The following is a 71,822-nucleotide window of genomic DNA, read 5'->3' as shown; positions in this document are numbered from 1 at the left end:
GACGGATGCAAACGCTCCAATTCGATAGGTTTCCTTCGATGGTATTTAAACTGTAGAGGTTTAAATGACGATGGACGTTTCGGGCGCAAGGAAGGATAGCGCGTATAGAAAAGAAAGAGACGCGGAGAGTCGCAGTCGCCGGCACAGTTCAAAGGCCCGCGCGTGGTCTCGCTTTACACGCGCTGTCCTTCTCTACGTTCAGCTCGCCTCCTAGAAGTTAGCCCCCCACTTGTTGAATTAAACAATTTCAACAGTTGTGCTGAATTGTGCTATGTTTGTGCTATATTGTGCTCGAATATTATAACTATAATATGAAAAATAAGATGAAAAAATGAGAAAAACGATTTTTTGAGTAGCCCCCCACTTTTCATTTTTTTCAGTTTTCTCAATTGTGCTAAGTTGTGCTAAGTTGTGCTAAGATTGTGCTCAAGTATTACTTTAAAAAAATTATAAATAAAAAAGTTATGGTGAAAAAACGTTTTCGACATCTAATTAACGTTTAAGTAAGAAACAGTTATCCAAACAGCATATAATCATATATCTGAGTTGTGCTAGCCTAGCACAAGTCAGCACAACTTTTAATTTCCCCAGCTCAACGATATAAAGGGCACTTTACTCTTGTGCGCTGCCCTTCGCGCTAAGGTACTTTTACCATTTTTGGTCTTTCTGGTCATCCGAACATAGTAATATTGCATATCTGAGTTGTGCTAGCCTAGCACAAGTCAGCACAACTTTTAATTTCCCCAGCACAACGATATAAAGGGCACTTTACTCTTGTGCGCTGCCCTTCGCGCTAAGGTACTGTACCATTTTTGGTCTTTCCGGTCATCCGACAAGCATAATATTGTATATCTGAGTTGTGCTAGCCTAGCACAAGTCAGCACAACTTTTAATTTCTCCAGCACAACGATATAAAGGGCACTTTACTCTTGTGCGCTGCCCTTCGCGCTAAGGTACTTTTACCATTTTTGGTCTTTCTGGTCATCCGAACATAGTAATATTGCATATCTGAGTTGTGCTAGCCTAGCACAAGTCAGCACAACTTTTAATTTCCCCAGCACAACGATATAAAGGGCACTTTACTCTTGTGCGCTGCCCTTCGCGCTAAGGTACTTTTACCATTTTTGGTCTTTCTGGTCATCCGAACATAGTAATATTGCATATCTGAGTTGTGCTAGCCTAGCACAAGTCAGCACAACTTTTAATTTCCCCAGCACAACGATATAAAGGGCACTTTACTCTTGTGCGCTGCCCTTCGCGCTAAGGTACTTTTACCATTTTTGGTCTTTCTGGTCATCCGAACATAGTAATATTGCATATCTGAGTTGTGCTAGCCTAGCACAAGTCAGCACAACTTTTAATTTCCCCAGCACAACGATATAAAGGGCACTTTACTCTTGTGCGCTGCCCTTCGCGCTAAGGTACTTTTACCATTTTTGGTCTTTCTGGTCATCCGAACATAGTAATATTGCATATCTGAGTTGTGCTAGCCTAGCACAAGTCAGCACAACTTTTAATTTCCCCAGCACAACGATATAAAGGGCACTTTACTCTTGTGCGCTGCCCTTCGCGCTAAGGTACTGTACCATTTTTGGTCTTTCCGGTCATCCGACAAGCATAATATTGTATATCTGAGTTGTGCTAGCCTAGCACAAGTCAGCACAACTTTTAATTTCTCCAGCACAACGATATAAAGGGCACTTTACTCTTGTGCGCTGCCCTTCGCGCTAAGGTACTTTTACCATTTTTGGTCTTTCTGGTCATCCGAACATAGTAATATTGCATATCTGAGTTGTGCTAGCCTAGCACAAGTCAGCACAACTTTTAATTTCCCCAGCACAACGATATAAAGGGCACTTTACTCTTGTGCGCTGCCCTTCGCGCTAAGGTACTTTTACCATTTTTGGTCTTTCTGGTCATCCGAACATAGTAATATTGCATATCTGAGTTGTGCTAGCCTAGCACAAGTCAGCACAACTTTTAATTTCCCCAGCACAACGATATAAAGGGCACTTTACTCTTGTGCGCTGCCCTTCGCGCTAAGGTACTTTTACCATTTTTGGTCTTTCTGGTCATCCGAACATAGTAATATTGCATATCTGAGTTGTGCTAGCCTAGCACAAGTCAGCACAACTTTTAATTTCCCCAGCACAACGATATAAAGGGCACTTTACTCTTGTGCGCTGCCCTTCGCGCTAAGGTACTTTTACCATTTTTGGTCTTTCTGGTCATCCGAACATAGTAATATTGCATATCTGAGTTGTGCTAGCCTAGCACAAGTCAGCACAACTTTTAATTTCCCCAGCACAACGATATAAAGGGCACTTTACTCTTGTGCGCTGCCCTTCGCGCTAAGGTACTGTACCATTTTTGGTCTTTCCGGTCATCCGACAAGCATAATATTGTATATCTGAGTTGTGCTAGCCTAGCACAAGTCAGCACAACTTTTAATTTCTCCAGCACAACGATATAAAGGGCACTTTACTCTTGTGCGCTGCCCTTCGCGCTAAGGTACTTTTACCATTTTTGGTCTTTCTGGTCATCCGAACATAGTAATATTGCATATCTGAGTTGTGCTAGCCTAGCACAAGTCAGCACAACTTTTAATTTCCCCAGCACAACGATATAAAGGGCACTTTACTCTTGTGCGCTGCCCTTCGCGCTAAGGTACTTTTACCATTTTTGGTCTTTCTGGTCATCCGAACATAGTAATATTGCATATCTGAGTTGTGCTAGCCTAGCACAAGTCAGCACAACTTTTAATTTCCCCAGCACAACGATATAAAGGGCACTTTACTCTTGTCTGCATTAGAAGGACTTTCCTTTGAGCAATGATCCTATGAATTAGTATCATTATTGGAGTGTTTGGGAGAACTGTAGTCGTGGTTTTGAATTGCCGGATGTCACGAAAGAAAGATGTAGGAAGGGTATATGAAGTATGGAAAAAGGACAGTCTAGAATGTAACGGGAAACTGAGTGTATGTTGTATAAATATGTTCTTAATAAATGGTATGTGCAAGATGATAGTGGCAATGGTGAAGTAAATGAGATTATACTGGACAATGTACACTTGTGAAGACGACTAAGGTACGTGACACGTAATTACGGGTGTTTAGCTCACAGTAGAAACGTAATGATCTGTCGATCATGATAGACAGACGATAGTGCCGCGGTCGATTTACGCAGGCCTATTGATACATGTGTACTTACCATTGTGGATTATCGGTTTCGGAAAGAATTAAAAGTGGTAATTTTGAATTTGTTCGAGAAGGAGATAGCACCGTGCGTTCGTTAGGACGATCGGTGAGTTGTGCATAGGGAAACTCGGGGAGATAATTGAAATTTTGGCCTTTTATGTGTGTGTGACTTATACAGAATATTTTAATACACTATAGCAATAGTAATGTTTCTTTTCCAAATCGGTAATACAAATAGATTAGATTATTTTACTTATGTAAAAGTATACAATAGCAGGAATACATATAACGTAATAACATAAATACATATAACGGCACATAAATAATGCAAATATATGAGCATGTGGTATATATATTTGTAATGTATTATTTAATACTATTATTAATATTATTTTTCATAACATCATTATTTTGAATTTTAATTTATATACATTATATAATTTATATATATTAGTTATATTACAGAGCATAGGTATATGAGCCCTATTAAATGTTGTCTTCAGTCGTCTAGTTCTCTGCAGGTACTTCGAAACTGAAAAGAAGTTGTACTATCAATATGCATGGAAATGTTAAATATTATATTAGAGATTATAGCTATTTTTTTTTTTTTTTTTTTTTAATTGTTTTACGTGCAGGGTGTAAAATCTTTATGACATGCCCCGGGATCATCGCAACCCCCGGGTGTGTGGGGACTCCCCCGCCTGCGCCCACGAACTTAATCAGGTGGCGCGTGCATTGGCCTCTGGTGCGCTTGTGCTTAGTAGTGCAATACACAGGTCACACGGGGTATACCCGCACTAAATCTCATCCTACACGGGACTCCAAATGTGGCGAGAAGAGGTGGCCGGAACTACCCAGGGCTTTTCCATCGGCCTGGGTGTAGGTATATGAACTTCTTTGAAACGTTGGCTTCAGTCATCTAATTCTCCTCGGCTACCTCAAAACTGTAAGAAGTTGTAATATCAATATGCATGTGAAAGTTAAATGTTATATTAGAAAGTATAGGTATATGAGCTCTTTTCAAAAGTTGTCTTCTGTCCTCTATTTCTCCTCGGCTATCTCGAAACTGTAAGAATTTGTAATATTAATATGCATGTAAAAGTTAAATGAAATGTAATATGATTTGGATATTGAAACCCAACTCCTACCTTTACACTCTTCCACGCTTGCTGTATAATTCATTTTTTTTTAACAAGTTGTCTTCTGTCCTCTATTTCTCCTCGGCTATCTCGAAACTGTAAGAATTTGTAATATTAATATGCATGTAAAAGTTAAATGAAATGTAATATGATTTGGATATTGAAACCCAACTCCTACCTTTACACTCTTCCACGCTTGCTGTATAATTCATTTTTTTTTAACAAGTTGTCTTCTGTCCTCTATTTCTCCTCGGCTATCTCGAAACTGTAAGAACTTGTAATATTAATATGCATGTAAAAGTTAAATGAAATATAATATGATTTGGATATTGATACCCAACTCCTACCTTTACACTCTTCCACGCTTGCTGTATAATTCATTTTTTTTGAACAAGTTGTCTTCTGTCCTCTATTTCTCCTCGGCTATCTCGAAACTGTAAGAATTTGTAATATTAATATGCATGTAAAAGTTAAATGAAATATAATATGATTTGGATATTGAAACCCAACTCTTACCTTTACACTCTTACACGCTTGCTGTTTAATTTATTTTGATGTACAGACAAGCTACTGGATTCACAGTATTTTCTCCGCTAACTGCTTGACATTTTTTTAATAAATCGTTGAATAGAATCCATTTATCTCCATAAATGGCATAAGCGGTGTAATGGCCTACTGATGTTGCTCTGGTTCCACCGCTGTAGTGTATAATTCCAACCAAGGAGAATGACGTAGTTCCAATCTTAATGTTTCTTGGAAATGTTTTCAATTCTATTTTTGCATTTCTATCACCAATGCATTCCAGAAGTAAATGAGAATTAAAATTCAGGTTCACATTGACGTCGTCTCTACATTTTTTGCAGGTTTTGTAGTTACAATTTATATATTCTTGAATCGCCTGCGCAATAGCACGGTATCCATGCGATTCAATCGTTTCAAAGTCGAGGTTTATCAGTGTTATATTTCTTGTTTTTGTTGTTTTGCAATTATTGCATTCTTTCTGCAATGTACAACTTGAATCATCCTTTAGAAGGTGCTCGCACAATATGCACACATTCGAAATTGCATCTATCGTGGTAACATTGTACTTCTTTTTAGTGACAAAATGTCCAATTTTTCTTAAGATTGATGCTCGTTGTCGATAAATTGACTTAACTGTACCTTTATTTATAAAATTTTTAATAAATATAAATGTTTCTGTTGTAGCATTCTGTATAGTGTCGTAGAATGCTTCGTGCATGCATGCAGCAGCAAATAATTGGACAACACTATCGAACCCGCACGTGTTTAATACAACGACTCTATTTTCTCCATCATTAAAAGATTCGCAAATGTTTCCATTCTGTAACATTGCGATGTCAATTTTTTTTCTCTTGCAAACTCCTGCAAAATCGGGCCGAGGTTGGAGGTAACTTCTTTTATAAGTTTTCTTGTCGTTTTTATTTCGCCAATTGTGTTCATGACTTAAATCAGAGTGTTCATTTTCTGATGTTTCGTTCGTAAATATGGTATCGCATTCTTTATTGATATTTGCGTCAGTAATTTCGTTCAGTGCCGAAATTCTACGTGTTTGTGCAGTTTCTTCAATAATATTTGTATCTCGGGTTTCGATAAAATGAATTTCATTTTCTTCATTCTTCTTTTCCATTTCGTTTTCTATATTTTTAGTTTCATTTTCACATGTAGGTAATTGTTCCGCTGCTGTTAATTTTGCACGTCCAGAAAATGATTGTAAGTGCAATGTTACAAATTTATCGATGCGCATCGGACGTGTAGTATTTTTGAACAGCCGATGTTTACAGTCGTTGAATTCGGCCTCCACTGCGGAAGATGTTGCAGTTGATGTTCCATAAGTAAAAATGGGCTCCATAATTTTCGAATATAGCGGGAAATATAACAACAACGCTATTATTCGCTTCCCTATTCCTATGGCATAATATGGGTTCACATTCTGTCCCGGATTTTTCAATGCATTATTTTTTGCCATTGTTACGCATTCAGCAGAGAAATTTTTCCACCATGCATTAATATTGGAGGCGCTCTTCGTTTCTTCCATTTCCGTATCAGATTCATGAAAATCATCTATTCTATGTTCCGTCTCTTCTTCATCTTCAATGATTTCACGCGGAACTATATTCTGGGTAACAACTTTCTGTAATGTTTTAAAACATTTCCCTGCATAAGACGGATTATTATTTGTAGTGTTCCTGAACATTTCACTGTTTGAAAGAACAATAGCACATTTTGTTACTTCCTGGAATTCTGTGAAGTCTGTGATTTTCGTCAGAAATGCCATAACTGTTATGTAAAATATGCGCACTTGAGGATGAACACCTTTTAATTCTTTCCATTTTGCAACCATGTGGATAAAATGAGAAACGTCTAAGCGCAAAAATGTAGATGGCAGATTTTTCGTTTCTTCACTTAAACATACGAAACACTGTGACAAGTAGTGTTCCAAATTTCTGCATTGTCCAAATGCTCTAACGATAGCTCCTATCAAAGCTCGATCAAAATCACAAACTACTTGTTTTGGTAATGGAAAATTTGATTTGTGTGCCATACCAATTCGTATTATTTCTAGCAGCCAAAAATGTATCGTGTTCGTATTTTGTGAGGCGCTCAACATTTGAAATACTGGCATATGTGAGGTTTTAGTTTTGGTGACAACTTGATATAAATATATGTGGGAAGATAATTCTCCTGATGGGTTTTTAAATTTTTTTATCAAAGAACCAGTTCCGTCTATACAGATATATTTCGAATTTTGAACGAAAATTGAAGCTTGTTCCGGTGTCCAATAGTGCACATAAAATGGATCTAATCCAATGGCGTGTATTTGCCCTGCATGCTGATTGTACTTCATGACTTGTAAATTATGAAGCGGATCTGAAGCTGTAATCGCTAGACTGATCTTCTCGCGTTCTTGTTTCGCTTTTGACAATATTTGATTTTTAGGTAAATGCGCTGGTTCTGGATCACCGAATTTCATTAATTTATTAGCTTCATTTCGACGCCAAATGCAAGGTAAAATATTTCCGTCTAACATGTTTTTGGATACCTCGATTCTTCGATATCCTTTTAAGTGACGCTTTTTTGTGTGTGTTACGGAAGCATCGAAATTTTCGATGATGCATTCCATGAGGACATCTTTTCCGGATTGTGGTTTATTTACTACTATCCCCGAAAAGCTGCAATTACACTCCGTGCAAGCGGCCACGATTTTTAAATAAATTCCTGTCTCCGACATTTTGCATCGTTTAAATGATAAGGCACATGGTATCCGTATCTGTTGCCATAATTGGTCAAATAAAACATCAGTCCAAATATTTTTCAATAATACATTATATGTTCTTTCTGTTAATTTTGTATCTGCGTAATCTGCTCCTACAGGACCCATTGCTAGCCATGTTTTGAATGGCAAAACCAATTGTAATTCAATTTTTTCGTCACTGCGCGTGTCATTCAAACTACATTCCGATTCATTTAACACAGAATTTGATAGTTTTTCAATGCCGTGATATGTAAGAAATTTATTCCAAAGATCATATCTATTTCCTTGAAGGATGGTGTAAAGGTATTTTGGCAATAATTTTTTGCCAAATTTCTCTTCAAAATCCGCACTAACACATTCGTATACTTTTGCACTTGGAACAACAGGTTTTCCGCACGAATCCGAAAGAATCTTATATTTTTCTTCTAAAATTAGATGCAATAATTCCACTGCGTATTTTGCCATATTAATAATACAACAATTTAATTGCACTATCACAATAATTCACACCGTTAAGACCGTGATTGTGTTTCTTGTTAAAGAATATGTTTTCTGGTGGAATAAAACACTTTTAGTGAAATATCCTGCCTAAACCGACTTTAGCGTCGAACTGAGCTCCCGACTCTCCTCTTGTTCGTCGCTTCGGCTGCCGATCGTCTTTTTGATAGCCGATCGTCACTTCGATGTTCGATGTGACGCACGCCACCCGTTACATTGTAACAATATGATTGAGTTTTTCGTTACGCCGTGTTTTACTTCAACATTTCTCGTACACTGTTTGCTTTTGAGAAGCAAGGTATATATTTTTAATTAAATAAAAATGACAGTTATTATTCGATATTCTCACTTCTAAGGCTAGGCATAGACTGACCGAGTTCAGCAGTTCGTCGATTCATTTGAAACGAAAGAACAACATGCATTATTGGACTAAAAACAAAAGTATTGCGAAATAATATTTGGACTGATGTTTTATTTGACCAATTATGGCAACAGATACGGATACCATGTGCCTTATCATTTAAACGATGCAAAATGTCGGAGACAGGAATTTATTTAAAAATCGTGGCCGCTTGCACGGAGTGTAATTGCAGCTTTTCGGGGATAGCAGTAAATAAACCACAATCCGGAAAAGATGTCCTCATGGAATGCATCATCGAAAATTTTGGATGCTTCCGTCACACACAAAAAAAAGCGACACTTAAAAGGATATCGAAGAATCGAGATATCTAAAAACATGTTAGACGGAAATATTTTACCTTGCATTTGGCGTCGAAATGAAGCTGATAAATTAAAGAAATTCGATGATCCAGAACTAGCGCATTTACCTAAAAATCAAATATTGTCAAAAGCGAAACAAGAACGCGAGAAGATCAGTCTAGCGATTACAGCTTCAAATCCACTTCAAAATTTACAGGTCATGAAATACAATCAGCATGCAGGGCAAATACACGCCATTGGCTTAGATCCATTTTATGTGCACTATTGGACACCGGAACAAGCTTCAATTTTCGTTCAAAATTCAAAATATATCTGTATAGACGGAACAGGATCTCTGATAAAAAAAGTTTAAGAAGCCTTCAGGAAAATTATCTTCGCACATTTATTTATACCAAATTGTCACAAAAACTGAAACTTCACATATGCCAGTATTTCAAATGTTGAGCGCCTCACAAAATACGAACACGATACATTTTTGGCTGCTAGAAATAATACGAATTGGTATGGAACACAAATCAATTTTCCATTACCAAAACAAGTGGTTTGTGACTTTGATCGAGCTTTGATAGGAGCTATCGTTAGAGCATTTGGACAATGCAGAAATTTGGAACACTACTTGTCACAGTGTTTCGTATGTTTAAGTGAAGAAACGAAAAATCTGCCATCTACATTTTTGCGCTTAGACGTTTCTCATTTTATCCACATGGTTGCAAGATGGAAAGAATTAAAAGGTGTTCATCCTCAAGTGCGCATATTTTACATAACACTTATGGCATTTCTGACGAAAATATCAGACTTCACAGAATTCCAGGAAGTAACAAAATGTGCTATTGTTCTTTCAAACAGTGAAATGTTCGGGAACACTACAAATAATAATCCGTCTTATGCAGAGAAATGTTTTAAAACATTACAGAAAGTTGTTACCCAGAATATAGTTCCGGGGGAATCATTGAAGATGAAGAAGAGACGGAACATAGAATAGATGATTTTCATGAATCTGATACGGAAATGGAAGAAACGAAGAGCGCCTCCAATATTAATGCATGGTGGAAAAATTTCTCTGCTGAATGTGTAACAATGGCAAAAAATAATGCAGTGAAAAATCCGGGACAGAATGTAAATCCATATTATGCCATAGGAATAGGGTAGCGAATAATAGCGTTGTTGTTATATTTCCCGCAATATTCGAAAATTATGGAAGCCCATTTTTACTTATGGATCATCAACTGCAACATCTTCCGCAGTGGAGGCCGAATTCAACGACTGTAAACATCGACTTTTCAAAAATATATCACGTCCGATGCGCATCGATAAGTTTGTAACATTACACTTGCAATCATTTTCTGGACGTGCATATTAACAGCGGCGGAACAATTACCTACATGTGAAATTGAATCTACAAATATAAAAAATAAAATAGAAAAGAAGAGTGAAGAAAAAGAAATTTATTTGATCGAAACCCAAGACACAAATATAGATAAAATTATTTGCGTAAAACATTTCGAAACTGCACAAGCACATAGAATTTCGGCACTGAACGAAATTCCGGTCGCAAATGTAAGTAACGAATGCGATACCATATTAATTGTATGACTTAGCGTTGAAGCGCGAAGGGCAGCGCACAAGAGTAAAGTGCCCTTTATATCGTTGTGCTGGGGAAATTAAAAGTTGTGCTGACTTGTGCTAGGCTAGCACAACTCAGATATGCAATATTACTATGTTCGGATGACCAGAAAGACCAAAAATGGTAAAAGTACCTTAGCGCGAAGGGCAGCGCACAAGAGTAAAGTGCCCTTTATATCGTTGTGCTGGGGAAATTAAAAGTTGTGCTGACTTGTGCTAGGCTAGCACAACTCAGATATGCAATATTACTATGTTCGGATGACCAGAAAGACCAAAAATGGTAAAAGTACCTTAGCGCGAAGGGCAGCGCACAAGAGTAAAGTGCCCTTTATATCGTTGTGCTGGAGAAATTAAAAGTTGTGCTGACTTGTGCTAGGCTAGCACAACTCAGATATACAATATTATGCTTGTCGGATGACCGGAAAGACCAAAAATGGTACAGTACCTTAGCGCGAAGGGCAGCGCACAAGAGTAAAGTGCCCTTTATATCGTTGTGCTGGGGAAATTAAAAGTTGTGCTGACTTGTGCTAGGCTAGCACAACTCAGATATGCAATATTACTATGTTCGGATGACCAGAAAGACCAAAAATGGTAAAAGTACCTTAGCGCGAAGGGCAGCGCACAAGAGTAAAGTGCCCTTTATATCGTTGTGCTGGGGAAATTAAAAGTTGTGCTGACTTGTGCTAGGCTAGCACAACTCAGATATGCAATATTACTATGTTCGGATGACCAGAAAGACCAAAAATGGTAAAAGTACCTTAGCGCGAAGGGCAGCGCACAAGAGTAAAGTGCCCTTTATATCGTTGAGCTGGGGAAATTAAAAGTTGTGCTGACTTGTGCTAGGCTAGCACAACTCAGATATATGATTATATGCTGTTTGGATAACTGTTTCTTACTTAAACGTTAATTAGATGTCGAAAACGTTTTTTCACCATAACTTTTTTATTTATAATTTTTTTAAAGTAATACTTGAGCACAATCTTAGCACAACTTAGCACAACTTAGCACAATTGAGAAAACTGAAAAAAATGAAAAGTGGGGGGCTACTCAAAAAATCGTTTTTCTCATTTTTTCATCTTATTTTTCATATTATAGTTATAATATTCGAGCACAATATAGCACAAACATAGCACAATTCAGCACAACTGTTGAAATTGTTTAATTCAACAAGTGGGGGGCTAACTTCTAGGAGGCGTTCAGCTCGGCCTTTGAAGCTCGAAAAAAGTAGGACCACGATCGAAAAACGCGAAGAAATCCCCCCGATGCGTTCGCGTTTATAGAGAATTTACTGTATGATCTTCTTAGTAAATGTTCAAGCTTTTATATCAAACAAGTCCGATGCTTAGCGGATAATTCTTTTTAAAGTTTGAAATGCTATTAATTTACGCTATTCGTGTATGGACTAAACAATGATTAAAAATCGATTAAATATTTGAAATGCGCTTACTAACATATATAAAACTATCATTAAAATCTATTTTCTGATATTCGGTGATTGAAATCTAAAACGTTTTATTTTACTTTGAATTTTCTGACTTTGTCTTTAGAACGTTGTATCTCATCATCTCATCACAGAATTATCTAAAATGAATAATATTTTTGATTTGGGAGCTTTAAAGGGTTGTTACTTTATAGGAAAACATTTTTTTCAATGTATTAAAGTTGAAAAATTGAATTTTGGTCACGAAAACAAGGTCTCCAGACCACTGTGCGACGGCGACACGCTTCTCGACACTTCGGCTCGTCGTTTGAAGTCTCGGCGCGGTCGGGCGATAGACGCAGATCTAACCGATTTTAACCGACTTTTAAGCATTGTTTAGTCCATACACGAATAGCGTAAATTAATAGCATTTCAAACTTTAAAAAGAATTATACAAAAACGCTTAAGACCGCTAAGCATCGGACTTGTTTTATATAAAAGCTTGAACATTTACTAAGAAGATCATATAAAGTTTAACTGCAATCTTCCACAATCTTGAACTATAAACGGATTTTAACACATACGGGCCCGCGGTTAATTGTTGTTACTTCCAACAATTGCGTCTGTTGCCAGTTGCAGCCCGCGCGTATTCTTATGTTTTCAATTTTGGTCCACTGCAGTTCGCGGGTTGCTCATATATCACTGGTTTAAATAAATAAATTTATATAATATTTTTCTATATTCATTATTTGAATTATTATTCTAATAATTTATTGTGAAAATAATTGTTTAAATAAATAAAAACAAATAATAAATTTGTATAGATTATAAAAATCTATATTTATTTTGACAATAAAAATTATCGAAATAATAATTCTAATAATAAATATAGAAACAAATTTGTATAAATTATAATAATTTACTTATTTAAACACCTATTTTAATAATAAATTATTATTGAAATAACAATTCAAATAATTAATATAGAAACAAATTATAAAAATTTATTTATTTAAACAATTATTTTAACAATAAATTATTATTGAAATAATAATTCAAACAATAAATATAGAAACAAATTATAAAAATTTATTTATTTATAAATTGTTGAAATAATAAATAACAAAAAATTACTTAAATAATAAATATATAAGGTCGAACACAATACAGAATACAGAATGACAGAACCGAAATCCTGAACCGAAATACATAATATGGGTTCTGCAAAATTGTAACGCCGTAACCGATATAAGCCAGAACTGCCAGCCAATACCGATATTGTCGTGCCAGTTATAAGTGTTATAACATCATTTCGGTTCTTCATAACTATTTCAATCAGAACCGAAAAATAACAGTTGAAACAGTTGTTTTCATAACCGTTTCAATCCCTATCTGTAGCGTAGATTTACCGCTAGGACAGATGACCATTACTCTCTCTCTTTTCTTATAAAAAGACTGCGGATGTTTTTATTTTTAATTTTTAATTTTTGCAAGCAAATTTCAAGAAAGTGGGAACAAATAAAATCATATTTTCAGTGGTAAGAGCCTGTATACATCTGAAATAAATCAAAATCGTATTGAATTCTGTGGAATTTTACATTCTAGCTTTTTTTGTAAATTTTTAGAAGCCGTAATTTATGGCCCGTAAATGCATAAAAATCCGCAGTCTACTTATAAAGTATCCAACATGAAACATATATAGTTCATAAATACAGATCATGTACTCAGTACTCACCAACTCTTGCAATCCATTCCGCACACAAGGGATTGTCCTTTTTCGGGAAAATGTACAGATGATGTCCGTTTCCTCGGCTATTGCTGCAGTGCTTGTACATGCAAGTGTCCATAAAACTCTGCGATGATATCCTGGATGAAGCCATATCCTAAATTCTAAAAGAAACCTGAAACAAACTACAAAAAAGCGCACAAATCCGCGCACACCCGCAAATCCGCGCACACGCACAAATCCGCGCACACGCACGAATCCGCGAACACGCACGAATCCGCGAACACTCACGAATCCGCGAACACTCACGAATCCGCGAACACTTACGAATCCGCGAACATTCACGAATCCGCGAACACTTACGAATCCGAGAACACTCAGGAATCCGCGAACATTCACGAATCCGCGAACACTCAAGAACCCACGAAAAAATAAAAAAATTGCTAATTAAGAGCTGGAAGTTGGCTTTCTAGCTGGTGACACCGTGAACTATATGAAAAATGCAACTGCAGGTGCCGTGCTTTAAAGCTAACTGAAGACATTTGTCTTGTGTCTATAAAGTGGGGAACCTGCGTTGCGCATTGTATCGGGAATCGGCATCGGCATCCCCACTACAGTTTTTACCCACGCAGAGCTCGAGTCACTTTAGGCTAGCTCGGATTTACTTACTCGCGGCGGTATACATTGTATCAGCATAACTCGCTACGACACACAGTGGGACAAACTGTGTCAAAATCAAAGAACTTTTGATAGAAATGAGACAGAACGATGGTTTTTTTAAATTAAAGCTGAAACATTGCAGAATATGGTAAAATAGAAAATAAACTTGCACAATTTCAAGAAAATTGTGGTTTATCCAATGCCATGTCCGGATAGATTTTTTTTGACATGCTATACATCATTTCGCGTAGATTTTTTCACGCTGATTTCAAATGTGGTCTCAAAATTTGTCTACGATCGCAGGGATTTTGCAAAAATCGATTTTTGTTATCAAAACCAATGAAATCATTTTTTCGTTTCAATGATTTGACAATCGATTAACATACCCAGGAGCTACAAGTGGTTAAATGTGGTGAAAATCATAGTTTTCCGCGACGTCTGGTCAATTTCTGCTTAAAATCCACATATTATTACATCTTTCGATATATGTCATCGGTTTTTTCTGCGTCAACCGATTTCGATTTTTCAGCATATGTGCAACTATTGTGTAACTATACAGGGTGTCCCAAAATTCCAGAAATCCAGGAATTTTGGGACACCCTGCAGATCTACAAAACACATATTTTAAATTTTCTTTAAGGGCTCAAAGAAAATAGTTTTACAAAATGCCTTTTCCTATTTTTGCATGTAACCTTGTAAATTATAATTTTTGGAAAATCTTTTTTGCATATCATTTCTGAAATTAATGCTTCTAATTCATTATAAAAAATCAGGTCATTTGGTACTATTATAAAAAAGTTATTCTGTTTTAAAAGACGTTCGAATACTTTCGTGGCTCACTGTATATCACTTGACGAACGATCACTTGACGTATCGCTGCGATTGTTGCTGGCACTCCCGTAGGCTGTGTATGACACTGTAATGTAATTTAAATTAGATATCTATTTTCCATAATTATGTTTTTATTTACACAGGAAGTAAGGTAAGTATTTAATCTTTTTAACATTACTTCTCATCAACGAATTTTTTAACATCTGGTGATAAAAATAAAAATAAGCTATCACCAGAAGTAAAAAATTTCGTTGATGAGAAGTTTCTGCATCGTTCCATCTCATTTCTATCAAAAGTTCTTTGATTTTGACACAGAATTCATCGGTTTGTCCCACTGTGCGAAATACGTAAATATATTATGATTCAAAATCTTTCGAGTTTAGTCTTCTTTTCCCCCGGGAAATCTCGCAAATCTATCAATGACAGTTTCGTACAAGTGAAACTAAAAATGAAGAGATTAGGAATGAAACTAACAACGTTTTGTTCAGTGATCAGTGATCATTGATCACTATCCGAGTCCTACAAGCGAATGCGACACTGGGCCTTTGAACTGTTGTATAATACAGTGATCCGAATTAATATTTGGACGCTCTAAAAAAGACGATAACTTTTTTAATATTGTACTATACGATTTGAACTTTTTTTGGAAACCAGAGCAATTAGTTTACTGCAGGATGTGAAACCAATTTTTTCAAAAATTGCAATTGATCGGAACTGTAGAAAAGATACTAAAAGTTGCGTTTTACAACTTTTTAATGTGGGTCTATCTATACTGAAAATTTTAAAAATACGTTTTATAGATTTGTGTCAATTAAACATATTCCGAAAATTTCAGGGTAACCGCTAAGGTTATTCTTCTAAATTTTCGTAGAAAAAATTGATTTTAAATTTGGTTTAATTAATAATAACTGTGCCGTAAAACTATGGAAAAAATTGGAGACAGTATTGATGACAGTAAGTATTTCATCATTAAATTAATTTCCAAGATGGTGGCTTTTAAACTTCGATATAAAATCTGTGTTTCTTCGAAATCTTCCGGCTTTTCTATTTTTTAAAACTAGAGTTTGCAACAAAGGCTCGGGAAAAATTAAAATACTTCTATGAATATAATTTATATTATTAGAGATTTGTATATTAGTTACATATTTGATATAAAACAATATAAACTGTATGTCCTAATCCTGGCCAATGATGATGTAGGATCTGATCCAGTCTAAAGATGATGTAGGATCTGATCCAGGCTAAAGATTATGTAGGATCTGATCCAGGCTAAAGATGATGTAGGATCTTGTCCATGCTAAAGATGATATAGGATCTTGTCCATGCTAAGGATGATGTAGGATCTTGTCCATGCTAAAGATGATGTAGGAGCTGATCCAGGCTAAGTACTAGACTAGGGGGCAGCACTATATGGGCACGGCCAAAACCCGGGCGTGAGCACTCTCATATACTCTCTGCTACGAGAGTCATTCTTTGCGATACATATACCAAAATTTTCGACGGTTTTATGAGATCGTCGGTGGGCCAATCAGCTAAAGAGTTGGACTACCAAGCGGTAGACCGAGGTTCGAATCCTGGTCGGGTAAACAGTTTTTTTCCAACCGTCTACCGCTTTATATCTACCCAGCTAACCAGGCGTGCCTTGGGCAAGCCGTGCCTTGGGCAAGCCGTGCCTAGGGCACAGATCGGCAAATCATTGTCCAATCTACGCTCGGAGGTGCTCAAGTCCTGATTGGCTTAATTTTGGACGACCTCCTGTGAGCGCATATGCCGAGCTAGTGTCGACCGTAGGACCAGGGTTTGGACATGGGCATGAGGTCGGCATCAGGTCGGCACGAATCGGCCGAATGTGCCTTTGTGGTAGCACTGTCGCACTGATGAATATCGTTTTACAGGGCAGCACCGTCAGCGAGCGTAGGTCGCACTAATGTGGCAGATGGCGGCGAAGTAAATCTCTATCGTACCAAATACACGCATTCATTCTCGACAATTCGAAATACCCATACAAATTTTATTTAGTTCTCCTATTTGTTATTTTTTCTAGACTAAGGATCTTTATGCGAAATAAAAATTATCTGCATCGATTACAAGAGACACAAGCTAAAAATTACATTGCCGTACAAATCTCTTTACAGTTCAATTTCAACTAATTTACATTTAAATTTATTGAATACACTTATTTTAATGTAAAATATTAAGAATTTTAAATTTTTATTACTACATATCGCAGGGAGTTGGTGGGTGAAGGGATTCTAAATGAACGAAACAGGAAATAATTAATAAATAGTATATTTTGTAATTTATTTTGATTAGTTTTCTTTATTACTCAACTTAGATTCTTACATATTAGGGATTCGCTGTACATACATAGGCACACCTGGTCCATGGAAATTTCATTACTTCAGAAGCATCTTCTGGTTGGGATTTCTGGTCGAGTCTGGACATATTTTCCTGATTCTGCGCCTCTTCTCCGGAACGGCGTACTCCTTCAGGGTAACTCGAACATAAACCAAATATAAAATATAACTAATATAAACCAAATAAATTTTTACAAACCTTGGCTTGCGCGGACACTGCTCGTTATTTCGCATTAATCTTGCAGTCCATTCATATGCGGGGGAGTCACATGTCCTTGTAGTCAGGTTGCAGAGCTGGAGAGAATACTATTTTAAATAGTAAATAATAAATAATCCTATTTATTTTAAAGTATATGTACAATTTCGAAAATAAAATGATTTATTTGAGGCAGTAATTTTTGCAAATAGTATTTGAAAATAGTATTTTATTTTAGGAATATTGAAAATATTTGGACTTTGTCTTTATATTTTCAATTTCAATTTTAAATAGTATTGCTGAAAATAATGGTTCGCATTCGAGAAACATACACTGTATGCTTATCAACTAGCCTCAGTAGGCACAAGAAATACAATATTCTATTTTGTGTTTCAGATTATTGAAATAGAAATATTTTATTTTGTGGTTCCGATTGTTAAAATGGAAATATTTTATTTTCGAAACTGTATATCTTATGAAAAATACTATTTTCTTTAAGCAAAATAAGGTCGAAAGTATTAAATAGTATTTGAAATATTTGTTTCGCCAAATAATGCCCACCTCTGTCAGGTTGGTAGTTGAGGACGGCTCGGCGCCGTCGCCGTTTTTGTCACCGGGGTAAAAGTGGTCATCTTCGTAGTCGCGGCCTGTCCAACATCCGCGGGCATCGGTGACGGCAAGGGCGTCGCGGAAGGTTCGCTTGACGATTGAAGTGCGCTGCCTTCCCCGCCGCCGCGAAATCCGTCGTCGTTGGTACCAGGTTGACCGGATCGTAGTCTCTGTAACATTCATGTGATAAATAAATATATTAATCGATGAATTAATAATTAGATTCAACTGAATAAAAGATGTACAATGCTTACCGTGGATGGCCCTCATTATCCGTCTGTAGTACAGTAGGCGGGTCCCACGGATACCCGACCACGTGCGTAACGTCACGACAGTGCCGCGATTCTCCCAGTTATTCCGCTGTTGGCTGTGGAAAATTTGTACATTAATATTAATTAATTACAATTATTATATATAACCTCGTGTTACTTACTCCACCTTCTTCTCCAATTGCTGCAATCTGATACTAAAACAAAGGTTGATAAATTAATACATTTATATTAATTAATTATAATTATTACATGCTAACGATTTAATATATAACCTCGTGTTACTTACTCCTTTTCCGTTTGCACGCGTAACCAATAGATTTCCGCATTACCCTGGAGGTACTATTGACAATGCGTTTTTTTTCAGTGGTATCCCCAGTAGGCCTACTCCACTATTTATAGGTCGTTACATGTCGTTGAACTCCGGTTCTAAGTACTCTATACTGTCATCGTTTTCGGCACGGAGGTACTCGAAAACGGCATCGTCGTCGTTTTGGTCCAAGACGTAGTCGATAACGTCGCCGTTTCTGTTATTGTGGTCGTCGTCGTTGTTGCAGTTATTGTTCGAGTTGTCGTTGTCGTCGCCGTCGTCGTCGTCGTCGTCGCGACCTGTCCAGCATGCTCGGGCGTCGGTTACGGCGAGGGCGTCGGCGGAGGGTACGCTTGCCGATGGCCGTGTCCGTTGCTTTGCGGCTTTGAGCGCCGCCTTCCCGGCATCCGCGAAATCAGCCTTCGTACCCTTTGGATAGGAGGCTGACCGGAGCGTAGCTTCTGTAACATTCATTTAAATAAAATATATATAATAATCGATAAATTAATAATTAGATTGTACTGAATAAGAGATGTGCAATACTTACCGTAGATGGCCCTCACTATCCGCGTGTTATACAGCGGGCGGGTTCCACGGATGCCCGTCCACGTATGCGTCAATGCCACAGTGCCGGAGAGGGCATCGTCGAAACAAGCTCTGACTGCTTCTCGCAACGAGTGCCCTCCTAATTGGTGCAAATACCCAACCTGAAAAAAAATAAACATTACTTTTTATATTCATAAACTTAACCTTTTGAGTGCCGGGAGCCGATATATCGGCTCCTGCTACACTGGCGAGAAGTGCCAGAGCCGATATATCGGCCCGCGCCTCGTAGCGCTTTACTATTGTTACGGATGACGAACAGGTGTTCAATATCATCTCTGGCAGGAACCGTCCTAGATAAACGAACAGAGTTTTTCCCTAGATAAATCTACATAATTGTTTAGGTTAGTTTAGGGCCCAAACGTACGCACGACCAACTGGTCGTTGAGAAAATACGAATGTTCACTTGAAGGGTACTGACAAGTACCACCCGTCATTGCAGGGCTATATAAGCCCTTACATTTCTACTCTCGTGGGCTAGTACTGTCGTAATCACGAATAGTGTCGCGTCGTGCTGCATCTCGGAAGTCAACTACCAGTGAGATCGGACGTTCGTTCCTTTTGAATCAAAGTTTAACCGTACAGATTCCGCGAGTTCGGTCTAAAATCTGTTAGGCAGTGACAAGGTTGCTCCGAGTCCCCCGCATTGCCAGTGCGTCAACACCGTGCGTCTTAGCTTAGGTAATATCACCTTTCAATTTCTTTCCTATTCTAAATTCAGTTCATTCGCGACACAAGTACACTTGTAGAACGAAACTCTATAGTAAGAATATATTTGTCTTCTTTGATAATTAACTTAAATTCATTAAACCCATAATTATCGTCCAATATCCTAACCAAGTAATTGAACGTCCCCACATGATACAATCTTACCGCTCGGATTGTATCAATTAAATTATACTAGTTACGAGGCTTACTAATTATCCTAGCAATTCCCTGATTAACCATCAGGTTCTTTCGCGACATTCCAATTGTCCGAACAGAGATTTATCCAACCTAGCGGCTCCCCAGTTTTGCATTGGGTTCGTCCGCATCCTAACAGCTCCCTGATTTCGCATCAGGTTCGTCTGTGCTATTATACAACCTCCTAGCAGCTCCCCGGTTTTGCATCGGGTTCGTCTGCGTTTGACTCCATTCCTAGAGGCTCCCTGACTTCGCGTCAGGTTCGTCCTCGCTGTCAATAATCCTAGCGGCTCCCCAATTTCGCATTGGGTTCGTCCGCGTTCCTTAACTAACAAATTTATATCATATTCCTAGGGTAATAACCCTTCGCCGGCCACTCGTGCTGCTCGCGGCCCTGGCTCGTAACAGAACTGGTGACAGCGGTGGGATTTATCAATTATTTTAGGATCACTTTAATTTTGGGTTTACTACGTTAAATTACTCGTAGCTGAGTATTGACAATATACTAGTTTTCCTAGTTACGTCTCAATATTATTAGCAATATACTAGTTTTCGCTAGTCACGCTTTTATACCAATAATATACTAGTTTTCCTAGTTAAAAGGTTTCTATATACTAGTTTTCCTAGTTGAAAGGTTTCGGTAATATACTAGTTTTCTCTAGTTACATTTTAAAAAAAAAATGCCGAATTCAGCTGCAAATACTTCTTCCGTTGACATAATGAACTTGACGGTTTCACTTGCAAATTCTATGTCGCTGTTGACGCAAAAGACATGCTTACAGAATATTACTTCGACAATTCCGACCTTTAACGGGGAAGACCCCTCTTTGATTCGTTTCGCGCAAACTTTAGAGGACGGGTTAACTTTGATTCCGGAGGGTACGGAAACCGAGTATCTGGCAATTGTTCTTACTAAGCTCGTCGGGCCAGCACGTAGATGCACATTAGAGCACAAGTTTACTACCGTAAAAGCGTTAATTCAACATTTGAAGAAACGGTTCGCTCCCGGCAAGAGCCTATCATATTATCAAGTGGAAATCGCGAAACTACATATTCGCGAAGGAGAGAGCCTACGACAATACATCGATAGGACAGGCCACTTGGTCTACTGTACGCGCGGAGCCATGAGGGAAAAATACGAGGCACATGCTGAAGGATTTATCAAATTGATGGAAAAGGACGTCATTGAAAACTTCATCGATGGATTACCGGATCGGATTTCCCTGAAGGTGTCGGCTATCTTGAAGGATATAAAAAATCTGGAGGATGCTTACGACGCCGTGCTACAGATAGATAAAAGATTAAGGAATCGACGACAGTCGCCTCGGAGTGAATCACCATCAAGGTGGTCCCGCCGAGATTCATATGACCAGGACTCTCGCTACCGCGATCGTGAAGTGTCATATCCCTTATCTCCAAGCAAATATGACCGACACAGGGATCAACGCACGAGACCATCTGGTTTTGAGGAGGAGAGAGAAGGACGAGCGTCTGCCTGGACCTTGCGTCACAGGAGCCCCTCCGGTTCCCCCTCCAACCGTTCGGATTCGTCAATTGTGAGAGACGGAGAGAAACGGTATACAATTTTTAAAAATTCCGATAGGAATCGCATGTCAAAATCGTATTGTTGGCATTGCGGAACATCCGGACACGATGGAAAATTCTGCAAGAATCGACCGCGTAGTCCGCGATTCCAAAGAGATTCGTGAGATTCGTCCGTGGAATCGAACAAATCTTTAAACTTCGATCGCGCTCACCGTACAGGCGACACGATGAGCGAAAACAAAGAAGTTCGCCAAAGAACTGTCCGCTTCGAGGAAAAACCCTCATCAAGGAAGCTCCAGCACCACGAATCAAAATCAAAATCCCAGAACTGGAATCAGGCACGGGAGAATTTCTAATTGATGGTGGAGCATCCGTAAATTTAGTAGTTCTTGACGTTTTAGGAGAAGGAGCAGAAATTGTTTCACGCGAAGAAATTGAAATAACTGGTCTTACTACAAATCCAATTCGCACTCTAGGAACTACGATACTTCACATACACGAAGCTCCTGCGTTTTTCTACGTAGTGAAGCGCCTTGCAATAGAAGCAGATGGACTTATAGGAAGCCCATTTTTAAAACAGGAAGAAGCAGAAATTTCTTATTACCATGGGACACTGGTATTAAAAAATAAGCCCATCAGGCCTATTCGATTTTCAAATTACCAGCAGGACTCAGATGTACGGACCAAACATCGCATCGATGCCCGAACATCTCAACAGATTGCCATAAGAATAGCTAATCCAAGGATAAAAGAAGGCTATTTACCACGCATAAAAACGCACAAACAACTCTACATAGGAGAAGCCGCCGTCCTGAACGACGGAGGAAAATGTCATGTTATGGCAACCAACACTAGCGAGGAAGCCATAGACGTAGAAATAGAGCCACAAATCGTGGAACCTTACGACATTTTGAGCACATCAGATGAAGATATTTATTCAGAGGTACGTCAACATTGTAATTTCAAAACTAGAGAAGATAGGATACAGGGAATCTCCGAAACGCTAAATTTGAGTCACCTGAACAAAGAAGAACGGTGTAGCATCACCGCATTGATAAAGGAATTTCCCGATCGATTTTATCTCCCCGGAGATAAATTAGGGAAGGCATCTGATTTCAAGCACTCCTTACATACAACTGATGAGATTCCGATTAACACGAGACAGTATCGCTACCCTCCTGTACACCAAGAGGAAATAAAAAAGCAAATCAATGGCTTATTATCCGATGGTATTATTACTCCGTCGAAATCTCCGTACAATTCACCCTTGTGGATTGTACCCAAAAAACCAGATGCGCAAGGAAACAAACGTTGGCGCATGGTAATAGATTTTCGTGCGCTTAACGAGAAGACCATTTCCGATAAATATCCACTGCCTCAAATTACGGAAATATTGGATCGTCTCGGAGGAGCCAAATACTTCTCCGTTTTCGATCTCGCCAGTGGGTTTCACCAAATAGAAATGGATCCGAAAGACAGACAGAAGACAGCTTTCACCACCCCTAATGGACATTATGAATTTTCACGAATGCCGTTTGGTTTGAAAAATGCACCACCTACTTTTCAACGCCTCATGGATCAGGTATTAACTGGACTCCAGGAAACGGACGTTTTCATTTACCTGGATGATATCGTGGTTTACGCTGCGTCATTACACGAACACAACATTAAAGTCAGGAAATTATTAAACCGTTTGCGAGAACATGGTTTAACTCTTCAAACCAATAAATGCGAATTCTTACGAAAAGAAGTTGCATACCTTGGACATATTATTTCAAGACAGGGAGTAAAACCTGATCCCCGAAAATTAAAGGCTGTCAAGGATTTCCCAACGCCTACCTCACAGAAAAATATACAACAGTTTTTGGGTTTAGTAGGATATTACCGAAGATTCGTACCAGATTTCACTACAAAAGCAAAATCTTTAATTGACCTTCTAGGAAAGGGCAAAAAATTCAAATGGACTGAAGAACAGGAAAACAGTTTTAAGCAGTTACGTGAAGAACTCTGTCGAGAGCCTATTTTACAATATCCAGATTTTAGCAAACCATTCGTCGTTACAACAGACGCCTCCGAATATGCCGTTGGAGCCGTGCTTAGTCAAGGCGAAATAGGAAATGATCTGCCGATCGCTTATGCATCGCGCAGCCTCAACAAAGCAGAGAGAAATTATTCAGCCACGGAAAAAGAATGTTTAGCAATGGTATACGCCGTCAAATATTTCCGACCGTATGTGTACGGAACAAAATTCACATTGGTTACAGATCATCGACCATTAGTTTGGCTGCATTCTGTGAAAGATCCGACATCAAGACTCATGAAATGGAAGCTCCGACTATTAGAATATGATTATCAGGTTGTCCATAAATCTGGAAAAACAAATAAGAATGCTGATGCATTATCACGTAATCCTACTTCCACCTGTTTACCACTCATCCCGAGGGAAGTCAAAGACCCCGATTTTAAAATCCAAATACCGAAAACAGCTGTCGACGCTGTTTCAATAGGACAACGCGTCAGACAACTACATCGAGACCGAGAAAAACGGCCGAAATATCAACAAACAAGCAGCAGTTCAGATGAGACGGAACAACCCGCCCTGGGGAAGGTTCAACGCTCACCAATTATTAACATAAATAGAACTCTTCCGAGTTTATCTAAAGAGATAGTGATGCCAGACGAAGATCAGGACAACGCACACCATTTTTTGCCCGCAGCAAACTCCACAGAAATTTTTTCTACGGATAAGAATACGACCTTATCTGGTGATTTAATTTCGTTTGAGGAGCCACTGGAAAACACCGTTATAGAGAATAGGAACAATTTACAGCAGGATGTACCCTACATACCGCAGGTACCATTTCCTGAAATAGGTGGAATTTTGCAACGCAACGTGATTCGATTTCCAAACAATATAATACGCGAAGCAAGGGCACGGCAACTGCCTGATCGCACAGCCGACCCTTACCCATTCTTTGACGCCGATACCGATGGTTCTTCTACCGAAACTGACCTGGAAGCGCCGCCGGAACCGAAACAGAGGATTAGCATTTCTTCAAACACCCTTACCGCAAAGGAAGACCATTATGTACATTTCATATCAGCTGATCGCAACCTAATAACCCCCGTAGGAAAACTGTTACTGGACACGGGATTGATAAATAAGCAAGAACTTTTAGCTGCACGACCGAAAAAGGGACAGGTCATAATTTCAAACAATGGGTTATTTAAAACCTTCAGCATTGTAATTTCCGATAACTTCTATGATAAACCAAAAAGATTGGATATAATTAATGGATTGAAAACTCTTCAATCTGCTTTAGAACAAAATAGGAGCAAATCTTTTCGAATATCCGCCACCGGAGATCATCATAAATCATCGCCTGATGAACTTTTCAAAGCATTAAAAGAAGTCTTTACAGATTCAACTTATCAAATTACAATATGTAACTGTGTTATTACTACACCTTCCGTAGAAGACAGGCAAGAAATCATCCATGAAGCACATGATAGCCTAACAGGAGGGCATAAAGGAGTTACAAAAACCTACAATCGCATTCGATCAAGATTTCATTGGCCGCACATGCGCAACGAAATTCAGGATTACATCCGAAAATGTAAAAGTTGTCAGGAGCAAAAATTAGTCAGAACGAAAACTCGTCAACCTATGTTGATCACTGACACACCGTTGGAACTCTTATGACAAATCTGTCAGAAATATTCAAGATTAAACAAATCACCACCTCCGGATACCGACCACAAACTAATGGATCATTGGAGCGAAGCCATATTGTTCTTACAGAATACCTCAAACACTATATGGAGAACTACGAGGATTGGGATTTATTAATTCCGTTTGCAATGTTCTCTTATAATACGTCTGTTCATGAAGCTACCAACTTCACACCATATGAATTAATTTTTGGTAAACAGGCTCGAGAGCCAACCTCATTTCCAACCGGTACAATTTTGAAGACATATGGAGACTATTTATCGGAACTAATAACAAATATAGTCCGAATCCGTAATATAGCAGCAAATGGAAACCATGCATAACGATCTTCTAAGGAGCAGGACTACCTCCACCGACAGCAGTCTCTACCTGAGCACCACCTAGCAATAAGTACACTTACACCTACACTACACTCGTTAAAAATTTTTTCTCTTCAGTTTATTTTTTTTTTCACGCCACTTTTTTCTTTTTTTTTCTTAAAGTCTATTGTATCTAGGACGTTTCCTTCCTGATGAGAAAGCATCACGGGAACCGCGATGTTTCTTCTTGGTGGGGAGATGTTACGGATGACGAACAGGTGTTCAATATCATCTCTGGCAGGAACCGTCCTAGATAAACGAACAGAGTTTTTCCCTAGATAAATCTACATAATTGTTTAGGTTAGTTTAGGGCCCAAACGTACGCACGACCAACTGGTCGTTGAGAAAATACGAATGTTCACTTGAAGGGTACTGACAAGTACCACCCGTCATTGCAGGGCTATATAAGCCCTTACATTTCTACTCTCGTGGGCTAGTACTGTCGTAATCACGAATAGTGTCGCGTCGTGCTGCATCTCGGAAGTCAACTACCAGTGAGATCGGACGTTCGTTCCTTTTGAATCAAAGTTTAACCGTACAGATTCCGCGAGTTCGGTCTAAAATCTGTTAGGCAGTGACAAGGTTGCTCCGAGTCCCCCGCATTGCCAGTGCGTCAACACCGTGCGTCTTAGCTTAGGTAATATCACCTTTCAATTTCTTTCCTATTCTAAATTCAGTTCATTCGCGACACAAGTACACTTGTAGAACGAAACTCTATAGTAAGAATATATTTGTCTTCTTTGATAATTAACTTAAATTCATTAAACCCATAATTATCGTCCAATATCCTAACCAAGTAATTGAACGTCCCCACATGATACAATCTTACCGCTCGGATTGTATCAATTAAATTATACTAGTTACGAGGCTTACTAATTATCCTAGCAATTCCCTGATTAACCATCAGGTTCTTTCGCGACATTCCAATTGTCCGAACAGAGATTTATCCAACCTAGCGGCTCCCCAGTTTTGCATTGGGTTCGTCCGCATCCTAACAGCTCCCTGATTTCGCATCAGGTTCGTCTGTGCTATTATACAACCTCCTAGCAGCTCCCCGGTTTTGCATCGGGTTCGTCTGCGTTTGACTCCATTCCTAGAGGCTCCCTGACTTCGCGTCAGGTTCGTCCTCGCTGTCAATAATCCTAGCGGCTCCCCAATTTCGCATTGGGTTCGTCCGCGTTCCTTAACTAACAAATTTATATCATATTCCTAGGGTAATAACCCTTCGCCGGCCACTCGTGCTGCTCGCGGCCCTGGCTCGTAACACTATTCGCATTGCGGGAGAAAAAAAAAACTAACAAAAAAACTAGTGTCACTGTTTAGTTCTGTATTTCATCTATAATACGCAGCTTTTTGAATCATGTAAATATCGTTTCTCGTTTGGTTTTTATAAGCATTTTCCCGAACCCTTGTAAAACTGTGAAATTCGGCCGATTTTTCTCGCATAGGCACCTCTATTTCGCCCGGCACTAAGAGGGTTAATAACACAATATTCTCCTTTATTGCAATATACTTACGACACTGTGGTAGTCGCTATCGGGACAATTCTCAAAATTTTGGATATCCTCTTGAGAATCTAGCGGTAGCCAGTGCGGTCGTTGCCCTAGATACTCGGCCCGTACCATCCCAGTTATTTTCCTGACGGTTGTAGAGAAATTCGTACATTAATATTAATTAATTACAATCATTATACAGGGTGAGTCCGCAGAAACAGAACACCTAAATATCTCCGTTACTTTTCGTTGTACAAAAAAACTTCTTAGGACAAAGTTACACTGTTTGAAGGGCCACATGTAACGGTGTGAGGGAAAAAATTTTCAAGGTTATTTTTTTACAAGATTTCAAGGTCATTGATATTTTTTTTAAATGAAATGAGGTATTTTTTAATATATCAATCGATGCAGCTGGACATTCGTTATAAAAAAGTACTAACCTATGTATGTCGAAATGTTAGTAGTTCACGAGATATTTCGATTTGAGTAACTGTAAAACACCATTACTGTCGTAGTAAAACGTTACACAAGTAGACGCTAACGTCTTATTGTTACTACGACAGTAATGGTGTTTTAGAGTTATTTAAATCGAAATATCTCGTGAACTACTCACTTTTCGACATACATAAATTAGTACTTTTTTATAACGAATGTCCAGCTGCATCGATTGATGTATTAAAAAATACCTCATTCCATTTAAAAAAAATATCAATGACCTTGAAATCTTGTAAAAAAATAACCTTGAAAATTTTTTCCCTTACACCGTTACACGTGGCCCTTCAAACAGTGTAACTTTGTCCTAAGAAGTTTTTTTGTACAACGAAAAGTAACGGAGATATTTAGTTGTTCTGTTTCTGCGGACTCACCCTGTATATAAAACCACGTGTTGTTACTTACTCCACCTTCTTCTCCAATTGCTTCGTACTCATTCTAAAACAAAGGTTGTTAAATTATTACATTTATATTAATTAATTACAATTATTATATATAACCACGTGTTACTTACTCAACTTTTTGCTGGATTTCCTGCAGTCCCATACTAAAACAAAGGTTGATGAATTGATAAATTAATATTAATTAATTACAATTATTACATGCTAGCGAATACATATAACCACGTGTCACTTACTCTACATTCTGCTGCAATTGCTGCAGTCCCATACTGAAAGAAAGATTGAGAAATTGATAAATTAATAAATTAATATTAATTAATTGTAATTTTACATGCTAGCGAATACGTATGTATAACCACGTGTCACTTACTCCACCCTCTGCTCTAATTGCTGCAGTCCCATACTGAAAGAAAGGTTGAGAAATTGATAAATTAATAAATTAATATTAATTAATTCCAATCATTACATACTAACGATTAAATATAACCATGTGTAACTTACTTCATCTTCTGCTCCAACTGCTGCAGTCCCATACTAAAAGAAAAGGTTGATAAATTAATATTAATTAATTACAATCAATTGTAATTGTTATTGTATTACTTACTCAAACCTCTGCCCCAACTGCTGGACAAGATGCAGCAATATCGTCATACTAAAACAAATACAAACGTGATACCATTTACTATACAATTTAATTACAATTATTACTAAATTTTAAAACAAATGTGCAACTCGTGCTTCTCACCTGTCTTGCTGCGGAGGAGGCGCCTGGAGTGTCGGAGTCGGGATGGGGATGGGAAGTGGTGGGGAAGGTTTAGGGTTGTTGGACGAGGAGGAACGATTCTGGATCAGAGGATTTGGCGGGAATTGAATGTTCATCTGCGGATCCGACGACTCGATACTGGACTGCAGCAGTAACAGCATATCCTCGCGTGAGGGGGTTTTTTGCTGCTTCTGCGATATTTTGCGGGGTGGCTCTGCCTCCCCCGAGGCTGTTTGATATTTGGCTGGCAACTGTTGCCGCCTTTTTGGACGTTGTTGATTCTGAAATGTATGAACATCGAAAGAGAATATTAATATCATTAATCAAAGAATGGGAAGAAAAAAACAGACGATTGTCGCTGACACTCCTCGTAGGCTGTGCGAGACACTGTAATGTAATTTTAATTGAACATGTATTGTCGATAATTATATTTTCATTTACACAGGAAGTAAGGTACATAAGTGTATTTAATTTTTTTAACTTACTTCTTGTCAACGAATTTTTCAACTTCTAGTGATGAAAATAAGGAAATAAGATATCGTCAGTAGTTGACAAATTTGTTGATGAGAAGTAAGTTAAAAAAATGTAATACATACTTACCTTGCTTCCTGTGCAAATGAAAATATGTACAATAGTTATCTAATTTAAATTACATTACAGTGTCACGTGCAGTCTACGAGGAGTGCCAGCAACAATGGCAACGATACGATCAAACAATTCGGCAAGTAGAAATTAAAAATTCAAGCTTACTTTATCCATGATGCTGATGTTCGGAGAATTTTTATGTCGCAAGTGAACGGGAGCGCTTCTCAGGATCTATTGCCGGCAGAGATAGTAATGCCAGAATCGTGGGCCGTTGTTCGATTGTCTTTTGTCTCGACGTTATTCGTCTGTTTTTTCGCGGAACGCGCGTTTCACCTGTTCTTCGCGGGAGGCCCATTTCGCCTGTTTTCGCTGGACGCGCGCTTCGCTTGTTCTTCGCGGAGGCGCGTTTCGCCTGTTTTCGTTGGACGCGCGCTTCGCGTGTTCTTCGCGGGCTATTCACCGCTTCTATTGCTATTCACGACAGTAGGTGATACTAGTGAGTGCTTATAGGAGCTTATAGGTGCTTAGTGGTTTCCTCATTGGATTACGCGATTTGACCAGCACGTGAAAGGAAGGTATTTATATTTTTTTTATATCGGTTATTCGATTTCATTTTGCCAATGTCTAGCAAAAGCTTACGAACGTCGTTACCGCGGAAACCATTTCGGGAATTGAGTTCCAGTCAAAAACGGCGCGTTTTGAATGTAGTAAGAACAAAGTTGAGGTCGCGTAAAAAAGCAGCACGCCCCGCTAATGTTAGTGTACCGGATATTCCTCTCACCAGCTCGTCTTCGTTCGCGTATTCTAATGTCGAGTCTTCGCGTCAACCTACTATCGACATAGATATTGATCACGACATGCCCGGCACTTCGAGTTCTTTTCCTTCGTCAATTCCGTCGCGCAATGACACAGCCCGGCCATCTGCTGTCGCTGTGTCAGAACCCTCGTTTCGCGATAGTTTAGCCACTTGTTTCGTGGACAATAACATATCGCACACCCAGGCGAATAACATATTACGCGTTTTGCACAAACATTCGTGTTCCGTCGCAACGGATCGTAGTCCTACACAAAGAAATGTTTTTCCTCGCAAGAAATTCGTTAACGGAAATTCTCCTTTAAACATAAAGAACCATGGCATCTGCAGTGAACCGTACTGCCGCGCGAAATAAAGAGCTTAAGGGTCGACTTCGTATTTTATTTATGATATAGCCGTTACCAACCGTTTTTCGGATTAGAAGATTATTTATGCTACGGTCACTCAGGTACGGCCAAATGTTATTTTGTACATCCGGCAATTCTCGGAATACTTACTTCGTCCCGGGCTAAGAATATTCACGGTCACTCAAGATACAACTCTAAAGAACCCTCGCCGTCATAAATTACAACCCCAGATGTGTAACCCCAGATGTGTACGCCCGCGTTCGCTAAGCTCAGTCCAAGGTTAAACATTCAATTCTTTAAGGATACGGTCAAGGGGCGACAGTCAACCGTCGAGCGACGTCAATTACCGCTCTTGCCTTCATACCAGGTAGCACCCCACTCTTCCTTCCGACTAGACCAGCCTCTCAGTCACCATGGAAGGAAGTTTGAACAATTAAGGGTGTCCTGATTGGTAAACGACGAGTTGACTGAACCAACCCGGACAGTTCTTTCCCTCATTACAATAGATTCTACTTCCCTTTCCTCGTCTAAGGTCAACCTCTCCACCCACGAGGAGCCTAACCGACCTCTCGCTAAGACCAACGTCCAGTACTTTCAGCAGTTCGTTTCCGAATCTCTGAACGAGTAACACTGACCAGTCTTGCTTGAGCGTCTCACGTGATTGCTGCATACACGATCAGCACATTTCACTACAATACAGATCAACACGGTTTGATCTGCGCGCGTCTAAGGCAGGATCTGTTGGATTAGCCTTACTGACGAGTTCACCAACAGATCTCGAACGAAACGCGATTCCTCCAGTCAATTCCTTGTCCACACGATCCGTTATTTAATTTGAAATAGTTGTCTAAGATTAGTTTGGCGGGCAACATTCGAACAATCGCGAACCCATTTCTCTACAATCGAACATTTTGAAATCGGCAGTTCCGCGATCGAACATTCGTGTTTTCGGAAGTTGCCAATAGATGCAAGAACTTTACTTTCCACGCCACGCACCAGAGTCACCACGTCTGTGGTGGAGCCTGGTGAATATGTTCATTTCGGGGTAGAGTCTAAAATAATAGAATACTTATGTGAAACCCTCGAAACCATTCCCGAACGTTTAATTTTAGATTTCCATGTTGACGGGTGCACCATCGACACCCACAAAAAAGTTCAGCTTTGGCCAATTCAAATTCGAATCATAAATATGCGTAATAGCAAACCGATGGTTGTAGGCATCTATAAAGGTCCAAATAAACCCGGGGATTGTAATATTTACCTTAAAAAATTTGTCTCCGACATCAACGTGATGATGTCGAAAGGAGGCATTATTTTTCAAGGTAAAACAATCCCTGTGCAGTTGAGATGTTTTATTGCGGATGCACAAGCGCGGGCTTTTATTTTAAATCACAAAAATCATTTATCTTCTAATCCTTGTTCCAAATGTAAATTGTGCGGTACCACAATAGGGAAACGTCGGGTTTTCCGTGGCATCAATCATCATCGTCGATGCGATAATGATTATGCCAATAGCCCCGATAAATATCATCAAAAAGGAAATAGTCCATTAGCGGCCCTCCAAATGGGAGTGGTTTCTCAGGTTCCCTTCGAATACATGCACCTTGTTTGTCTGGGCATTGTAAAGAAATTGTTATCCGCCTGGGTGTCTGGTAATTATTCAAAGGAAACAAGATTGTCCCGAAACATGATTTCTATCATCTCCGCGCGAATGGCAGTACTCGATAAGTACTGTCCATCCGATTTTTCTAGACGCCCGAGGCCAATAGAAGAATATTCAACTTTTAAAGCGACCGAGTTTCGCCAATTTCTCTTATATACCGGCCCGGTAGTAATGTACGGGATATTAGCTACGAATGTGTATACTCATTTTTTGTTGCTCCATATCGCGATTAGGATATTAGTTTCACCCTCGCTTATAGAGAAACATGTGAATTTTGCAAAAGCGGCATTGGAATTGTTTGTTTCTACTTCCGAAGAATTTTACGGTTCATCTTTCTTATCGTATAATGTCCACTGCCTCCTTCATTTGGCGGATGACGCCAGCCGTTTCGGAACGTTAGATTCATTTTCCGCGTTTGCGTACGAAAACACAATGTCCATTTTTAATAGATATATCAGAACGCCGGGTAAACCCCTCCAACAGTATGTAAATAGGATGGCGGAATTAAAAAGTCATGGTAGCACGGAGGGATGTAGTGATTATTCCACTACCACTGTCCATGCTTCCATGATTAAATTTTTCAATTTAGGCTTTTCCAAAAACGATCGCGACGACTGCTGCATTTTACGCGACGGATCAATTTGTATTATCGCATCAATTCACCCGTGCGAAGATGCGTACACGTTAGGTGTTAGACGTTTTGAAATTATAGATCAATTTTACGATGTATTATTATCCTCTTCGGATTTGGATATTTTTAAATGTGCGGCTTTGAGCACAGATGTAACCTTTATAAGTATACAAGATGTCACGGCAAAATGTTATCGAATGCCGCTGAACAGCACGCATGCAAACGGCGATGACGCATTGGGTATCTCATCCCAATGGGTTGTCAAAGTGCTTGCGCACGCTGAGAAAACGTAAGGACATTGCACCCTTTTATGTCCTTGCGTGAGTATTTTTTATGTATAGTGGAGTAGGCCTACTGGGGATACCACTGCAAAAAAACGCATTGTCAATAGTACCTCCAGGGTAATGCGGAAATCTATTGGTTACGCGTGCAAAAGGAAAAGGAGTAAGTAACACGAGGTTATATATAATAATTGTAATTAATTAATATTAATGTACAAATTTTCCACAGCCAACAGCGGAATAACTGGAAGAATCGCGGCACTGTCGTGACGTTGCGCACGTGGTCGGGTATCCGTGGGACTCGCCTACTGTACTACAGACGGATAATGAGGGCCATCCACGGTAAGCATTGTACATCTTTTATTCAGTTGAATCTAATTATTAATTCATCGATTAATATATTTATTTATCACATGAATGTTACAGAGACTACGATCCGGTCAACCTGGTACCAACGACAACGGATTTCGCGGCGGCGGGGAAGGCAGCGCTTGAAGAGGCAAAGCAGCGGGTGCGCGGGCACTTCAATCGTCAAGCGAACCCTCCGCGACGCCCTCGCCGGAGCCGATGCTCGCGGATGTTGGACAGGCCGCGACTACGAGGATGACCACGTTTACCCCGGTGACGAAAACGGCGACGGCGCACAGTGGAACTTTTCGTCCATTTCGGAGACAAAATCAAAGAACTTCCGATAGAAATGAGATAGAGAGCTGAAATTTTTTTAAATTATAGCTGAAACTTGGCAGAATATGGGAAAAATAGGGAGATTATGGTACGAACATTTTTTAACCTTGAAAAAAATCGTCAACCTTGCACAATGTCACGAAAATTGTGGTTTTTGCAATACCACGGGTAGAAAAAAAATTTTTTGTAACATGCCATACATCATTTCCTGTAGATTTTTTCACGCTGATTTTAAATCTGGTCTCAAAATTTGTCTACGACCTCAGGATTTTACAAGAAATCGATTTTTGTGAACAAATTGTTCAACGAATTTTCTCAAGGTTATAAAACGTTCGTACCATAATCTTCCTATTTTCCCATATTCTGCCAAGTTTCAGCTTTAATTTTAAAAAAATTTCATCGCTCTACCTCATTTCTATCGAAAGTTCTTTGATTTTGTCTCCGATTTGGACGAAAGGTTCCACTGTGCGGCGCCGAGCCGTCCTCAACTACCAACCTGACAGAGGTGGGCATTATTTGGCGAAACAAATATTTCAAATACTATTTAATACTTTCGACCTTATTTTGCTTAAAGAAAATAGTATTTTTCATAAGATATACAGTTTCGAAAATAAAATATTTCCATTTTAACAATCGGAACCACAAAATAAAATATTTCTATTTCAATAATCTGAAACACAAAATAGAATATTGTATTTCTTGTGCCTACTGAGGCTAGTTGATAAGCATACAGTGTATGTTTCTCGAATGCGAACCATTATTTTCAGCAATACTATTTAAAATTGAAATTGAAAATATAAAGACAAAGTCCAAATATTTTCAATATTCCTAAAATAAAATACTATTTTCAAATACTATTTGCAAAAATTACTGCCTCAAATAAATCATTTTATTTTCGAAATTGTACATATACTTTAAAATAAATAGGATTATTTATTATTTACTATTTAAAATAGTATTCTCCCAGATAGCACAGGACGTCCTCAAGATGTCCATTTCACGTCCATTTGAGGTCTGAACGTCCTACGTCCTTGAAGACCGTCTTAAAAACGTTTTGAAAACGTCTTTTTCAGGACGTTCGTTTTACGTCCAAAATAAGACATTTTGAAAACGTCTTTTTAAGGAAGTTCGTTTTACGTCCAAAATAAGGCATTTTGAAAACGTCTTTCTAAGGAAGTTCGTTTTACGTCCAAAATAAGACATTTTGAAAACGTCTTTTTCAGGAAGTTTGTTTTACGTCCAAAATAAGACATTTTTTTGGGGAGTATTACAGGTCTAAAAGGATAATTAAAAATATACATATATATGTGATTGGTCGTGTGAAAATAATAGACTGGAAGGGTCCCAGTTCCTTTTCGCATGACAAATGACATTTAATAAGAAAGTTTAATTATAGGAAATATGTATAATGTAAATATATATATAAGATCAACTCGCACAATATATGTGGTTTATTAAAGAAGGAAAAGCTTTATTAAAAGGAGAATAATCCACATAAAAAGAGGATGGAAAAAATAATTCATATTAACTTAACGCACGCTTTTCGTTTATATATTATTTATTATAAAAATAAGAACAACTAGAACAAGATGATATATATAAATCAACTCGCACAATATATGGTTTATTAGAATCGCAAAAACCTTTTTAAAGGAAAAAAAAGTCAGAAAATAACATTAAAAATTACAATTTTTTATTTAGTGCAGCCGCTATCCTGTCCGCCGCCCTTTTGAGCCACATTTGAATGGCGATCTCAGTGTCTCGTCTCGTTGCAACAACGCGTCCCTTTTCTGCAGCACCTTGAATAAAAATTTCTTATTCTGTTAATTTGTACATGAATCATCTTTTATAATAACACTAAAATAAGGGCGATACTTACATATTACGAGGTTGGCGATATTTAATGTATTGAAGCATACTTGACAAAATCGTCAATAAAGTTTTGTAATCGTAAAAAAACTTACAGAATGATTGGAAATGTTCAAATATTAATAACTGTATATTAATTTAGATGATAGTAAAATTAAATCTGAACGAATTTACATAATTTTCCTTAAAACACTTGAGAATCGCCAATAAACAAACGCTGTTCTACAGAGACTGTTTAAGAACGCAAAGTGCTCCTTGAAATCTCTCGACTTTCAATGAAGAGTTTACGCTACTTTACGGGTGTACAAATAGAAAAAAAAATATTGAAGCGCTATTCTTGAGACGTTTAACTACTCGGGTAGTTTGATCGTCACGAGTAGACGGAAACACATTCGGATTAGATTGGCCAAACTCTGACACACTAATGCTGTCCTAATGATGTACTCGCATTTATGAGACAATGAAAGTTAAAGTTGAAGTTGAAGTTGCTTATTATGTAGTGCTGCTTTCTCCCTGCAGCGACTCCTCGCCGTTGCCGTGGTGATGAGTGACTGAAAATAAAATATATTTTGATTGAAAAGACACAAATTACAGAAGAATGGTTTATATAGATCAGTGCTTCCTTATTTTGGATTTACATACCCATGTTCCTCTGTCTTATATTTATGTATGGAGGAGTTCTGAGAATAGTTTCCTCCTCGGGCGAGTCGACGTTGACGTCCATGCTGAACGATGTCGTGCTTGACCTTTTCCGTCGAGGTCGTTCTACCTCCCACAGCAGACGCTTATTGTGTCCTCCGCTTTTCGGGCCTTACTTCTGGCCTTCATGTAATCGTCTAGAAACATTAAACAGTTATTATTTCAATTGTACATTTATGGCGTATAATAATTATAACTTACCGAAAGTGCTGTTTTTGAAGAGCTTTACAGGATGCTGCGACCATTACGTGCTGTGTCGCGTTAACTATTAGGTTTAGGACATATGAAGGTCAACACTTTTATACTCAGAATTTGATACTCTATCGATCTATATGGTACAGAATAATGTTGTACTGTGTGGCATTCTCGGTTTATACATACAATGAAATTGTTTAAATTGAAATTGATCAAATTAATTGAACAAATGTAGAATTTTTAGCAATTCGAATGGAGTAATGGGAAAATTACAAATTTTTCGTCGATTTCTAGTTTTACACACTTGTAGGCTATATCTTTAATATTGAAAATTTGTAAGGGCCCCAAGTTATACTGTTCTACTAGAAAAATGCCCAATTGTGAAGATTTGCACGGCCTCTCATAAAAATCTTTTAAAATCGAAAACTTTCTAGCAACTGCTTGACATACGTTATTTGCGATTATGACATTCTTTAAGAGAATTATGCTACCGTCGTTTAGGCAGCAGCAGTTGTCAGGCTCAGTAATTTTTAATATGAAATTACTGTAAATAATTATTTTATACTGTTTGGATACTTCATAATCTCCTATTAACGGACCTTCTGAATGTTGCTTCTCAAAAATTGGATATTTAATATTTTTCACTTTTCCTGCAGCAAGATTACATTTTTCGGTGTATCGTTTAACTATTTGTTGTAATGGTTTATCGTTTTTTCTGATACAGTGTAATATTGTTTGCAAAAAATTTTCAAATTGGAAAGCGCTAAAATTATCTACCGGTCCATTAATCCTAACGTCCTGTGTTATGTGCAGAAGATTATGGACATTATGCGTGATGTGTTTTTCACCGTACAGCTCTTTAAAACAAGTGACAAAGTATGTCATTAATTCTGACGCGTAATCAATGAGATTAAAATGTCTGGATGTTGATAATATGGTCATTGCTGCATGCAAAGTGAGAAAATTAAAATATCTACTTTTACTGATATTACCTAATAAAACTATTGGGCCGGTGTAAAATAGAAATTGACGAAATTCGGTTGCTTTCCATCTTTTGACCTCGGCCAAGGTGCGAGGTTTTCTATTAAATTCTGCCGGAATATTTTTGGTCTGCTGAATAAGTGCATTTGAAATATTTGAAATTTTTAAATTTGATATTTTTGTCTTAGGTTCACCACAACACCACAAATTAACAACTAATTTCCTCGTAACACCCAAGCAAACTAGATGCATATAGTCCAAAGGGAATGAATCGACCATATTAATTCCCGGGATATTCATTAAAATTGATGAGCCAGCATGATGCTCTATCTGACTTTGCGATCTGAACTCAGCGTCTGTTCTCAAACGGATATCCTTTACATCAGGGAAACACATTCTACTTTGTTTTAAAGCTCCTTCAGCCTTGCACTTAGTGCACGAAAAGTATCCCGTATGACCTTTTATACATTTAATTTGTGCCTTGGCAACAGCATCGCATATGAAATTTTTAATTTCCAAATAATACAATTTCCCCTTAATTAAAAATCCGTTGTTGGCTATTTGCACTGTATCCTGGACAAAATCACTTAAGAAAAGGTTGGGATCTGCAGGCTTATCGTTACCATGGTATATACCAACCATACCAACATTTTTATCACCCGCAATGCTACACAGAATGGGATAAACCTGACTTTTAGAACTTTTAGCCAATGGTAAACCATCTACATTAATGTTGACTGGAATAATGTTGTTGTCGATTGAAGAAATGTCTACATTTTCAATTAAATTCAATATTGTATTTTGTAAACCAAAGTGATAATATTCTCCCGGGTCTACCTGTTTTGTTTCTACATTTCTACAGGTCCTTAAAAGAGTCCTAGCATCTGAAGGTAAATTATTCGTAATTGGCATTTTTAAAAGAGAAAGCAGATCGTTAATTGCACAATGAGATATATTGCGCTTTATAGCCCACTCTGCTAGCAGAACATTAAAACTTTCATTTGCAAGACTTTCTGCGGAATTGTTACTGGAATTCGGTATTTCAGGTTGAATGTTTTCTACGAAAACTTCACTATCAATATTATTAACAAAATCTGAATAAACGAAATTAGAGGTGGAGGTAGAGGTTCCCTGATGTAAAGATGGATTCGAAGCAAGTGAGAACCTCTTAGCACGCATATAATATTTCTGCATTTTCCGTTTTGCTGTCATTTTGTCAATAATAGTGTGACGAAGTAAGATGTTACGCAACAGCAACAGCAACAGTAAGCGCAACAGCAACAGCAACAACTTCCAGCAGCAACCGGAAAAACTGAATCCTTAAAAAAATTTACGAAAATTAATAAAAACTTTAGCTATTAAACAATATGTAGTAGAAGCAGAGCATAAGCAAAAACACTAACTCGAACAAATAACACCAATGCTAATACTCACTGTTAGATTATGGGTATGTATATAAGTAAACACCACACTGTTTAAAATGATTTCTGGAGAACACTGGAGGCGCGTCTTTATACTTCGATAGAAACGCAGGAATGGCAAACGCTCAGATCAAAAACAGAAGAGCAACAGCACGTATAGCATATATTTCCGCGGCATGGGACCCTCGATCCTCAGTTGTTCATATAGGATTGTTGCTCTTTTGTTTCTGATCTGAGCGTTCGTCATTCCTGCGTTTCCATCGAAGTATAAAGACGCGCCTCCAGTATTCTCCAGAAATCATTTTAAACAGTGTAGTTTTTACTTATATACATACCCATAATCTAACAGTGAGTATTAGCATTGGTGTTATTTGTTCGAGTTAGTGTTTTTGCTTATGCCCTTCTACTACGTTTGTTTCATTGATAAAACTTAGAGATCCCCAATTCTCGTCTATATAAATACACGTGGTACGTGAATCGTGTACATAGTACGAATTTAAGGATCCGTGCAGACAGATCCGTGTACACGTTTTCACGGATCCTTAAATTCGTACTATGTACACGGTTCACGTACCACGTGTATTTACACGTGTATTTTAGTACACGTTCTAAACCGTGATCTCTACTAAAACTTTCATTAATTTTCGTACATTTTTTTAAAGATACAATTTCTCCGGTTGCTGCTGGAAGCTGTTGCTGTTGCTGAAGATATTGCTTTGCGATTGCTGCCGCTGTTGCTGTTGCTGTGGGCCGAAGTTGCGCGTAAGTATATACAGTGTACATATATAAATATATATTTACACAGTGGGTGTACAAAGCATTCGTACACCTTCTAAAACCGAATAACTTTTTCAAAATTCGACCCAACAGCTTGAGTTTTTTTGAGACGTTAGAAGGATTACTTTACTAGCTAATGTACAAATAATTGTTTTTTGAAAAAGTAAAGATCACGATTTTAAATTTTTTATCTGTGCCTGTTCCGTTACCGAAAATTGCAGTAAACGGAAGATAAAGGGATGTGGTGAGGGATCGAAGAGAAAAGACGTGTGTTTTGTTAGATGGTTGATGCAAGATCCTTTATTTAATTCCTCTCTTTAATTAATTGTATTTATATCGTAATTATTTGTTTAAATTCGTCTCTAAATTTTACCGAACTTTACAATTCTTAGGTAATACACATACAATGGAGGCGGCACACTATTTGAAAGACAGCAGGAGAACATGGACTGTTGTTCAGTTTGTCAAGGATGGAACTGTGGAAGCGGTGCCAAGTAACTGGCTAGAAGGCCATAAGTGTTACTGGCCACCGCTAAAGAAGTCAAAATTGCTTAATGCAATAAAAAACACGGAAACACCTCGAACAACGTGGGATCACTTTTCAGTGAAACTTTTTAACCATAGCAATTTCGGTAAATTGAAATAGTTATATGTGTACACCGTACATCTGTTCATCTTGAGCAGAAACGTGCCCAATAGTGTGCGAAGAAGTCGTATTTGGGCTGTTTGTGACGGCATCAATTGAGAACGGTAGAACGTAAAAAGCTTCGGTTTGAAACGTTAGACGCGGCGTATCTTCGAGAAGGTATTAGAGCAAACCGCATTCGAAAAAGTCCATTTGATCAAAAGTTATAAGCAGAAACGTGCCCAAAAGAGAGCGAAAAAGTTGACTTTTTTCACTAATAACGTCACAACTTTTGAACCAATAGACTTTTTTGAATGCGGTTTGTTCCTAAACCTTCCCGAAGAAACGCCGCGTCTAATGGTTCAAGCCCCAGCTTTCTACATTGAGCCGCTCTCAAGTGATGCCGTTACAAACATACATAAGTACATACATACAGACAGACAGACACGATTTTATTATAAATAGAGATAGAGATAGAAATATAGATATAGAGATATATAGAGATAGAGATTGAGTCTTCCCTCGCAGAGTAATGACACAGTTGACGTACGTGAATACACGTGTGTCTAAATAAATATATAATTTAATCGAAATAAATAAATAATTAATTTTAAATATTCTTAAATGGATAAAATTGATTTGCAGAAGGGTGCAATTGATTTGTAAAAGGGTGAAATTGATTTACAGAAAGGTGAAATTCACTTGCAGAAGGGTGAATTTGGAGCGGAGAACATATATAAATTGTCATCATCAGTGTCAAAGTTTTTGGTCGGGCCCCAAACTACTTGTCGACGGGCTGCGTGTTTGACGTACCTGCCGTACATGTACACAATTAAAATAATAATTATACAATGCTTTTAGACGATTACGCGAAAGCGAGGAGGAAGGCGAAGGCGGCTGAAGATACCAGCGACCTCGAGTCAGAGATTGACCAGACGGGTGCCCTGAAAAAGAGGAGAATTTCGCGACCACCACGGTTCAACAATGACGACGAATCGTCGTCTGATTGTACTCTCTCTGTCCTTCCTTCTCCCCCAAGACAGAGGACTAACAGTAAGATTGGTATGTAAATACAAACAAAAGCACCCTACATATTAAACATTAAATATTACTGTAATTAGTAAATCTTTTTTCATGAAAATATATTTCATTTTCAGTCACTGCCATCAACGAGGATGTCGGATCCCCATCGTTATTGGCAAATATAGGGGGAGAGAGGAGGAGGCAACAACACCATGAGGCCATCAGTGAGGATGTCGATAGTTATACATGATTCACTTTCTGTAATTAGTAAATGTTTTTAATCAAAATATATTTTATTTTCAGACTCACATTATTCGCATGCCGACAACGAGGAGTCGCTGGATATGGCGGAGCAATCTATTGTTCGTAAGTTAAGGAAAATGTTTTAGAGATAATAAGTAAATTTACTTTAACAAATATAATTTGTAATAAACAATTAATAGGAAACCAAGAAGCTGGACACAGTAAGGAGGGCCTGGAGACATTACTACAATCTATGAAGAACATAGAACAACAAGGGCATCTCTTCAGAGCTCTCCTCACCGATGTACTTCAAGAGGTAAAGGATTTAAAAGAAGAAGTGCGTCAATTAAAAGAAGCGGGGAACAAGATAGCCGCTGGAGAAGACCATAGAGAGAGGGTCCCATTTTTACAGAGATTTTCGCCGCTAAAGTTTCCGCTCAACACGGACGAGGAGTTCTCTACTTTTGAGAATATCTTAAATAGCGGCGAACAATTTCAAGATGGCGTAAGTAAAATTTATTGATACCTGAAATTGATCTTTCATTTTGATATAGTTAACAGAATGTAATATTAATAACTTCTTAATTTAGGTTCAGGAATTATACAAAATTGGCGGCGAGAACGTTTACCAATTTGTAAAAAGAGTTCTGTCGACGCTAATTACGAATAATTTGGCGTTGACATATAGCTGGTTGGGCAGAAAGGGGAAGAAGCCCTTTAGTACATTAAATATCGCCAACCTCGTAATATGTAAGTATCGCCCTTATTTTAGTGTTATTATAAAAGTGATGATTCATGTACAAATTAACAGAATAAGAAATTTTATTCAAGGTGCTGCAGAAAAGGTACGCGTCTGTGCAACAAGACGAGAAGCCGAGATTGCCATACAAATGTGGCTCAAAAGGGCGGCGGACAGAATTGCGGCCAGATTAAATAAAAACCTTTAGATTTTATTGTTATTTATAATAGTTTTCATTGTTAATAAACCACATATATATTTCCTATAATTAAATGTCCTGTGTATATATATGTATATATACAGGGTGTCTCAAAATTAGGTCCGGAGCCGAAAATGGGAGGTTCCTGAGATCATTTCAAGCGACATTTTCCTTTGAAAAAATGTCGTCCGCGGCTTCGTTAACGAGTTATTAACGAAAAACACGGACCAATCAGAGCGCGAGCTAGACGCGTGCAGCCCGGCGCGCCGGCAGCCGAGTGTCGGTGGCACGCCGCGATGTCGTAACGAACAAAAGTTTCTCGATGATGTGAATCCTCGCCTATTTCGATAAGCTTTGGATATGTTGTCAATACCATGATTCTGAACAACATTTCCCTTTACAGTTTCTGTCAATCGGCTTTAGTTTACGACATTATTGTAAAAATTTGTAATTGTAAATCGATCGATGTACTATTTCCTATCCGATTTCGATAATCTTTGGATATGTTGTCAATACCATAATTCTGAACAACATTTCCCTTTACAGTTTCTGTCGATCGGCTTTAGTTTACGATATTATTGTAAAAATTTGTAATTGTAAATCGATCGATGTACTATTTCCTATCCGATTTCGATAATTTTTGGATATGTTGTCAATACCATGATTCTGAACAACATTTCCCTTTACAGTTTCTGCCGATCGGCTTTAGTTTACGATATTATTGTAAAAATTTGTAATTGTAAATCAATCGATGTACTATTTCCTGTCCGATTTCGATAAGCTTTGGATATGTTGTCAAGACCATGATTCTGAACAACATTTCCCTTGACGGTTTTTGTCGATCGGCTTTAGTTTACGATATTATTGTAAAAATTTGTAATTGTAAATCGATCGATGTACATACTATCTCCTCGCCGATGTCGATGAGTTTCATTTCAAAGGAAAAAGATATTTAAAACATCGAATTTATAACATATTTCAAAGTCATCGAAATCGGTGAGGACCCACATCATCGGCAACTTTACCCGAACGATAGAAGAAGCACAAACTTATTGAATCAAAAACTCACTTATTCAGCCGTAAATCCATTTGACTACCACATACAACCACCACACTTTTACATAATTGTTGAACTCGTAGCACACTTTTATAACTCGTATCGATATCGAACGAAATTACTTACTCCGACGCGGAAAGAGTTCGATGCTCTTCGCGATGCCGCGCGAAACTGTGCTCTCCCAGCGTACAATGTATTCGATGAAGGCGTCGTTTAAAACAAATGAAATCGTTCCCAAGGAGATATTGATTTTTCGAGAATCATATGATTCTCGAAAACACCGATTTACGGCTGAATAAGTGAGTTTTTAATTCAATAAGTTTGTGCTTCTTCTATCGTTCGGGTAAAGTTGCCGATGATGTGGGTCCTCACCGATTTCGATGACTTTGAAATATGTTATAAATTCGATGTTTTAAATATCTTTTTCCTTTGAAATGAAGCTCATCGACATCGGCGAGGAAATAGTATGTACATCGATCGATTTACAATTACAAATTTTTACAATAATATCGTAAACTAAAGCCGATCGACAGAAACTGTAAAGGGAAATGTTGTTCAGAATCATGGTATTGACAACATATCCAAAGCTTATCGAAATCGGATAGGAAATAGTACATCGATCGATTTACAATTACAAATTTTTACAATAATATCGTAAACTCAAGCCGATCGACAGAAACTGTAAAGGGAAATGTTGTTCAGAATCATGGTATTGACAACATATCCAAAGATTATCGAAATCGGATAGGAAATAGTACATCGATCGATTTACAATTACAAATTTTTACAATAATGTCGTAAACTAAAGCCGATCGACAGAAACTGTGAAGGGAAATGTTGTTCAGAATCATGGTATTGACAACATATCCAAAGCTTATTGAAATTGGTGAGGATTCACATCATCGAGAAACTTTTGTTCGTTACGACATCGCGGCGTGCCACCGACACTCGGCTGCCGGCGCGCCGGGCTGCACGCGTCTAGCTCGCGCTCTGATTGGTCCGTGTTTTTCGTTAATAACTCGTTAACAAAGCCGCGGACATTTTTTCAAAGGAAAATGTCGCTTGAAATGATCTCAGGAACCTCCCATTTTCGGCTCCGGACCTAATTTTGAGACACCCTGTATATATATATGATATTGGTCATGCGAAAAGGGACTGGGACCCTTCCAGTCTCTTTTTTTCACATGACCAATCAAATATATATATATGTATATATATTAATTATATTTAATTAATATTTTTGGACCTGCAAGATATCTTGAATGTCCTACGAACGTATTCCAAACGGCCTATGAAAGTTTTCTCAACGGCTTGTGTTACATATACCTTACGTTTTAAAAACATCCCAAGAATGTCCATTAGACATCTAAAAACGTATTCCAAACGGCCTACGAAAGTTTTCTCAACGGTCTGTGTTACAATACCGTACGTTTTAAAAACATTCCAAGAATGTTGATTAGACGTTTTTTAGACGTTTAATGGATATTTTTGGGACGTTTTTAGAACGTACGGTTTAGTAACAAAGCCGTTGAGAAGACTTTCGTAGGCCGTTCGGAATACGTTCGGAGGACATTCAAGACGTCCGTAAGATACCTTGAATGTCCGACAGCATACGCATTTAAGACGTCTTCAAGATGTCTCTGTGTTATCTGGGCTCTCCAGCTCTGCAACCTGACTACAAGGACATGTGACTCCCCCGCATATGAATGGACTGCAAGATTAATACGAAATAACGAGCAGTGTCCGCGCAAGCCAAGGTTTGTAAAAATTTATTTGGTTTATATTAGTTATATTTTATATTAGTTTCATTTATATTTGGTTTATGTTCGAGTTACCCTGAAGGAGTACGCAGTTCCGGAGAAGAGGCGCAGAATCAGGAAAATATGTCCAGACTCGACCAGAAATCCCAACCAGAAGATGCTTCTGAAGTAATGAAATTTCCATGGACCAGGTGTGCCTATGTATGTACAGCGAATCCCTAATATGTAAGAATCTAAGTTGAGTAATAAAGAAAACTAATCAAAATAAATTACAAAATATACTATTTATTAATTATTTCCTGTTTCGTTCATTTAGAATCCCTTCACCCACCAACTCCCTGCGATATGTAGTAATAAAAATTTAAAATTCTTAATATTTTACATTAAAATAAGTGTATTCAATAAATTTAAATGTAAATTAGTTGAAATTGAACTGTAAAGAGATTTGTACGGCATTGTAATTTTTAGCTTGTGTCTCTTGTAATCGATGTAGATAATTTTTATTTCGCATAAAGATCCTTAGTCTAGAAAAAATAACAAATAGGAGAACTAAATAAAATTTGTATGGGTATTTCGAATTGTTGAGAATGAATGCGTGAATAAAAGGGACAAGTGCTGTGTATTTGGTACGATAGAAATTTACTTCGCCGCCATCTGCCACATTAGTGCGACCTACGCTCGCTGACGGTGCTGCCCTGTAAAACGATATTCATCAGTGCGACAGTGCTGCCACAAAGGCACATTCGGTCGATTCGTGCCTGATGCCGACCTCATGCCCATGTCCAAACCCTGGTCCTACGGTCGACACTAGCTCGGCATATGCGCGCACAGGAGGTCGACCAAATTTAGATTTTTGGTTGGCTGGGTATATATACTGTCATTAGTTCCGTCCCAGAGCACAGAGAGCGCTGAAATACTGGTCACATTTTTAACACGCCAGCTTGGACCATGGATATAGGAATATAGGGATGGAGCATGAGCTAGCATTTTGGGCAAGGGGGCTGATTTCTTTTCCGGAGGGGACGAGGTAGAAGCATGGAATCATGGGTAGGAATTGCATCTTTTTCATTGGCTGTGTCCGGCGCAAGCGCAGTACGTCATTATGCATGCGTTACATAATGGTTACATAATACAGTTACATAACCTTTTAGTGCAGCCCAGCAGTCAGAACTGAGAAATCGAGGAAATCGAGGAGAAAAAATGTAACCCTCTCTGATGACCAGAGTAACGTGAGTATTGTGAGAATATGTGACGTTTTCAAAAATATTTATTTTTGCTGACATGTTTTTTAGCGAAATTTAGTCTCTTCTGCTTATTAACTTTGTCAGTAAACAGATTTTTTCGAGGAATACGACCATGAAAATTATTTTCATTAAAGTCCCCAACAGCTGTGAATCCTGTGAATCGCACGTCGGGGTTTATGACCCGATAATCCCTATTGAGCGAGAAGCCAGAACCGTGCAAAACATGTTCCTTTCACGAAAAAACAGTACCCTAATATATTAGATTGCAGGTCCTGACTCTAACAATTAACCCAGGGACGACCGAAAGTCCCACTGATAAAACTTTCTTAAAAATAACTGAGCTCAATCGCCAGGGTTGCAAACACCCTTTTATAACGTTTGGCTCTGTTATTTTTAATTATTTTCAAGTAAGTTTTCTGAGATTTTAAGAAAGTGCACGGTTTCGAAAGAAGCCGTTTATTAATAAAGTTAATAAGCAGAAGAGACTAAATTTCGCTAAAAATACAGTTAGTCGAATTAATATTCGAACGCTCTAAAAAACGATAACTTTTTAAATATACGATTTGAACTTTTTAGGGAAGCTAGAGCAATTAGTTTACTACAGGATGTGAAAAGAAATTTTTTCAAAAATAACAATTGGTTGTAGTTACAGAAAAAATACTAAAAGTTGAATTTTTAACTTTTTTATGTGGGCCTATATTGAAAATTTAAAAAATACGTTTTGTAGATCTGTGTCAATTAAACATATTCTGAAAATTTCGTCAAAATCGGTCGATGTTGCGTTGAGCTACTAAAAATTGCAGATTTTCACGATTTATTGCCGAAAAGCTGGAAAATCTGCAATTTTTACCATCTTTAAACTTTGTAGCTCATTGCAACATCGACCGATTTTGACGAAATTTTCAGAATATGTTTAGTTGACACAGATCTACGAAGCGTATTTTTTAAATTTTCAATATAGGCCCACATAAAAAAATCAAATATCATTTTCTAGTATTTTTTCAACAATTTCGATCAATTGCAATTTTTGAAAAAATTTCTTTTCACATCCTTTTGTAAACTAATTGCTTTAGCTTCCCAAAACAGTTCAAATCGTATAGTACTATATTAAAAAAGTTATCGTCTTATTTAGAGCGGTCCGCTACTGTACATATTGTATATATGTAAAAACCTATTATGTGTAAAAACTTATTGTACCCTATTTTTAATTATACTATAAGAAAAAATTACATTTATGATATCCCTATTAATTATTAAATATATAACACCTATTCATTTACTAAAAATAATAATTTTAAAATATAAATAAGAAATTATGTAAAATTAGTATGTTCTTTAATTCGTGTTACACGTTTTAATTTCCTTTCTATAGTCTATAATTTTAGTTTTCTTTAATCCCTCGCGTTCTATTTGCCGTTATATGGCCATTATCGAAAAATAACCCCCCTTGCCCATAATGTTAGCTCACGCTCCATCCCTATATTATAGTAACGCATGCATAATGACGTACTGCGCTTGCGCCGGACACAGTCAATGAAAAAGATGCAATTCCTACCCATGATTCCATGCTTCTACCTCGTCCCCTCCTGAAAATGACTTCCACCCCGCAACGACATGCTCCATCCCTATATTCCTATATCCATGGCTTGGACCCCCTGTTCGGAACGCGGAAGCGAGTTTTCCCCCCACTCTCGTCTTCGGCGACGCTCGGGCCAATCACGTTGTTTCTGGGCGCAGGGACGACTCGATGACATGTCGGCCCGGGCCTTCGGTATTTTCTATTTTTCCGAAGCCCGGCCGATATAAGGCGGTAAGTCGGCATCCATGGATCTGAGCCGTTCCGGTGTAGCTCTCATGGCATTTTCCGGATGAGACGTCGACGAGGGTGGACTGCTGATCGTCCTTATGTTTAACAGCCTCGTCGATTTCTCCGGGTTGACAGATCCGGGCTCGGTCCAATCCTCGCCGTCTTCCTCGCCAGCGGCGCCCTGTGATTGGTGTTCCGAGCGTCTTCGCTTGCGGCCTTCCGCCAATCGGCGGCCGGAGACAGGTATCGGGCTCCTTGCCGATTTCGGTGGTTTCTGAAAACTCTTGTCGCGCCCGGCGGCGCGACATTCAAATGCGATAATTCTATTCTCTGGGCGTTCGGATGTCCCAGGGAGAGCGTTCGTTATAGCCGTTTCGTTATTATACCGCTTTTTCGGTGACCCGGTCTTTCGCCTAAGGTTCGGAGTGACGTAGGCTGAATCTGCCACGTCACAAAGTTTAAAGGTATGTATAGTAATTTAGGTCGTTGGATTCGTTTTGATATCAGCTACAATATTATGAAGTCAAAAATACATATATAGACTTTTAAAAATTCAAGGTGACTAATTATTTATGCATTAAAAATTTCCTTTTTAATTTTTTCGATTGAAATTTGTAGACTGCTGAATGTTGATTAAGTTTTGTTTAAAACATTTTTTTCTCAGATTATCGGAAGTGTCTGATAAATCAGGTTCAGGTTTTAAATAAACACAATAATCAATCATTTTTGAAGTAATGGATTTTATAAACATAATTAAAAATACTTTATTTAAAACTGTGGGAAAAACATAATATTAATTATAAAAAACAAAAATATAATTTTTATTGTATAAAAAACAATAACAATTAACATTATACTATATTATATTGACAAATCATTATTGTCATTACTTTTTTCTTCAACATCTTTCAATATTAATTGTTCGACTGCATCATCAAAATGCCAGAGGTTCGGCCGCAATTCAGGCTACATATACGCTTTAAATGGGGGACTCGAAAGATATCCTTCACCAAAGATTGAAAACTTTGAAGATTCTATTTAGTTTATTGAGAGAGTATTGTTATTTCAATAAATTATAAATATTAAATCTTAGTACAAGAGATATACTCTAAATACAGACAAATACTATTCATTTGCAACAAAAATGGACACATAATATTAAATAGATTCTCCAGGGTATCAATACGAAAATAGGTAATTTTTCGGTGGCAAGTAGGATTCATAAAATGTTGATTTTTAAATGCTTGTTCTAATCACAATTTTCAATAAATCTCATTAATTTCATCGTTTTCGAATGTCATGGGCATTTAGGAAGCAATATACATTCAATAAACATCGATTTGGGCAAGTTGCTTTTTTACCAAATGAACAGCTGGATCGAGCGCGTGAACCAGTGTGCGTCGCGTCGTAACAAATGCGTCACAATGCGCAGTCGCCGTATTGATAGCTAGATTGACGAGATCATATTGAAGCGTATTCACGGGAGCTTCAATGTAAATCTGCATTGACAATATTATTGAACGTCTAGGGGGCGCTTCACAGTCACTCATTTTGTACTTGTTTAAAACATTTTGTAAATAGATGCTTTGATCTAGAGTGATTATATCATCTTTTCTTTCAACATTTATTCCTAAGAATAATCTCATTTCGTTCATACAGTAATTCTTCGATCGGAGTCTTGGGGGGTGTCTCCGATCGGAGTCCAGTGCCTACTCACTCCACTGCCGGCCAACGCTGCTCCGCGCCGTAGAGCGGCGATGATTGATCTCGGCTCGGGTATATCGGTGTGAACACCACACATTGACTCGAGTGAATCGAGTTCTCAAACTTCTTAATTTTAATGATCGGTTTATGGGACTTTTACTAACTTATTCCTGGCGTTTCTCTGATTAAAATGATACCAAACACGATATAATTTCAACGTTATTTAGTGGTTTAATCGACGGTAAAAGTTTCGAACGCAACGAAGAAGAGCGTACTGGAAAGAAAGAGATGCGAACCGGCGGCGGCTACTGTTCGCGTCTCTTTCTTTCCAATACGCTCTTCTTCGTTGCGTTCGAAATTTTCATCGTCGATTAAACCACTAAATATTGGCCAAAATATATCGTGTTTGGTATCATTTTAATCAGAGAAATGTCACGAATATGTTGGTGAAAGTTCCATAATGATATCATAGAAAATAAGAAAGCTGAGGTCTTGGTGTTTCATTGTGATGACGCACGGGCCTTTAAACTGTGCCGGCGACGGCGACACGCGATCCTATTTCATTCTGTCCTTCTCTATGTTCGGCTCGTCGTTTGAAGTCTCGGCGCGGTAGACGCAGTCATAAAAATATAGCTTCCGTACTCTACCCAAGTCCGTCCAACACCCGGGTGTGGAGACTCCGATCGAAAAATTACTGTATCTGTCATTGAAAATATGTTCTTTAAATAATCTTTAAAGTTTTTCAATGTGCTTCTATCGTACGTTACTATTAAAAGTTCGCAACGTACAAACTTACATATATATTTTTATAAATATGATTCCTGTGTAATTACAATATGAAAACCATGGTTTTGAAGAGTCACTTCAAAAAGTTGAAACGCACCTGGCCGATTGTTTTAAGCCATATAATGCTTTATTTAATTTGCATACTTGACTTCCTTGCGCTTGAATACCTTCTGGTACACGTATATAAATCTCCTCTTTCAGTAGACCAATTAAAAAGGCTGTTTTAACGTCCATTTGGTGAATTAATAAATTATGTTGATTTGCAAAGGCTACGAGCATTCGAAAGGTTGCAATACGAGCTACTGGCGCTAAAGTCTCATTGTAGTCTAACAAATATTGTTGACTAAAACCTCTTGCAACCAATCTCGCTTTATATTTGCATGGATTACTTCTTTCATCCATTTTAATGCTAAAAACCCATGTGCAATCGGCGATATTTTTATTATTCGGACGGGGTACCCATTAGGGCTGTTCGAGTACTCGCAAAATGCGAGCCGAGCTAAGCTCGACTCGATTGGTCGAAGCGAGCGGCTCGCATCGAAGCGAGCTACTCGCGCCGACGTCATCGGCTCGCATCGGTGCGAGTTACTTGCATCGATGCGAGTACTCGACCGGCTCGATCAATCCAGTCGAGCTTAGCTCAGCTCGCACCGATCCACAGTGCGCCGGAATGCCTGTTTCTTGGACAAAATTCAATAACTTTTGTTCTGTTTATGATAGAGACATGAAACAAAGTGGGTTTTTTTATTTATATTGAGAGCAATCACAATATGATATTATTATAAATATAGTATTTATTTAAACATTAAAAAACGATATTTACAAACAAAATTTTGTTTTATTGGTGGTTTTCAGTAGATATATGAATTCGCAGTTCAGTTCTTCCGAAACTGAAACGTCGTTTTAAATTAAATTTTTTTCATAAATAGCAAATGATCGGAATTGTGGAAGAAATACTAAAAGTTGCATTATACAACTTCTTTATGTGGACCTATATTGAAAATTTAACAAATACGCTTTGTAGATCTGTGTTAATTGAACAACAAACGTCTACTATTTGATCTTCCTAAAATTCGCGTACAGATTCGCTTGTAACTAATTTCCTACTGAATTTTTTAAATCTTTTTCTCAAAAACTGATTTATTTTGACATAGTATGAACATTGTTTTAAATCGATATGAAGCAGTGACTTTTTCGATTTTTGTCAATGGTTCGGAGCACTGTGGCGAGCGTGCGATTCGTACGAAACGAACGGCATGCATGAAGGAATTGATCCGAAATAAATTCAAGCGTAATACGACATTGAAGTTCTCGCCGTGCCACGTTTAAATTATTATGTTGGATGTGTTTTATCGTGATTATTAATGTATGTTTTTTCAGATTTTACAGAGTGTGGAAACAGGTTTTAAAAAATTGGAAATTTCCTAAAATTCGAAAAAATGCATATTTCCTACTGAAGTTTGGGAGATATCAGGTACATAAAAATTCAGTAATGAGATATTGTTGAAACAACTGTTTTTAATTTTTTTCAGAATTTTTTATATAATGCATCGTACTACATATAGTGTATTGATTCGATAAACTTCTTTATCCAAACACATATTATAATAAAAATTGTACGAAACGTAAATAAATAGAGTTTTTAGTGCTCGGTAGGTTTTGGAGGTGTATTATGTAATAGTGAACATTCTTGTATTCAGAAAAATATTGTACAAACTTTAAAAAATGCAATACTCTTAAAAAAATAATTTTAAAAATATTTTATTTGCCTATATTTCAATATATGAACAATACTTCCAGCAGATACGATTAGTGCAGACGGCATGGTCTCCCGCTGCGAATCGAATCTCCGGCCTTGGATCAAATCCCACACCGAATGATTTTCTTTTTCGTTAAACACTTTTTTTTCTTCTTTCTGAATCATATAATTGTTGTAGTGATATTTCAAATATATTGTCAAAGCAATATTTATATTGCATTTTTACGTTTGTTAAAAATGTTCAATATTACATAATACACATACAAAAGGTAAAGTAATATCGAAAAAGTTGATTTTTATTTTTTTTTAAGTACATTGCACTATACATATATATTGTACATATAAAATTCTGAAAAAAATTAAGCGAAATGATTTCGACAATATCCCATTACTGAATTTTTATAAAACTGGTATCTCCCATACTTCAATAGGAAATATGCATTTTTTTCCAATGTTTTAAAATACATATGCAATTTTTTAAAGACGTTCGCATAATTCGAAAATCTGAAAAGCATATGCATTAATAATCACGATGGGACACAACTAACATATTAATATAAACGAGTTATGTACTCTGGAAACTTTAATATAAAACTCATTTCACGGCTACACATCAGATACATTGTATACATTGTTCGTTTCGTGTAAGCCGTTCGCTTCGGTGCGAGTAAGCTATCTTCTCGCATCAGTGAGATCGGTGCTTTGAAAAATATATTTAATATATCTCTACAACAATTATATCGTGTCACGTCGCTTTCTTAACTTTTCGTATGGATGGTCGAACGATGAATAGCGACACCGAGAATTTACAGACGAAACGCCGGGCCACGCTCGGCCGCGCGATGCGTGGTCCTCTCGGGACAAAATACGCCCACAGTCTCTTTATTTGAAAATCCAACTTGATGCAATTTCGGGCGCCAGACACCTGAAGGTGTCACACGAAAGAATCGTAATCTAAACACGAAAGCGTAACGCGGTTGGACTCTCGAGACTGTGACGTAGCAAACGAATTCTGAATAGCTCTCGCGAGGGCGCAGGATTCTACGTCGGGAGAACACGAGACGTTCCCCGCGACGGGAAGGTTTTCACACAAGGAATAAACAACGTTTCGGCTAGCAAGATGTTTATTAAACGGTTCGACTGGGCTGCCGACGACTCGGCAGCGAATACAAAGTAGCCGGCGCGTATTATCGCGACTGATGGAAATCGCACGCGCTGTTTCTCCCGTACTTTACAAACTCGCGAAGAATTCGGCAGCGATAGGAACTTCGCGACGCGGAAGGCCTCGAAGGCCGATTTCCGACCGAACTCAGATGGAATTCGCGATTTCTCTCGGACTTGCGTCGATCGAACAGAATTTACGACCACGAATCGAACACGCGACGGCTTCACACCGTGGAACGAGCGCAGGTTAATTAGAATTAACGGCGGCGGCGATAGTATCCCGAATCCGCGACTTCGCGTTTAGATCGGCGTCGTACAACCGCCATAAGGCGGCCACGCGGCCCCCCGCTATCCGACCGGATTCGTACCGCGACAACGATATCCTTCACAATACGAAGGATTCGTGATTCGACACCAATAGTGTCACCCAAATATCGTCCGCCTCGTTTGCCGTTAACTCTCGCGACACGAATACCTAACCTCGCCGCGCTACCCGAGCCAACACGAAATTCACGAATAATTAATATCGAAAGCCTGATCGGCGCTTACCACTGGTAATTCAGCGATAGCTGAACGGCAGCGAATCTCTAGGTCCCTTGGTCTCAGCAGGCGCAAAATACAAGAATTATAAGCAATCGTTCAAAGCGACAACTGTCCGTTAACGATTCCAAAGACGCAGTGATCGTTCACGCGGCAGCTCGGGTACGCGGAAGCAGGGCGTCCCCCACTTTTCGATTCTACTTCCTTCGCGCAACGTCTCGACCTATCGCTAATGCGGAATTTCGCGTTGACGAATCCCAGACGACGGCGTTCGGCTTCCGGCGTCTCACGGCATATCCGGCAGCGCTGTCTTCCGATTGGCCGCTTCCCGAGGAGACGATCGGCGTCAGCCAATCCGGTTGCTCTGCTGCTTCTTCCCGGACGAGGCGACGACAGGGCAGAGTAGTTGATCGTCTCAGCAGCGGATGCCCTCGTCGGCGCCTCCAGGTTGACAGTCCTGGGCCTTGACGATCTCTCGTTATTTCCTTTCGGGATTCTGCCTTTCGCCTGCCTCGAGGTGCTCATCCTCGAGGCTCGTTGCTTCCGCGATGAAAGTAGAATTTCCGGATCCCGCCTGGGACCCGGATATGGTCCTGTAAACTTTAGTCGCGCAATTTGGCGCGACATTCAAAACATTAGAATGCGCCTTTTTGGGTCTCACTCGTGCCCAGGGAGAGCGCTCGCAGCGGCCCTTATCGCGATGCTTGACCAAAGGGTGGCCCGGTCTTCCGTTATGGAAGTTCGAGTGACGTAGGCAATCTTGCCACGTCACAACTCCTCCCCCCCTCGGGGAGACCGGGCCATACCGGTGGCAGCCACCAATCAGGCTTTCGCGGGCTGGGTAGCGGACGTTCTCCCTTGACTCGTTCCATCCAATATCACAAAACTACTTCCCCTTACCCCAACATGTATTCGCTACCTTACCCCGTTACACGAAATACTTACTAATTGTTGTACACCATTGCGGGCGAGGATCCTTCGACGACCGATATTTCTTTTAACCAAATGGCTCGCAAAATTTTTCCGCAAACGACCGTTATTCGCAACTATTGGAATGGGTATTGGGTTCCTATAATAATTGGTACTCCTGTTTCGGCAACGATTCTTTAATCTAATCTCTTTGGTCGGTTGCTAATACAAAATTACGTGCTAACATAGGAACTTATTATCTTACCGCCCCTTTCTTGGCAGCAAATGTTAATACACTAACAATACGTTGAGTGTAGGTCTGCCTTCTCGGCAGCGACACAAACAAAACAAAAAAACTTTAATTCTCTTTCATTTTCTAATATAACTTATCTGGCTAATCCATGGACGGAGGAAATCACCTCGGCAGCGTACTAAACTTGACTTTTTATGGATTGACTCAGTATTCCAAATAAATTAGTAACATTGTACTATCGGCAGCGCATTATCTTTATCGACTTTATTCTTTATACCCCCAAGGATGATGCGGGCCTCCTTCTTTCCATTCTGGGCCGCATTTTGGGCAAGTTTTGATTGTGTAGCCTCCTCGGCCACATCGGAAGCAGTATTCCGACGCTGGTGCGTTGCAATACCTGTGGCTATGTCCTCTTCTTCCGCATCTCCAGCAGCCTCTCTGTCTATCGATCAATTCGATTTCCCTTTCTTTTCTTGGCTGTTCCCTTGTCAATCGTGGTTCCCTCGTTAAGAGGGGTGGCTCTCCATATCTCGGCAGCGGGGTTAAATTAAATGGTCTTATCGGCGGCGAATGGTCTCTGTTGGCTGTCCTTTCCTTCCAATGTACTTGTTTATTTGGTATAGTTGCTTGCTTCGGTCTCCGTGGTATAATGGGGCTCACTATTTTTATACCTGTAAATGTTTGTCGGTTTTGCTCTACTAGCTGCTTCCTTTCTTTTTCTACTTCCTCCTCTTGTCTCAATCTTTCTATACCATGTCTGTGCACGTACTCAAAGTCGTTAGCTTCTTTTGCATTTTTCTCCCCGATCTCTAGCATCCGTCCGGGTGTCCATAATCCTATTAGCTGATTATTTATGTTTTCCTCTACGGCAGCTATAATTGTGACCTCCTCCTCTGTTGAGTCCAAATCTTCGGCAGTACCCGTTGTGGCCTCCTCTTTGGTGGAGTCCAAATCTTCGGCAATAATAATTGTGGCCTCCTCCTTGGTGGAGTCCAAATCTTCGGCAATAACAATTGTGGCCTCCTCCTTGGTGGAGTCTACATCTTCGGCAATAATAATTGTGGCCTCCTCCTTGGTGGAGTCCCACTCTTCGGCAGCGATTACGATGGTATCTTCTTCTTTTGTTTGATGCTCTCCGGCAGCTGGTACAGTGGCTTCCTCTTCGGCTATATTCCGCTTTACGGCCGTACTTGCAATTGTTTCCTCCTGATCGTCTTGGATGGATTCGGCAGCGATCACGATTGTTTCTTTCGATTCACTTAGTATATCCTCAGGGATGTCATCGAGTGTATCGTCTAAACCTTTTTGTTCGGTCTCTAGTGGCTCTTCTAGTGAGAAAAATGAAGAGCTCGAGCTGTCTTCTTGTGATATGCACACCTCCTCTTCAGGTGGGCAATTGCATGCTCTACCCGGGATTACTAAATAGTTTTGCCTGGTCTGAGTAGCCACCGATCTTGTGTTAGTTCCCTCGAGATGCTTCCTCAGGAACTGTTTGACCCCTTGTATATCTTGGGTCTCCTCCAGTTGCTGTAGGGCTTCGTTTAGGATGTCCGGCAGCTCCATTTTCGTTCTCCTTCGGCAGCAACTTGACTTTGCCGCTCCTCGTTACGGCAGCGAATGCGATTTTAACTCTGTAGGGGAAAACTTGAGCACATTAGTCTTGTGTGCTTGTGGCGTGTGGTGGAAGGTACGCTTTTATGTCACTTATGTGAACTTTCCCCAAGTCTCGGCCGTCTTCGGTAGCAAGGCAGTATACTACTGGGGATATCTTTTTCGTAATTATTACTGGTCCACTGAACTTGGGGACCAGTTTTGCCGCAAAATGTTGAGCTGCTGACGAAAGTGCTCGCTGTCGTTTTACAACTTTATCTCCTACCTCAAATTCTTTATCCAAATGTCGCGAATTATAATATTTTGCCTGTTTATTATAGGCACTCTCTAAATTTTCTATCACCCAATTTCGCAAGGTTTGTAGCTGAGCTACCCTACCCTTCCAATGATCGGTCGGTTCTACTAACATCTCTACTGGTGGTTCGTTGTCCGCACGCACGCATCTAAATGGTCGCGGATCTCGCCCGAAGTTTAAAAAGGCTGGGGACGTTTGCAATACGGAATGATAAGCCGTATTATACGCGAATCTGAATTTCGATAGATTATTATCCCACTCTCTATGATCCCTCTCTAAGAACGCAACTATCATTGTTTTTAGGATGCGATTTATTCTTTCCACCGGATTTGCCTGAGGATGGTACGGAGGGGTTGTCGTAATATGAATGCCATACTCTTCGGCGAGCTGATGTAGGCATTTGTTAGCAAACTCAGTGCCGTTATCTGTCAGGAGTACATCGGGTGTACCCCATCGCGCAAATATCAAATTTTCTAGAGCTTCTGCAATTTTTGGTCCTGTCGCACGTCGAAGCGGGACGCACTCGATCCATTTTGTAAACAGATCTTGCATCACCAGGAGGTACGCATGACCGGATTTGCTTGACGGAAAAGGACCCATTATATCGGCAGCGACCACTGACCACGGCATGTTAATATGGCGCCGACCCATCAGCCCGGAAGGGAGTGTTTGCTCCACTTTCGTTAGCTGACAGGTTGTGCAGCGTCTCACATATTCCACGGTGGTCCGATACATGCCGGGCCAGTAATACCTAGTCGCTACTCTATGATACGTTTTCTCTATTCCCAAATGTCCTGCTTGTGGGCCGTCATGGGCCTCTTGCAAAATCTCGGTCCTGCGCTCCTCCGGGATCACCAATTTCCACTCATTGGTATCTTGACCCAACGTCTCCGCAATGAGTGGGTCTGTCCTCCGATAATATAATTCCCCGCTTCTAATGCACCAGTCTCTAAATTTGTCAGGGTTGCTCTCTATTTCCGCGAATTTCCCTTCGTACCATTTTGGTTTAATTACGGCAGCGACTTCTAATTCTCCTTCGACACCCTCGAAAGCACGTGATAGTGCATCCGGCACTCTATTTAGGGCACCTTGCCGATACACGACTTGAAAGTCGTACTCTAAAAGTTGCAAGGCCCATCTCGCTAAACGACCCGATGGGTTCTGTAATTTCCTCAACCAGCGCAGGCTATTATGATCTGTTATTACCGTAAATTTATAACCCTCTAGATAAGCTCGAAATTTCTCTACTGACCAGACTATTGCAAGGCACTCCAGCTCTGTAGCTGAGTATTTCCTTTCCGGCAGCGTAAGTGATCTACTTGCGAAGGCAATTACTTTCTCGATTCCCTCGATTTCTTGAGTCAAGACTGCACCTAATCCGACTGTACTTGCATCCGTTTGCAAGGTGAACGGCAACGAAAAATCCGGACAAGAAAGAGTTGGGGCGGCAGCGATCATATCCCTTAGGGTTTCGAAGGCGGATTGTTGTCCGTCCTTCCATACCCATTCCCGATTCTTTCGCAAAAGGTTGTTTAAAGGTTCTGCTAGTGTTGCGAATCCTGGAATAAACCGCCTGTACCAGGAGGCCATGCCCAAGAATCGCCGCACTTGTTTAATGTTTTTCGGCACTGGATATGTCAGAATAGGTTGGATCTTTTCCGAATCTACTTTCAACCCTTCCTTGCTTACTACGAACCCTAAGTAACGGACCTCGGTGCGGCAGAATTCACATTTGTCCGGGTTTATTATAAGGCCGGCAGCCTTTATACGATCTAGCACGAGTTTTAACCATTCCAAATGTTCGTCAAAAGTTTTCGTTACTATTATTATGTCATCTAAATACGCGAATACGTGGGGCTCCATCTCTGGCCCTATTAATCGATCCAGCAACCGTTGGAAGGTTGCTGGTGCTCCCGTGAGACCGTACGGCATGCGACGAAATTGAAACAGACCTTTCCCGGGCACTGTGAAAGCTGTGATTTCGCGACTATTCTGTTCGAGTGGAATTTGAAAATACGCTTGACTCAAATCTAGGGTTGAGATGTACCTTGCCGTTCGCAGTTTGTCTAAGATCTGGGTCATTAACGGCAGCGGATAAGCATCCTTCCTCGAGACTTCGTTGACTTTCCTAAAATCCAAGCAGAATCTGTATTTTCCGTTTGGTTTCTTGATCATGACTATGGGACTTGACCAGCCACTATTAGATGGTTCAATTATGCCGTCTGCCAATAGGGTATCCACCTCCTTATAAATTGCCTCCTGAACTTTAGGAGAGACGGCATAATATCTCTGTTTAATTGGCGGGTGGTCCCCCACGTCTATTTTGTGGCTGATCAAATCGGTCAAGCCTTTCATTTTCTCGAATTCTGGCAACTCAGTCTGGAGGAAGGTTTCCAATTGTTGTTTTTCAGTAGCTACCAAAGTCTGTAAGCCGCAGCATACGGTGGTTGGGTTTGGGTCGTCGAAGGGGAATTTTTCCTCCGGATTAGACGCAAAATACCAAGTGGCATTGTGAAATTCCGCGACTATTCCAAATAATGCAATCGCATCCGTTCCTAATAAGAGAGGAGTCACGAGATTATCTAACACTCTGGCCGAGATTTTCTGTTCCTTGGTTCCTATTCTTACGCGAAATTGAGCTTTTTCTTGAGCCTTATCAATTGTCCCCGTGGCGAGGAGAAAGTAACACGGTTTTTCCGTGTTTTCCACCTTGACGGCAGCGCTATTAAGCTGTTCTATTACTTCTCGACTAATGAACGTAATAGACGAACCCGAGTCTATCAGGGCGTCTACCGGCAGCGAATCAATAGAAGCTTTAATGGTTAGTAACGGCGGTTTCGATCTTTCCTCGTTTGTTTTCACGCGGGCCGATACTATTTCGGGGGTGGTCTCTCCGGCCTTGTTGAGCGACCCCTCCATCCATTTCCCGAATATCGATTACATCTTCGGCAGGTTTTTACCGTTACTTCCGGGGCCCCGCATTGATAACAGTGCACCCGGGGTTCCTCCCGGCAATCTCGTGATCTATGCCCTATTTTTCGACAATTCCAACATTCCCTTTCGGGTTTCACCCTCACACGTTGTTTGTCGCGTGACGGTGATTTTGGCCCGTCTCCGGTAGCTGGAGTTGTCGTTTGGCGCGAAGGCGGGGGTTGCGACCACCTTCCCCTCGTTTCTACGCGGTAGGCATCGTTCCTATTTCGCCCGGCAGCTGAATAATTCGCGCGCGAAGCTGAAAAGTCCCGTTTTGCTATCCCAGCGTGAGTATTTTGGGGTGCGAGATTGCGGGTATCTTGCCCCTCCCCTTCACTTGTGGGCGCAATTGCATTCAAGAATTCGACGTCTCCGGTTTTCCCTCTCCCTTGCGGTTTCTGGGAACTATACCGATTCGGATCGTAGGCAAATGTCGGATGTGCCATTTCGGAGGGTTTCGGATTTCTTTTTAATTTTTCTACGTCGGATTCTTTCTCGGCCTCAATTAAAGCTTCCTCCAAATGATCGAATGACTCTATCGTGCTAATAGCTATGGCTTGTCGCAAAATAGGTTTCGCGCCCCAATACGTTCTCCTAATCATTTTCTCCTCTCGCCACGGTGGATCTAATCGCTCGAACATTCCGCGCATGCTGATTATATAGTCCCTTAATGGCTCGTTTTCGCCCTGTGCGCGGTCTTTAATATTTCTTAACAGCGTGTCTGGGTATTCCGGGTCCCCGAAAAATTTTCGAAACGCGGAGGTAAAATCGTTCCAAGTTCGGAATTTGGTCTCCCTCACCTCGTACCAGTGGGCCGCGGTGCCTTCAAAACATTCTAACAGGCAGCGAAGCAAGTATTCGTCCGGTATGTTGCCATACCGGCGACGTCTTGAGAGTCGCTCCAGAAAGGCTTCCGAGTCCTCTCCGGGCGCTCCTTTGAACTTTATTTGCCACCTTCTAATTATTTCCGAAATCGGTGTGCCCCGACAGTACATTTCCTGGTATGTCCGAGTTTGAGGGGGACCCTGAGAACCCCTGGAGGTTCCCGGCAGCGAAGAATTCCGTTTTGTATTAGGCGGGGGTGGCGCGAGTTTCCCGTTCTTCAACATGGGCACCGTGAGTTTAACGTTACGCGGACGTGATCGGTCACTCGCGGCCCCCTCTTCTTCCGAATCCGGCGTATTCAAATTAACGGCATTTTCCTCGGTATCATCATCAAAAAGGGAATGGTAGTCCCACTGATCTTCGCTGTCTGGTTTTAACGTAGTATCCATAGCTTCCCAAATACGCCTCAGTTCTTTTCGTTATTAAGATTGTAAACGCGAACTGTTTATGTTAGCCCTTATGGCCCTGACCGGGTGTCTCGACCATATGGCCCCGCTAAACCTCTCTAACGAACAAAGGAACCCCTATCTCGGCCGGGTGACTCTCGAATGACCTGGCTTTCCCGGCAGCGGAACGTTATTGGGAATTTAGCCGTCCCCAGCTTTTGTACAGTCATAAATTTTTGACCCTCGCAAAACAATAACAACGAAATCTTTCGAACTTTTACCGTTATTGCCTACCCTATTTCCCGTATCGCCCTTAAGCGACTCTCGGTATGCTAAATCACTCCTTCGTCAAGGCAGCGACTTATTCTTCGCGAAAATACAACAATAAATCAGGGCAGCAAATACTTTTTCGTAACTAGCGACAATAAGCCCGGGCAGCGAATAATATTTTCGCAACCGGCTTCGATAATTCAAGGCAGCGAATAATTTGGGGAGGTAGTTTCAACAACACGACAGGGTACGACAGCACCAGGACTCAAAGGGTACCTTCCATCACCATTGACAACAAAACAATAAATAATATGGTTCCTGGGACCACCCTCCACGCGTAAACGCAGGGCTGGTACCGCAGTCACCGAACACAATTTAAATGATCAGAAATCAGTAATGAAATCAAAGTTAGTATTCGGCAGCAAAAAAAATTATGACAAGCAATTGTTGCACAACTTAAAAATGTAGCATCGAAATTGAAGAGAAAAGGAAAAGACGAGTCTTAGAAAAAGAAGTAACAGAGAGTAGCAAGGAGAAATTTCAAAATCGATCCGAGAAAAAAAATTATGTACAATTCAAAATCAACAAAGTAAATAAACAATAACAAATAATAAGACTAATTTGTACAATTAGATTTAAGCTCGACACACTGAGACTACAAAACAAAAGGACTAGAAGAATTAAATTAACAGAAGGACGGCAAAAACAAGAAATTGCAATAAATTAGAGAATAAATAGAAGTAACAACGAGAATAAAACAGACAGAATAAATAGAACAGAGAGAAGAACAACAGAAAAACATAAAAGCAATAACAATTCATAAATATCGAAGAGTAATAAATAATAACCAGAGTAAAAATATCACAAGTGCAACAATTAAAAAAAATTATAAGCCACTGTTCAAAATGTTATATTAGGGGGTTCTCGGTTCAACATGTTACCAGAGCCATTCAATTCCATCAACTGTTGAGAACCACAGAAAGAAAAAAAAATTTTCCAATAATAATTCGGTAAGGTTTGAAGGCAGCAATGAAAATGTTTTCAATAATAATTTATTAAAGTAAGAATACTTCCTCGGGATCACTGATCGGCACGACAATTCAATCAATGTCTTTGGAAATACCCTTGAATGGCTCGTATGAAATATAATAGAATCATAACTTTTCAAAATCAACAATCTTTCTTCGAATTCAGTGATCGGAACGACATTCAATCTCGGTTGTCGGAAAGATTGTTCAGTGGCATACCATAATTAGAACAATCGAAATGGCAATAATACACAATAATCAAAACAATAGTAATGGCAAGAGTACACAATAATCAATTCAATGCTCGTTGGCTCGTAATAGCTAGTGGCTGTCGTAAACAAGTTTTTCAACGCGTGTTCGCCGTCTCGGTACCGATCGCGTCCGAAATCTGCTCGAACGGCAGCGATTGAGGAAATAAACTTTCCTTGTGCGAGCCTCGCGTCTTCGACGTATCCCTAACACAAAAGTATCCCAAAATCCCTCACACAGGTTAAATTTACTGTGAGAGGTCCCTGTTCGGGCGCCAAATTTGTCACGTCGCTTTCTTAACTTTTCGTATGGATGGTCGAACGATGAATAGCGACACCGAGAATTTACAGACGAAACGCCGGGCCACGCTCGGCCGCGCGATGCGTGGTCCTCTCGGGACAAAATACGCCCACAGTCTCTTTATTTGAAAATCCAACTTGATGCAATTTCGGGCGCCAGACACCTGAAGGTGTCACACGAAAGAATCGTAATCTAAACACGAAAGCGTAACGCGGTTGGACTCTCGAGACTGTGACGTAGCAAACGAATTCTGAATAGCTCTCGCGAGGGCGCAGGATTCTACGTCGGGAGAACACGAGACGTTCCCCGCGACGGGAAGGTTTTCACACAAGGAATAAACAACGTTTCGGCTAGCAAGATGTTTATTAAACGGTTCGACTGGGCTGCCGACGACTCGGCAGCGAATACAAAGTAGCCGGCGCGTATTATCGCGACTGATGGAAATCGCACGCGCTGTTTCTCCCGTACTTTACAAACTCGCGAAGAATTCGGCAGCGATAGGAACTTCGCGACGCGGAAGGCCTCGAAGGCCGATTTCCGACCGAACTCAGATGGAATTCGCGATTTCTCTCGGACTTGCGTCGATCGAACAGAATTTACGACCACGAATCGAACACGCGACGGCTTCACACCGTGGAACGAGCGCAGGTTAATTAGAATTAACGGCGGCGGCGATAGTATCCCGAATCCGCGACTTCGCGTTTAGATCGGCGTCGTACAACCGCCATAAGGCGGCCACGCGGCCCCCCGCTATCCGACCGGATTCGTACCGCGACAACGATATCCTTCACAATACGAAGGATTCGTGATTCGACACCAATAGTGTCACCCAAATATCGTCCGCCTCGTTTGCCGTTAACTCTCGCGACACGAATACCTAACCTCGCCGCGCTACCCGAGCCAACACGAAATTCACGAATAATTAATATCGAAAGCCTGATCGGCGCTTACCACTGGTAATTCAGCGATAGCTGAACGGCAGCGAATCTCTAGGTCCCTTGGTCTCAGCAGGCGCAAAATACAAGAATTATAAGCAATCGTTCAAAGCGACAACTGTCCGTTAACGATTCCAAAGACGCAGTGATCGTTCACGCGGCAGCTCGGGTACGCAGAAGCAGGGCGTCCCCCACTTTTCGATTCTACTTCCTTCGCGCAACGTCTCGACCTATCGCTAATGCGGAATTTCGCGTTGACGAATCCCAGACGACGGCGTTCGGCTTCCGGCGTCTCACGGCATATCCGGCAGCGCTGTCTTCCGATTGGCCGCTTCCCGAGGAGACGATCGGCGTCAGCCAATCCGGTTGCTCTGCTGCTTCTTCCCGGACGAGGCGACGACAGGGCAGAGTAGTTGATCGTCTCAGCAGCGGATGCCCTCGTCGGCGCCTCCAGGTTGACAGTCCTGGGCCTTGACGATCTCTCGTTATTTCCTTTCGGGATTCTGCCTTTCGCCTGCCTCGAGGTGCTCATCCTCGAGGCTCGTTGCTTCCGCGATGAAAGTAGAATTTCCGGATCCCGCCTGGGACCCGGATATGGTCCTGTAAACTTTAGTCGCGCAATTTGGCGCGACATTCAAAACATTAGAATGCGCCTTTTTGGGTCTCACTCGTGCCCAGGGAGAGCGCTCGCAGCGGCCCTTATCGCGATGCTTGACCAAAGGGTGGCCCGGTCTTCCGTTATGGAAGTTCGAGTGACGTAGGCAATCTTGCCACGTCACAATCGTTAAAAAAGAAGAAAATTATTCGGTGTGGGATTCGATCCAGGGCCGGAGATTCGATTCGCAGCGGGAGACCTTGCCGTCTGCACTAATCGTATCTGCTGGAAGTATTGTTCATATATTGAAATATAGGTAAATAAAATATTTTTAAAATTATTTTTTTAAGAGTATTGTATTTTTTGAGTTTGTACTTTATTTTTCCGAATACAAGAATGTTCACTATTACATAATACACCTACAAAAGGTAAAGAAATATCGGAAAAGGTTATTTTTATTTTTTTTAAGTACGATGCACTATATAAAAAATTCTGAAAAAAATTAAAAACGGTTGTTTCAACAATATCTCATTATTGAATTTTTATATACCTGATATTTCCCAAACTTCAACGGGAAATATGCATTTATCCGAATTTTTGGTAATTTCCAATTTTTTAAAACCTGTTCGCAAAGTCTGTAAAATCTGAAAAAATATACATTAATAATCATGATAAGACACATCCAACATAATAATTTAAACGTGGCACGGCGAGAACTTCAATGTCGTATTACGCTTGAATTTATTTCGGATCAATTCCTTCATGCATGCCGTTCGTTTCGTACGAATCGCACGCTCGCCACAGTGCGCCGAACCATTGACAAAAATCGGAAAAGTCACTGCTTCATATCGATTTAAAACAATGTTCATACTATGTCAAAATAAATCAGTTTTTGAGAAAAAGATTTAAAAAATTCAGTAGGAAATTAGTTACAAGCGAATCTGTACGCGAATTTTAGGAAGATCAAATAGTAGACGTTTGTTGTTCAATTAAAACAGATCTACAAAGCGTATTTGTTAAATTTTCAATATAGGTCCACATAAAGAAGTTGTATAATGCAACTTTTAGTATTTCTTCCACAATTCCGATCATTTGCTATTTATGAAAAAAATTTAATTTAAAACGACGTTTCAGTTTCGGAAGAACTGAACTGCGAATTCATATATCTACTGAAAACCACCAATAAAACAAAATTTTGTTTATAAATATCGTTTTTTAATGTTTAAATAAATACTATATTAATAATAATATCATATTGTGATTGCTCTCAATATAAATAAAAAAACCCACTTTGTTTCATGTCTCTATCATAAACAGAACAAAAGTTATTGAATTTTGTCCAAGAAACAGGCATTCCGGCGCACTGTGGATCGGTGCGAGCTGAGCTAAGCTCGACTGGATTGATCGAGCCGGTCGAGTACTCGCATCGATGCAAGTAACTCGCACCGATGCGAGCCGATGACGTCGGCGCGAGTAGCTCGCTTCGTGCGAGTACTCGACTCGGCTCGACCAATCGAGTCTCGACTCGACTCGACCAGTCGAGTTCGAGCTTAGCTCGACTCGCCTGCAGCCCTAGTACCCATGTATTATTATTATATGTATTAGGGAGTCGATTTCATCTTTTATCGCTTTCTCCCACTGAAATACTCCATTTGTCGTAGCTCTTTTCTGTGCCTCTGGACGCACAGGTTTGCGTTGCTATGATGCGATTTGGTATGTCTTTCCTTGTTTTTTACTTGCGAAGAAAAACGAAAGAGCATCGGCCAAACACGAACACGAGTGTCGATCGATTTACGATATGTGTTCGGCGCACACGTTTGTGTTTTTTTTTCACGCACAGAGTTGGGCAAAATGTAATTTCAATTACAATTACAATTAGTTGCGAATTACTGTAATTTGAAATTGCAAAAATAAAATTGCTAATTTTAACTATAATTTTATTTTATTTCTGCAATTTCTCTCTCCAAGTAATTTTAATGCAATTACAAGTAATTGTAACGGGTAGTTGCAATTACTCAAGGCTAAAATGGCATTAAAAAAAGGTAATTAGATACCTATTCAATGGAAATGTGTAAAAAGAACAAACAAAAAGCATATGTTAGGAAATATTTATTATTTATTCAATTACAACTCTTAAGAAACTTGCCACTTATACATTAATAATGTAGTTTTGGTAATTGTGCATAAAAGGTCCCACCTCACCGATTTCGATGATTTTTTAATATGTTGTCAGGGTGAAGATTCTGAACAACTTTTTCCTATACATGTAACTGCCGCTCAGCCTTAGTTTTTGAGAGATTTGCGAAAAACTGCAGCTACTACTACATTTAATTTTGCCTATACGTGCACGCCCGTGCTGTGCGTATGCTTCAGCATGATGCGACCGCTCGCCAACTGTTTCTACAGATATATCACTACGTTCGTCGGACGATCCGACATACCGCGTGAACTTTTTAAATCATATGATGATGAAGAATGAGTACATATTATATTACGACGACACCACACATACCCACCCAGTGCTTAACACGCACCCACTGTTTCTAAAAAGAAGGTTTCCGTTAAGAAATTAACATTTGTGAAAATTTTCAATATCATATTCGTACGTGAAAATACGCAAAATACGTAGCACGTGAAAATACGTAAGAATCTAGAGTATAATTTAGAAACAGTGGGTGCGTGTTAAGCACTGGGTGGGTGTGTGTGGTGTCGTCGTAATATAATATGTACTCATTCTTCATCATAATATGATTTAAAAAGTTCACGCGGTATATCGGATCGTCCGACGATCGTAGTGATATATCTGTAGAAACAGTTGACCAGCGGTCGCATCATGCTGAAGCATACGCACAGCACGGGCGTGCACGTATAGGCAAAATTAAATGTAGTAGTAGCTGCAGTTTTTCACAAATCTCTCAAAAACTAAGGCTGAGCGGCGGTTACATGTATAGGAAAAAGTTGTTCAGAATGTTGAGTTTTACAACATATTTAAATTTTATCAAAATCGGTGAGGTGGGACCCTTTATGCACAATTACCGTAGTTTTCACTAGGAAATATTTATTATTTATTAAATACATTATATATTGGGAAATATTGATTATTTCTTAAATACTTATTGTACCTAATTATTTGATATTTCACAAAAACGATTACCATTACTTTTCAAAATGACCCTCAATTTCAATTCTTTCACTTCTAGCTAAAATAATAATAGGTATTTGCTCAATACAATTAGCTTGTAACGAGCTACTGTGTACGTACATACTAACAATTTTTTTGTATGCTGCTTGTTCAGGCGAACCGACACGCATCCGATCCGCTTTTACCGACTTCGCGTAGCCGAGCGGATGACGTCACGTCAGCTGCGCGACCCCCCACTTCGCGATACGCCGAACGCGTGATTTTCGGTTACGCTCCTGCTGATCGAGGACTCGTTCTTCGGTTAACGACCACCGCGAAGACAACAACGTGTGTATATTTCTACATCTAATCGCTATTCGGTTCGCATTTATACGTTCGAATCCTCGCAACACTCGTATCGTCTAGTGCAGTGGTGAGCATCCCGCGGCGTATTGTGGGCCAAAATTGGAAACATAAGACTACACGCGGGCCGCAACCGGCAACGAACGCAATATTAAATACTTTGTTGCGTCGCCGTGTTTACGCTACAGTCTCCTAATGCCTCTTTAACGAATTTATTAGTTTGCGGGAAGTATTTGTGTGTGTGTGTGTGTGTGTGTTATATCATATACATAGATTTACAATAAAATGTTTGTTTTATTCGATCTATTATTTTTTATTATGAGATAATAAATGCAAACACAAGGACTTCCGTTTCCGGTTGTGTGAGAGATTGTGGTAGGTAATTAGCTGTGCGTGATTTTGGTGTGCTAGAGTGGAGTGGAAAGAAGTGCGAGTGCTGAAAACTGCTGAGAGGGGTTAGGAGATCTAGGGATAGGTGGGAGAGAAAGGGATAAGGGTGTGGGAGTGAGAGAAAAAGCAATAGGAAAGGGATAAGTGAACGGAGAGAATAGGTTAGGTTGGCGTGGAGATAGACAGGTGGGCGCGGGAAAAGAGAGTAGGAGGAAGGTGGCGCGATCTGGAGAGAGAAAAGTAAAATAGGTGACAGGTAGAGTAAGAAGCGGGAACTTTTGAAAAGAAGTAAGAGGGAAAAAGTTGAAAGTGTAGGAAAATGGGCGAGAGAAGAGGGGTAGAAAAGGGGATAGAGAGGGAGGAAGCGAAGGGTAGATTGGGGATGATCATGAGGGATGGTAATATAGAGCGGTGGTTCAGCTCTGAAAGTGTGGACTCCGTGGGGAGGAAAAGGGGGTTTGAGAACGTAGAGGAAGGGGAGGAGGATGTTAACGCAATTTTTAAAAAAAGCGATAATACGAGGAGGTCTCCGCAAAAAGATAACAGGGGCGAGGGAGGAAATTATAAAGAAATGGAAGAAATGTTTAGAGGGCTAATGGGGGAGGTGAGGAGGATGAGGGATGAGATGAGGGGGGAAAGGGAGGAAGGGAAATTGTTAATAGATGAATGGAGGAGGGAAAGGGAAAAATGGAGGGAAGAGAGGAGGGAGGAAGAACTAAATAGGGAAAGGATGAGGAATTGGTTAGAAGGCTTAGAGGGAAGGGTAGTAAAGGTAGAGGGGAGAATAGAGGAGCTAGTGAGGGAGGAGGGGGAAGGGGGTAGGAGGGAAAAAGCAGATATGAGAATAGATCGTATAGAGGGAAAATTGGGAAAAGTGGAGGAATGGATAGGGGAAAAGGAAAGGGGGGGAAAAGAGGCGGGGGAGTATGGGGCAAGGGGAGAAATAAGTATAGATGAGAATAGGAAAAGATTAAGGTTATTAGAAATTAAGCAGGACAAGAGGGATAGAGAGGAGAAGAAGAATAATATAGTAATAAGGAGGATAAAGGTGGAGGGTAGGGATATAAAAGTAGAGGTTAAAAGACTGTGGGAAAAGATGGAGTTGAAAGAAGAGGGTATTAATGAAATTAGGAAGATAGGGAAAGTAGGTAAAGACGGGAGGGGAATGGTTCTGGTGAAGCTGTCAAGTAGGGAAACTAAAAGAAGGGTAATGGAGGGGAAGAAAAAGCTTAGGGGGCAAGAGGAAAGGGTAGAGGACGATTTGACAGAAGAGGAGAGGAGGGCAAGGTGGAAAATTGAAAGGGCAGCTGAGAAAGAAAGGAGGGAGGGAAAAAATGTTCAGATAGGATACATGAAGTTATGGGTAAATGGGAAGGTGAAAAGGTGGGATGAGCTTGAGGAAAAATTGATAGAGGGGCAGGGAAACGAATAGGGAAGGAATCAGGGGAGGGTGGGGATAAGAAGAAGAGGGAAGGGCATAAGATTAGTTTCTGGAATGTGGCAGGGCTGTTAAATAAAAATAAGGAGTTTTGGAAAGGGATTGAAGATTGGGATGTAGTAGTTTTGATGGAGACGTGGCTGGAAGAGAAGGGGTGGGATAAAATCAGGGATAGGCTCACAAAAGGGTATGTGTGGGAGGCTCAATGGGCAAAAAGGGAGGAAAAGAAGGGAAGGGCAAAAGGGGGTATGGTAGTAGGTGTGAGGAAGGAATTAGAAATAGAAGGGGGGGACAAAAAAGGAAGTGAGGGGATTATGTCGGTGAAGGTGAGGTTAGAGGGGTGTTGGTGGAGGGTGGTGGGGGTATATGTAAATGGGGATTTAGACAAGAAGCTAGATGAGATGGGGGAATGGGTAGAGGCTAGAGAAAAAGGGGTAAGGGTGATTGTAGGGGGGGATTTCAATGCAAGAACGGGAAGGGAAGGGGGAGAGGTCATAGAAGAAGGAGGGGGGAGAGGGTTAAGAAGTTCTAAGGACCTAATAGTTAATGGGGATGGGAGGAGATTGTGTAACTACATAGGAGAAAGGGGGTGGGGAATTATGAACGGGAATATAAAGGGGGATGAGGAAGGGGAGTGGACGTACGTAGGGGCGAGAGGGAACTCGGTGATTGACTACGTGCTGGGGAATGAGGATACAAGGGAAGGTGTGGGAAAGGTAGAGATTGGGGATAAGATAGACTCAGACCATATGCCCGTAATAGTATGGGTAAAGGGGGAGATGGGAGGGAAAAAAGGGAGGAAGGGAGGAGGGAAAAGAAGAATGGTGGGGAGGTGGTAGGAAGAAGCAGGGGAGGAATTTAGGGAAAAATTTGCAGCTAGAGCAAGTGGAGGGGATGGCTTGCAGGAAGACTGGGAAGGGCTGAAAGGGAAAATATTGGAAGCTATAGGGGAAATGGGGAAAAATGAAAAAATAAAGAGAAAAGGATGGTGGGATGAGGAATGTAGAGTAGGAAAACAGTTAGCGAGGGAGGAGTTAAGAAAGTGGAGAAAGGAAGGAGGGGATGGATTAGCCTTTAGGGAGAAGAAAAGGGAATACCAGAAA

The 71,822-nt window shown here is 39.7% G+C and overlaps 5 protein-coding genes and 2 long non-coding RNA genes across 8 annotated transcripts; 3 read left to right on the top strand and 4 right to left on the bottom strand.

Annotated features, from left to right (window-relative positions):
- Positions 1-3,843: 3,843 nt before the first annotated feature.
- LOC143212265 (uncharacterized) lies at positions 3,844-5,442 on the bottom strand. Of its 2 annotated transcripts, XR_013009662.1 has the most exons (4): positions 4,853-5,442; positions 4,684-4,770; positions 4,346-4,601; positions 3,844-4,263 (listed from the first exon to the last, which is right to left on the bottom strand). It is a non-coding gene; the product is annotated as an uncharacterized LOC143212265 (long non-coding RNA). The 2 variants fall into 2 exon arrangements; XR_013009661.1 differs by having other exon boundaries at positions 4,684-5,442.
- Positions 5,443-17,094: 11,652 nt separating this feature from the next.
- On the bottom strand, positions 17,095-18,547 carry LOC143208430 (uncharacterized). The gene is made up of 4 exons (XM_076422903.1): positions 18,505-18,547; positions 18,203-18,420; positions 17,645-17,739; positions 17,095-17,585 (listed from the first exon to the last, which is right to left on the bottom strand). The coding sequence occupies exons 1-4, from the start codon at positions 18,518-18,520 to the stop codon at positions 17,435-17,437; spliced, it is 480 nt and encodes a 159-aa protein (XP_076279018.1). The 5' UTR covers positions 18,521-18,547; the 3' UTR covers positions 17,095-17,434.
- Positions 18,548-18,703: 156 nt separating this feature from the next.
- LOC143208426 (uncharacterized) lies at positions 18,704-19,586 on the bottom strand. The gene is made up of 2 exons (XM_076422890.1): positions 19,377-19,586; positions 18,704-19,290 (listed from the first exon to the last, which is right to left on the bottom strand). The coding sequence occupies exons 1-2, from the start codon at positions 19,552-19,554 to the stop codon at positions 18,926-18,928; spliced, it is 543 nt and encodes a 180-aa protein (XP_076279005.1). The 5' UTR covers positions 19,555-19,586; the 3' UTR covers positions 18,704-18,925.
- A 7,698-nt stretch (positions 19,587-27,284) lies between these two features.
- Positions 27,285-30,737, bottom strand: LOC143211015 (uncharacterized). The gene is made up of 9 exons (XM_076428411.1): positions 29,872-30,737; positions 28,963-29,402; positions 28,860-28,892; positions 28,729-28,761; positions 28,595-28,627; positions 28,472-28,504; positions 28,363-28,395; positions 27,490-27,610; positions 27,285-27,308 (listed from the first exon to the last, which is right to left on the bottom strand). The coding sequence occupies exons 2-9, from the start codon at positions 29,007-29,009 to the stop codon at positions 27,285-27,287; spliced, it is 357 nt and encodes a 118-aa protein (XP_076284526.1). The 5' UTR covers positions 29,010-29,402; positions 29,872-30,737.
- A 1,169-nt stretch (positions 30,738-31,906) lies between these two features.
- Positions 31,907-33,524, top strand: LOC143208420 (uncharacterized). The gene has a single exon (XM_076422876.1). It carries the CDS (start codon positions 32,057-32,059, stop codon positions 33,452-33,454), a length of 1,398 nt encoding a protein of 465 aa, XP_076278991.1. The 5' UTR covers positions 31,907-32,056; the 3' UTR covers positions 33,455-33,524.
- Positions 33,525-33,751: 227 nt separating this feature from the next.
- Positions 33,752-34,149, top strand: LOC143213930 (uncharacterized). The gene is made up of 2 exons (XR_013010066.1): positions 33,752-33,784; positions 33,869-34,149. It is a non-coding gene; the product is annotated as an uncharacterized LOC143213930 (long non-coding RNA).
- Positions 34,150-41,173: 7,024 nt separating this feature from the next.
- LOC143212198 (uncharacterized) lies at positions 41,174-42,943 on the top strand. The gene is made up of 6 exons (XM_076430696.1): positions 41,174-41,755; positions 41,851-41,940; positions 42,020-42,082; positions 42,160-42,464; positions 42,550-42,709; positions 42,791-42,943. Exons 1-6 carry the CDS (start codon positions 41,545-41,547, stop codon positions 42,904-42,906), a joined length of 945 nt encoding a protein of 314 aa, XP_076286811.1. The 5' UTR covers positions 41,174-41,544; the 3' UTR covers positions 42,907-42,943.
- Positions 42,944-71,822: the final 28,879 nt, after the last annotated feature.

This window comes from Lasioglossum baleicum, chromosome 1 (genome assembly GCF_051020765.1).
Source record: "Lasioglossum baleicum chromosome 1, iyLasBale1, whole genome shotgun sequence".
Lineage (NCBI taxonomy): Eukaryota > Metazoa > Arthropoda > Insecta > Hymenoptera > Halictidae > Lasioglossum > Lasioglossum baleicum.
This window is presented reverse-complemented; position numbering and strand designations above follow the sequence as displayed.

Bases quoted from the DNA above. Each gene is read 5' to 3' on its own strand.
- LOC143208430 (XM_076422903.1), bottom strand. The intron at 17,740-18,202 runs GTGGGCATTATT...TATTCTCTCCAG, and splicing joins CAACTACCAACCTGACAGAG to CTCTGCAACCTGACTACAAG. The intron at 17,586-17,644 runs GTTTGTAAAAAT...TTTATGTTCGAG, and splicing joins CAGTGTCCGCGCAAGCCAAG to TTACCCTGAAGGAGTACGCC.
- LOC143208426 (XM_076422890.1), bottom strand. From the start codon at position 19,554: ATGTTTATTTTTTTTCAGGTTGGGTATTTGCACCAATTAGGAGGGCAC. The intron at 19,291-19,376 runs GTAAGTATTGCA...TGAATGTTACAG, and splicing joins GATAGTGAGGGCCATCTACG to AAGCTACGCTCCGGTCAGCC.
- LOC143211015 (XM_076428411.1), bottom strand. From the start codon at position 29,009: ATGACGATATTGCTGCATCTTGTCCAGCAGTTGGGGCAGAGGTTTGA. The intron at 28,396-28,471 runs GTAAGTAACACG...CCTTTGTTTTAG, and splicing joins GAAATCCAGCAAAAAGTTGA to AATGAGTACGAAGCAATTGG. The intron at 27,611-28,362 runs GTAAGTAACAAC...TACAACCGTCAG, and splicing joins CAATTGGAGAAGAAGGTGGA to GAAAATAACTGGGATGGTAC.
- LOC143208420 (XM_076422876.1), top strand. From the start codon at position 32,057: ATGCGTAATAGCAAACCGATGGTTGTAGGCATCTATAAAGGTCCAAAT.
- LOC143212198 (XM_076430696.1), top strand. From the start codon at position 41,545: ATGCTTTTAGACGATTACGCGAAAGCGAGGAGGAAGGCGAAGGCGGCT. The intron at 42,083-42,159 runs GTAAGTTAAGGA...AACAATTAATAG, and splicing joins GGCGGAGCAATCTATTGTTC to GAAACCAAGAAGCTGGACAC. The intron at 42,465-42,549 runs GTAAGTAAAATT...TTCTTAATTTAG, and splicing joins GCGAACAATTTCAAGATGGC to GTTCAGGAATTATACAAAAT.